This window comes from Crocodylus siamensis, chromosome 6 (genome assembly GCF_052110815.1).
Source record: "Crocodylus siamensis isolate JL-2025a chromosome 6, ASM5211081v1, whole genome shotgun sequence".
NCBI lineage: Eukaryota > Metazoa > Chordata > Crocodylia > Crocodylidae > Crocodylus > Crocodylus siamensis.
The window spans coordinates 62782081-62853967 of record NC_143400.1 but is presented as its reverse complement, the minus strand read 5'-3'; the positions used below and the strand labels follow the sequence as shown (position 1 = coordinate 62853967).

At 44.7% G+C, this 71887-nt stretch overlaps 2 protein-coding genes across 2 annotated transcripts; both read left to right on the top strand.

Moving 5' to 3' along the window:
* The first annotated feature begins 27110 nt into the window (after positions 1-27110).
* On the top strand, positions 27111-43158 carry LOC149862904 (thiamine transporter 2-like). Its single transcript, XM_090051982.1, has 7 exons — positions 27111-27185; positions 30293-30355; positions 30861-31040; positions 31699-32518; positions 35793-35985; positions 38918-39059; positions 42406-43158. The coding sequence occupies exons 3-7, from the start codon at positions 30891-30893 to the stop codon at positions 42589-42591; spliced, it is 1491 nt and encodes a 496-aa protein (XP_089908108.1). The 5' UTR covers positions 27111-27185; positions 30293-30355; positions 30861-30890; the 3' UTR covers positions 42592-43158.
* Positions 43159-54930: 11772 nt separating this feature from the next.
* LOC149862903 (thiamine transporter 2-like) lies at positions 54931-71583 on the top strand. The gene is made up of 5 exons (XM_090054123.1): positions 54931-55080; positions 61807-62638; positions 67558-67750; positions 68615-68756; positions 71404-71583. Exons 1-5 carry the CDS (start codon positions 54931-54933, stop codon positions 71581-71583), a joined length of 1497 nt encoding a protein of 498 aa, XP_089910249.1.
* Positions 71584-71887: the final 304 nt, after the last annotated feature.

The window sequence follows — 71887 nt, the reverse complement described above, 5'->3', positions numbered from 1 at the left end:
TCTGCTGAAAACTGCTGTCACCAAATTCTAATCAACACAGTGATATATTCAACTAGAATTAGCAGTTTTTTAGAATTACAGCTTGAGAACTGTGCTTGACATGGTATTTAGGCAGCACTGATCTTTTTGGACAGATTGAATGGTTTGAACAGGCCCCCATTTGCGAACTACCAAACAGCTTTCTGGTCAGGGCCCATATTAGTGCCAGGCATGAACAAACAGCAGACACCTGTAGTAAAGTTAAATTTGCAGAATTCTGTGACACTCAGCAGTTTTAAATGGAAGCCATAAGGGGCCAGGCTTTCAATAACATCCTGCTTTTTTTTTTTAAACTGGAGTTCAAATTGTCTGATCCAGTCTCTCTAGAGCCAGCTAATCAAAGGAAACACAATTTTTTTTTGGAATATTTGGAATATTTCATGCAGCACAAACACTTACCATTCTGCTAAACACCTGTCCTTTGATTATTAAAGAGAAACAAATGCACAAAATGTGGACAGTCCAGACAGACTGAGCAAAATCATACATACACATAAAAAATTGGCTGCCAGCCATATGCAAGCAAGGTGTGACATCTTATTTCAGCCACTAATACAAAAATGGCATCCTAAATGCAATGGTTTATTCTGGAGGAGATGTCACCCAAACACCATGGAATGGCAGATTCCAAAGGATAGATTCCTTTTGGGAATAAAACACTGAGCTCCAAAAAGTTACTGTTAAAACACATAAGGGCCTCCCCAGTTTCTGTAGGAATATAGTGTTTGCCCCAGTGTTCTTGGCCAAAATTTCCCACCCATGGCCAGCTCTGGGTTCCAGTTGTGTTCTGTGTATATAAGCTAATTTCCAAACATACCAAAAGATCAACTTAATCATTTTAAGGTAATGTCTCACACATTACCCTACAGAAATGCATCAGATTAAATGAAATAACCTATTTCTTCTTTTCCATTAGTTCCTCAATTCAAGTATTGCTGTGTTCAAGAAGAGCACTACTATTAGTGTTTGAAAATTAAGCACTGACTTAACACTTCTCGTGCTTTTTTCCATTTAATTGTGGATGGCATTGTAGCAAAGCAAAGTCTTTGAATGTCCTAAGCACCCCTAAGACAAGAACTTTATCTTCTTACTTTCACTACATCAATATTAATATAAGCATGAACAACCTTCAGTCACATATCAGATTTTGGTTATTTCCTGGTAACGTAACCTTCTTTTTTCTGGTGTTGACAGTTTATATTGACATAATATAAGATTGGTCCTCAGCCTCACGCTCAGAGTGAGTGCCCCTTTGAATGTTCTTGCTTGTATGTGAGTTGTCTTAAGGGATTTCTTTGCCAAATGCCTAGGGCATTGGAAAGCACACAAGATGAAGCTATAAGCTGAAGTAAATATCACACAATGCTGTTGTGGGTAGGATCTGGAATTACTGGGCCTGTCAGTTTACAATACCTGGCAAACAATAAAACACTATAAAAAGAGGAAGGTGTGTTTGAACGGTGGAATAACACGTTACAAAAATATCTCTTCTTCCCTCCCCTCCCAGGTCTTGATTAAACCCAGAATTTTCTCTTTGTGTTCTGGCCATAGTTCACTTACAAGTTTCCCTCATTTCAGGTCCTCTCACCTCTTCTCCTTTTGTCTCTGTTTTCCTGCATAAATAAGAAAATACCCTTTCATGGGGAAAGGAGTACCTTTTATATTATTATTTTCTTAATGTTTAGCTTAGGCTGTATCTCTCCCAACTATATGTTTGGTCCAATAAAAATACTGCTAATCAAAGCTTGTTTGAGAATAGTAGTCAGTATTCAAGTTCTATAGAGATGCTAACAGAGAAGGATTCTGCAGACTGGGAGAGGAGTTCTACTGGGACCCATCAGAATCCTCAGAACAAATCAGAATCCTCCCCAACGAGGAAAACATTCTCTGTTGCCCAAAACATCATCTCTATCTGATGCACCTCCTCTCTTTAGCCACAGACATGGGTTCAGTTTTTACAAGAGAAAAAATGATACGGTGGAAGAAAGCCCAACATCCCAAATTTCTAATTTTTAATTATATAACTCAGTCCCACTCATTCTTTTTGGCATAAGATTGGATTTTATACCATCCCCGAGACGGAACTAAGTTACATTTTTAACACTGCACTTTCCAAAACAATGTATAAGGTTATGGATACCATTTTTCATGTATAAAGGTTCACATTCCTACACCTATCACCCTTTTTGCAGTTAGGGTTTTGTAAAAAAAATAAATAAATATATGCCTATTTAAAATCCTACATGTGAAAACATGGGCATACAAAAAACTAGATGCTTGGGACTTCATTTGTTCTAGTCTTTCTGACTAGAATGGTTTGAAATCCCTCTAAAAACATGGACCAAAGGGGCAGTGTTCATAACTACTGAGGTTTGACAAAACCTCCAGAAAGCCATACAGATCTGTGACTTCAACTGTTGGAAGAGAGACAAATGACAGTATTAATGACATTTATAGGCATGTTTGATATCATATAGGCTGTTCTCCATTGATCTTAATGCACTATGACTTTTGAGAGTTAATCAGTGACCTGCCTGGCTCACACAGACATGTAATGACCTGACCTACAGCAAAACACCTATATTTTTACCAAAATAAGAGTAAAGAATATATTGATAAACATGTCTGAAGGAAGTTTCCCTGACTTCCTGAAGGTCTGTAAGTTTTTACAACTCTGCAGTACACTGGTGTCTGTTGAAAAATACCATCCCACCCCAAGAATACTATAAATAAAGCTGTTGTGCAAGAAAAATGATAGACCAGGAAAAGGGGAAGAAGAAGGGAGAAGTTTCACACGTAATTTCCAAATGGGCCTATTTATGACAGATATACAGGGCAATGTCCAAGAGAGCCAGGGCAAATAAAATAAGTTAATTATAAACGTGATACTATACAGTTCTCTGATGATGAAATTTTGGAGCAGGCCCTAGGCCGGAAATTCCCCTGGGTACTTTTGCAAGAGCTCTATTATATCAGGTGCAGGGTACTTTTGTTTTGATGATGTAGTCTGTTGGCTCACTATGTCTAAGTATTCATGTGGCCCTTGTCATTATAGCATTCAAGCACCTAATTCTTAAGCCCATCTTTATAAATTCTCTAACAAAATGATTTTCTACATCAGAGGACTAGAACATGTTTAGAAATACTAATCAGGTACAATGGTTTGATGTAATTTATGGGAATAATTCACCTTGGATCAAAGAAAGGGTTACACAATAGACTTGTGATGTAAACATCCCAGCATTATCTATGCTGCCTGAGAGTGACCTGCATTTTTAAAAGCAAGAAATAAAACTTCAAAAGCAAGAAGTAAAACTTTTAGGAGCTAAACATTTAGCATTCTTGGGGCATGGTCCCACATACTATTGTGCTGGGTCAAGATAACCCTACTCTGACATGTTAGGTGCTTCCTTTCAGAACAACCTTTCCACACTAAGCGGTAACTGAAAGAAAAAGGAAGGAAAGCAAACAAAGTTGACCAAGATCTTAAAGGATTTGGCCCTTGGCAGATGTTCAGTTAAAGGTGTGATGGGATCTGATCCACAATCCCATACCACACATGCGGCCAGGGGTACCAATGCACTCCTGAGTCTGGCAGTACCAATCAGCTGACTGGCACTTCCAAAGCTGGAAGCACCGATCAGCTGATCACAATCCCAGGTTACTACCTACCAGGTAGTTTAAAGCTTGGGTGTCCACAGGTCTGGGCTCCGGGACACCAATCAACCATTCTGTTGAACCTGGGGCCAGAGCTAACAATCAGCTAACTGTTGCCCCCAGTTCTATGTAGAACATTTTTATGATATCTAGAATATGTTAAACATGGCATAAATGTATCACGTAGAAGGAACCACAGTGTCATTTCTTTAAGCTTACTAGGTACAACACCAGTGGTCTGCAACAGTTTTGGGCAGAGTGCCAAAAACACCCCACCCTCTACTTGGAAGATGTTGGCATGGTAGAGGCAGATGGTGAGGGAGTCACCTGGGGCCTGATCCTTGTTGTGGCAGTGTAGCCCCAGCCCCTTCCCCACCATCCACCAGGAGGCACGCATGCCAAGCAAAATGCCTTAGCATGGTATGCTCTGGCATGCATTCTGGGGGTTGCCGACCCCTGTACTACATGTTATAATCCAGGGATAATGCCAGATCATGTGGAGCTGGGGCCTAGCCAAACCAGCTACTTGCAACAATAGTTTGTTTGTTTGGGTTTTTTTTAAAATCAAATATGGGGAAAAACTCAAGAAAAAATATATTTTCCCACACTAAATTTTGAATTTGGTCAAACCAAATGTTTTTACTATGTTGAATATCAAACTGGAAAACACTTAATTTTTTTAATACTTAACACAAATCTATATAGGAGCTACCATTTTAGGGGCATTACTAGCCATGTTGAATACATAGAAGATTGTTAAAAGATAGTATCTTTGTTATGGTAAAACAAATGGTTAAATATCATGTTCCTATTGAATTGGGATCTTGAAATTCAGTGTACTTGCTCATGGAGTTCTAGATATAAGGGGGGGAAATGTAAACCTCTGTCTTTTCAGTCATGGTTCTATATCACTCTAACAATTTACAGGAAACTATATTTATTCAGCGAGTCCCAATCATGTTGGGCCTCCAACTAGGAAAAATTAAGATAATCTGTATTCACCAGTACTGTTCCAGTAGTTTTTAACCCAGAAGTTTGTACTAGAAGAGGAAGTGCAAAAAGCCACACCTACCCCAAGAGATAGATTGTTGTCCTGTAATAATGATAAAGCCAGTAGTGGTCACCCTGTGGCTTTTCAACAGGATGTGTGGTTTTATAAATAGGATACTTTTCTGTGGGTCAGAAACTTTGAAGTGCTGTTCTTCAAACAAACCAACTTGCTTGGACCTTCCTCTAAGTGCTCCCATTCAAATTATATCTAAAGATTTGCAGATTGTTTCTGTGCAGTCTCTCTAAGGTACAAGCTTTCCTATGGGCCACAGCTTGAGCTAGTGTTCTCAGGGCTTTTGGACTCCCTGCTAAAGACTTAGGACCTATATCCCAATTACAGCTACAGGTTATCTCCTGGCTTCACAACAAGTGTCCTAGAAGCCCTGGTGTGGTGCACCAGCCCTAGAGTTCTGAGCTCTAAAAGTACCACATTTTACTTACAGCACCCCAGGAATCCAGGGAGATTTCTGTGGGAGCCCAGTCTTTGTTGGCCAAAAGTTGGTCAAACCCCAAACATTTCAGACAAAACATTTGGAGTTGAACAAATCTGCATTTTCTGACTAACACATATTTCATCACAAGGTTTTTGGTCAGCTCTAGTTATACTTAGATTGGAAATTTCCCTGGTCAGGAACCATCTATTTCAGCAGTTCTCAACATGGTGCCAGAGGGCATCATGGTGCCCCCCGAGGTTTATTCAGGTGCCCGCATGCATTTTGACGATCACTAAAAAAAATAATTTATTCCAACAAAAAATCCTGTCATATTGGAGCCTGCTGCTTTTTCTTTTAGATTCGAATGTGCACTTGGGCACAAATGTTGGAAAACCCATATCTATTTATTCCGGATTTGTACATGACCTAACACAAGCTGGTCCTGTTCTTGGTCCATGAATAGTGCCCATGCTTACCTTTGATGATACAAATAATGGAGCACATTTCAGAAGAAGGATTTACTCTAGATACTCTGTTCTAAACCTTTCTGAAGCCCACTGCCCCCATGCCCGCACCCTCTCACAGTGCTTTATAAACTATGAATTAAGGGATAGTTTAAGGGAGAGAGAAGGCACCCAAAGAATTTGGAGCATTTGAAAAAAAATCCCATTCTCTACACAAGGAAATTAATGCTGTCGACTCAAAAGTGATGCTGCTTTATGGTAATATGCTTTTCACAGCAAGGGGGAGGTGGGCATAATAAACAAAGCCATCCATCCATTTAGATCAGACTCATCAGAAGAACAGGGAATATCCTCAGAGGCATGTGTTTATCTTTATCCAAAGAGTAATACAGCATGACTCACAACTGTGTCCCAACTCAAATCTCTCTTGTAATACAGGACTATTGCAAGATGAACATGATGCAACACACACATTTCCTCACTAGAGAGTGGGAATCTAGCCAGCATTAGCCAAAATAAGTTAATGTATTCCTGCTACATTCTTCACTACTTTGATGGGTACAGGTGAAAACACACCTTGAGACGAAGAGAGAGAGGAAGTAGTACTCATCTGGCATTTCCTGCTATGCAAATCCAAATTGTTCCTCTGCTTGGAATGAGGTGTCCTACTATGGGTAACACTGCTTATGGCGACACAGCAAATTTGCCAGCTGTGGGTGGGTAAGTAGGATGAGTTGCTTAAGCAAGAGGGAAAATCCATCTGCCCAAATGATCTGTTAGCAGAACAATTTACTTAGAAACTTTCTTGGGTTTGTCGTACTGTTTCACTCCTGCATTGCACAAACGTTACAATCCAGGACAGAGTAGTATTTTTGACTACTGGCAATGAGCTATTTTTGCTTTTGACCTATTTATTGTTTCCTTTCATTGCCCCCGTTTAAAGTGATATCAAGCTGACATGCAATCTGAAAAAGTCCACAGACATACAAAAACTGCACATCAAATTAAATAATATAGCAGCCCTCTAATAAATATACATAATATACACTAGCACATACCATTAGCACAGTTTCAGAAGAGAGGTCAGCAAGAGTAGGCTGTTGCCTGGCTTTTTCCCTAGCCAATGAATATTTAATACTGGTCTAATCTTTGTGGCATTCCAAATACCCAACAAATGTAAAAATACATCTGTAGGGATCCTCTTTCTGCTATCCACAACGGGGAGCAGTTTTGTTTCCTTGGTTTTTTGTCTGAATGCTGAAAGAAGGCTGAGTTGAAGAACAAAAAGTTGTGCATTTCTCAGCAAGATTCATAGTGATTTTAATATCTGGTTGTCTGGAGTGTCATAGCCATGGACCCATTTCATGTTAAGCCATCTCCTATCTAAATAAATCATGTTCTTGAGTTTAAGATTTCTATTCATCCAGGAAATGAGCTATAATAGGAGACATAACATAGTGAACAGCAGTCCTTCAGGTAGCTAAGGCAATATCTGTGCCAGGTTCTGAAACTAAAAATCTAAATCTTGTACTGATATACCCTCAAGTGGTCTGCATTGATTAAAAAATATGCCCCCCATTTTCTTTTAAGGTTCACAATTTCATTCATAGGTAACATACAGTCCAAAGCAGGATTAGTATAGAACTAATTACTGAGGTATCCAGTAGCAGTAAACAGTACAGCAGGAATGTAGACCCACTTGACAATCTTAAAATGGATGTTTAGACCAGGGCAAAATTGTGGCAGTGGCATTTCCTTTCCCCCCCACACCGGTATCACTTCATTTATGCTCACAGTTGATTTCAATTCCCTGCTTTTCATCCAGACTTTGATATCTTCCAGCATGGAGGAAACTTGGAAATTATGCAGTTTGTGTCAGACAAAGGACAATTAGAATTTAGCACTGGCCACCTCCTGCTGGCATTTGAGTAGGTGGCTCATGATTTCCCTCAACATCACAAACATGTTGGATAGAATAACATTTCCTGTAGAACCACAGCATTCAGGAAATAGTTACTTTACATAAACCTCTGGATACAGTCTGAAGAGAAAAAGTTAGTGGGACAATGTTGGAATAGTACCAAAGTTTCATCATGTTTCTAAGCCTCTTTAGGCCTGTTCCAAATCCCACTGAAGTCAAAATGAAACTACCACTGAATTTCAAAGATTTGGATTTTAGATTTAGATTAGTTTCAAGCTTTTGGGGTTGTTTTTAATTATTTGTAGTGTAAACTAAAATTTGGAAACAAAAAAATGGTTTTGTACTAGAAAACGTTTTTCATTTTGATAGTGTTGAAACAGAACTTTTCAATCACTTCAAAACTCATCCAACAAGAGTCTTGAATAGGAAAATTTGTGAAAATTGGATCATCTTATCTTGTTCTGAAGCATTTTTAGTTTCAATAAATTAGTATTTTCTGACCCAAAAAAATCCCCAACCAATTCTAGGTGATTGCATGTTTTCTCTGCTTTTCTCATGCTTTGAGTGAAAAGTAGCCAGGTGGTTTTAACTTCCTCATGAGTCAGAAAGAATTTCAAGCATCTTCTGTTCCTATTTCCCAAGGTGTTTATTTTAACTGGTTATAATAGGTGTTAATAGGCATTCAGGATCAAAATTCAATCTTTGCACTGGCTAGCAGTACTTTGAAGCATTCCATCAGGGCCATCACTGTACATTTCAATAAGCTCCTCTATTCAACATCTCTATTGTACTTCTGAATCCCTTCTTTCTACCAAATCAGCTCTTGGGCATAGACTGAAATTATCCCCTATTACCCAGCACAAATTAGAATTGCCTGAGTTGATAGAACGTTCCTTATTCCAGTAAAAGAACAGGCCTAGAGAGGAAGCCTGTGGAGGGAGAGAGATCATGACCACCACTGTAACCCAAAGAATTCAAAACATGTTGCTATTATGTTAGCCACTGCAGAAGCCTTTTTGGAAAGGGTTTCCCCTGAGTGAATAAGATTCCATTCTTATATGACTTCTATTATCCAATGAAGTAATTCCTCAGAAGCCAAAGTTCTCCTTCCTTCTGAAAGATTAGCTAGCCACAGAGTTCACACAGCTTCCGACTGGGATGTTGCACCCCAACCCTCTACCCATCTATGCACAAAACCCTCTCGCTTCTGTCAGTGAATCGCTGCCTCAAATTGGGAGCATGGATTAGACTGTAAGTGCTGCTTTTACCCAGGCAGGATGCTCCTCACTTTGCAGAAAGGACACAGGCTAATTCCTGGGGTGTTGATAGCTGTCCAGTACTTTCTCACAAGTTCCCAACATGTCCACAAAGGACAAATAATTCTGTAATTCACTAGGAAAAAATCGAAGGGGCTCACCTTAATGAAGCATAAAGAGCTATAACATGGCCTCTAGAAATCCCAGTCGTCTTCTTCAGCAATCCCTCTCAGTTGAGGATGATTGTCTTCCATAATCGTCTCATCCGTGTGTCCAAAGATGGCTAATGAGGCCTATCCATATTGACACACTCTACTACAGCTAGGACCTGTGTTTTCACATGGGGTGGGTGGCAATGCATTCTTGATTTGATCCATGACACTGTTTCTGCCGCTCCTGCTTTTTCACTTCCCGTTTTTATCATGAGGTTTCAAAGCATTGGTGATACATAGGGGGTGCATACAGGTGCACATGCACCCCCTGAGATTGGTGGCACACCCCCTGCAAAAAGTGCTGCTGACACTGATTGGTCCCTGATTGCCACTGGCTGCTGCTGACGCTGCTGGCGGTGTATGCAGGTGGTTGCCAACCGCCTGTTGGCAATCGCCACCCACCCTCCCCTGCCACCAACAGCATTGTGGGCGCCTGCAGGAGCTCACCGTGCCCCACCCCAGCCTCCAGGGGCATGCGGCATTCATGTTTCAAAGTACGGAAATCATTACAGCAAACTCTTTCTTCAGTTGGGGTGTTCCTGGGCAATAGTCTCCTATAAGTTAACATCGTGTTGCATTTTTTTAAACTTGGCCTTGAGGGTATTCTATGCTTTATCTGCCCTCCTCTTGAGCATACACCTTGGCTGAGCTGGGAGAATAAAACTTGCTTCAGGAGTCTGGAGTTGGACATCTGGTTGACATAGCCGGCCCAATTAAGCTGATGTTGGATGGTCATCACCTCAATACTTGTGGTGTTTGCTTGTACTAACATTGGTGCATCTGTATTCTAAACGGATTTAGAGGATCTTCTGCAGGCAACACTGATGGCATTTCTCCAGCAACTTTAGATGTCTCCTGTATATTGTCCTCATCTCAGCTCTGTACAGCAAGGCGGGGATCATGACTGGTTGATAAACCATGAATTTGTTTTCAGATCTGATTCACAATCTTTGAACACCTGTTTCTTCAGGCATCAAAAGGTTGCACTTGCACATTTGAAACAACATTGGATTTCTTCATCAATGTCAGCCTTCTGCAAGAGATTGCTTCTGAGGTACAGAAAATACTCAATGTAGTCCAGTCTCATTGTTGATCTGGATTACCAGAGCTGGGGACTGTTCATTAGGAGGTTGTTGGTGGAGGACCTTAGTCTTCTGAATATTAAGTGTCAGTCGTATACTCTTGTATGCTTCAGCAAAAATGTACATGATTGCCTGGAGGTCTGCTTCCAAGTGACCACACACTATGGCATCATCAGCATACTGGAGGTCAATGATTGGGGTACGGGTTGCTTTGGTTTTTGTTCAGAGTTGGCTAAGGTTAAACAGCTCACTATTCATTCAGTAATTTCTCTCCACTCCAGCTGGAAGATTGTTGGTTGTCAAATGTAACATCGCAGCAAGAAATATTAAGAAAGATGTCAGAGTAGTAACACAGCCTTGCTTAACTCCTATTTTAACCTCAAAGGAATGTGTGATAGATCCATTACTGAGAACCACAGCTCACATACCATTATGGAGCAGGCAGAAAACGGTGGCAAATTCTGGTGGGCATCCATACTTCAGAAGGGCCCTCCACAATATGTCTCAGGTAACAGAGTCAAAAGCTTTCATGAGGTCAAAGAAAGCCATGTAGAGAGACTTACGTTGTTCCGGCATTTCTCCAGCAGCTGGCAAGCAGTGAAGATCATGGCAGTTGTGCCTGTTGATGCTCTAAGCCCACACTGAGATGCCAGGAGGAGCTCTTCAGCAAGTGGAAGGAGATGGTTCATGAGAGTCCTTGCAATGATTTTTCCTGTGGTGGACAAGAAGGGGATCCCAGTAACTGGGATACGGCTTTGTACTTGGGTACGGCTAACTTGCCATGGCCTGAATGGAGGGCATTAAATCAGATTACCAGGATAATTAAGTCTATGACATGCTCTAGCCAGCATAATCAATAGAAAAGCAGCAGTTTGGAAAGAGGGGTGAAATTATGGTTCTCCCACAAGCCCTGGCCAGGGATCAGATAGAAATGGCAACACCCATCCACACATATCCCCTTGGAGCAGTAATAGCTTCATTCTTGGTGACCTATATACATCTTCATGCTATTTAATTGGCTGTCAGAATTTTCCTTCAATGGAAACAGGACTGAGGGCTTTTGGCCCAAAAGAGATCCCCCTAACAGTCCCCAGAAGGCCAGTGGACCCCATCGTACTGTCATGTAGCCCTGTTTTTCAGTTACAATACTTCTGAGGTGGGCAATATCTGATTTACTTTTTCCCCTCTCACATATAAATGTAATAAAACTGCCATCTCATTTTGAGAAGTTTCTAAACTTTCAGGAATAATTTGTTCGTCTGTTGGGCAGTATACAAAGGCTCGGGCAAGGATCAGTTTTTGGGATGCCATACAAACATTTGCTCTGAAATCTATCTATCTATCACATGCAAAGTTTTCCTGATGTTTTCAATGCACAAAATACAATTAAAAATTCCATCAAAACTAGGAGTTTCATGTTGAATTTTTTTCAAAATGCATGCGGGGTCTAATGTCAAACCAAACCTTCACAAATTTGTTCAAAGTTCAGTTACTACTGAACACAACAAAACCAAGTTCTGATGCTAACAAACCCCAAAGAAAGTGAGGTTTCTGCAGGTTAGAGTTTCTCTGCAAAGTTATGCTTCAGTAATACAAATCTACCCAAAATACAAAACCCTCAAATACAGGTTACCTTAAAAAAAAAAAAAGAACCCAAAGATAATTCATAAAATATGCATTTCTTATTATTAAACATGTATCAGATATCTGTATTGTTACTGACACTGTCCTGAAATATGCAAGCTGTTTCTCCCCCCTAGTGGTTACACACACAGCAATGCTGAAGGAGTAAGTATCTTACTTAAAGAAATGGAACTGATAGAGAAAAAATGTCATGGATTGGTTTCAGAGCCCAAAATGGGTTATTTTGCTCTTTTTAAATTTGGGGGCAGTTGAGACTGTTGAGGCCCGAGCACAAAGAAGCCTCAAACATCCCCCTTTTGCCTGCCAGCATCCCCTGTTGAGGTCCAAGCACAAAAGCCCTGGAGGCTTTTGTTGCATCTCCTGGGCAGTGAATGATGCTGGCAGGCAAAAGGAGGATGTTTGTGGCTGCCTATGGCCTCTTTTTGCAGGGCAAAGGCCTGTCCATCAAGGTTTTGAAGTTTGTTTGTTTTTTAAGTGTGGGCTGGAGGTGGGCAAATGCATGTATGTGACTGTGGGGCTAGGGGAGGCAGAGACAGGAGAGAGAGCTTAGTCCCAGTCTAGTTGTTTGGCTAAGAGGGCAGCATGCTGACACTAAGGTCACAGAGCTGTAAGTTTGAGCCTGGTTGTGTGTCCAGACTCCCAGCTAGAACCCCTGGGTGCAGCACTTTTTTTTTCCACCATGACACATGGAAGCTGCCATGGTCCCCAGACCCAAATAGAGTAGTAGCAAGGCCCCGGGTCAGAAAGTTGGGGCCTCAGTGTTGCCCTTTTGGTGTTCAGCATCCCACGCCAAGGCCCAGATTTAGGCTCTTGTTTCAGTTGGAGTACTCTGAGTGTGTGTGAGGAAGGGGAAGTTGAGGGCCAAAATGGGGGTTTTTTGTTCTTTTTTGAATTTTGGGGCAGCTGAGACTGCTGAGGACCAAGCACAAAGAAGCCAGCACCCCGTTAGGCTTTTGTTGCATCTCCTGGGCAGTGCATGATGCTGGCAGGCAAAAGGGGGATGTTTATGGCTGCCTATGGCTTCTTCTTGCAGGGCACAGGCCCATCTGTCAAGGGTTTAAATTTTGGGGGTTTTCTTGTTTTTGGTTTTTTTTAGTGTGTGCCAGAGGTCGGCGAACATATGTATGTGTGTAGTACTAGGGAGTCAGGCATGTGGGAAGGAGCTTGGGCTTTACTTCAGCCCGCCTTTGGGGCCTCAGGGGGTGCGTGCTGACTCCATAGCCAAAGAGTTGGGTGCCCAAGCATGGGCGTGTGCTTGGACCCCACCCCACCCCTGGCTTTTTTTTTTTTCCACCACAACACATGGATGCTGCTGTGGGCCCCAGAACCAAACATGGTGGCCCAAAATGGGCATTTTTGTTCTTTTTTAACTTTGGGGCAGCTGAGACTGGGCTTCAGCACGAAGAAGCCAGCAGCCCTGGATGCTTTTGTTGTCTCTCCTGGGCAGCGCAGGCAAAAGAAGGATATTTTTGGCTGCCTATGGCCTCTTCTTGTAGGGCACAAGCTCCTTCATCAAGGGTTTTAATTTTTTTTTAATTATTATTATTATTAATATTTAAGTGTAGGCCTGATGTGGGCAAACGTGTGTGTTAGTGGGGTGCTTGTGGAGGCAGGGACTTGTGAAAAGACCTGTGCTTCCCCTGGCTGTCTGGCCTAGACGGTTCTGTGCTGACTCCAGGACCTGTCCCAATGTGCCCTTAGTAAAGAGTTCAGGGCACCTATGTGAGCAGCGAAGCTGCTCTGATGCACTGTAATTACTCCATTGTCTTGTGTATCCATGTCCACACTTGAAAATGGTGGTGGTTTGCTTTAACTAAAGCTTGCTCAACAAGTTTTAATTAAAGGCACCCCTGCCACCTTCTTTAAGTGCAGGACAGTGATACTTGAGGCACTCTAGGCACTTTATTAGAGCAGCTCTCGGAGCTGCACCAATTAAAGTGCCCCCTCCCCCACACTGCAGGAGCACGTGTATAAATGTCCATGGTTTTTAAGTGACACTTAATGCGTGTAAGCCTATTTTAATGCACATTAATTAAATAGCATGTTTTAGTGATGCTTTAATGCACATTAAAATAAGCTAATGTGCATGAAAGTGCACACGTAGACATGCTTTGTTTTGAAGTTTGCTGCTCAGCAAATTAGAAGAAAAAGAAAAGTTACATATTAATACATGGCCTTACACCAGTATCAAGCTGGACTTTGTATTCAAATACCCCCCACCCTTAAAGTGTCCTTCTTGGGGATTTTTTCCCAAAAATACAAAGAAAATAGAGCACCAGATCATCATCAGAAAAGAGGATCATTAGGAATAATTTCTCAGAAAGCCCTCCAAAGACCCAAAGCAGATGAATAAACTGTGCTATGTATTCATGGTCTCCTTCCTAGCATGACACCAGATGGCTCAAACTCTCATTAATTGTATCCTATATATAACTTCAAGTGTAAAAATAGTATAGTATTAATACTTACCACTTTAAAATGCTTTAGTAGGTAGACTACTGCTTTTGACTCTACCAACATAATTGCTACATAGTATATTTTTTCCTCCAGCCTTGCAAGAATATTCTGGTTTACTACCTATCAGATTAACTCAATATTCACCACTGAAGAGGACAGAACAAAAAATATCTGAATTGAGACTCACAGTATCGAAGTAATTCTCATGCAATTGCAATTTTTACTACAATTACACAAAATAAACAAAGGTTTAAAATACATGTTTAAAACATTTGGGTTTTTAAATAATCCTTTAATCAAGTAATTTTTTCCTAAAGACATGGCCCAGTTCTGAAAACAGCCATTAATTTCAGTGGTAAGTGCTTACAATAAAAGATTAGCACAACCATTCTAGAGTACACTAGAAAAAGATACTGGATTAACACAAAACAACTTGTCTGCCAAATCTGCAATCCGCTTTTATACTCAGGACAGGCCTTTCACACACAAAGTGAACATCCAGGCACAGACCTAGGTTGATCACAGATGCTTGATGTGGTCAGGGAAGAAGGTACATTTAAAAAGTACTGCTAAAACTACTTTATGCTTTGCCATCCCCAATCTTACAGCTTCTTCATTGCTAGCTCCCTCCTAGTCTGAAGTAGAACAGCCTCTGAACTCCCTTGTCTGTGAAGGTCTATGTTCCTTTGGGGATATTGTGACAATGGGCATGTGCAGGGGCATAAAGATACCATAGTAATATCTCTACAACAGTGGGCAAGACAAGGGATAAGTAGGAACCGCAGTGGGAACCCCGAATCACATAATTTAAAGGCTGCAGTTTCTGTGCTCAGCAGAGCAGAGAGACTAGGTATGGCCATCTGCTGCTGCATGCATATCTTTTTGGCTGCAAAAAGGCCAGCCATAATCTAAGCCTAAAGTTCTAGTATGAGATGGTTCTCACAAAAATGCATTTATTTATAAACTGTTCCCTGTCCCTAGATATATATTTACATTAACATTTTTATTCTGTGATAGCTCTTTATATTGCAGCTTTATCCTAAGGGCTCTTAGAACCCAATCTAACCTGGCAGCCAGTTGCTTCTGCTGATTGCACCTTGATAGAAAAATTTTGATATCCTTTGTAATCTGAAGTATGGTATAAATACTCCCATAGATTATGAAAAAATGTATATGAGCAGCTGTTCAAAGGACACAGCTTTGAGCTCTCAGGTTTAACGTGGAAGGTTTTGTTATGCCTTAATTAAAATGTGAACACTGCCAATTCTCTCAGTGCAACATGACTACTCCATACTTCTGAGGAGAAGCTTTAAACACTGACAGCAATAAACACAGGTTTGTTACTATATTCTTGCATACAGTATGTCCCAGAATATAATATGCACCCTTTTTGAGACGCAAAATGAAGAAAAAAGATATTTGACCAGAGTTATGGCAATACAGAACAGGGACAGAGCTTAATCTTCAATTGAGTCGCCTTCCTTTTTCTGCTTAACTAAAGCTGAAATCCTAGCTGTAAAATAGAAAAGACCAGAAGCAGCTAGCAGACAGCAAAATGATCTTAAGGTTAACTCAATCAGTGGAGTATCGAGACCATTAAGAAGGAGAGATGGTTGTTAGTAGGCCTGTGCAAGTCGGCAGCGATCCGATCCAGCTTTGGATCTGGCTGCTTCAGATGGCCACAGTCCGATCTGGAGCTCCAGACCGGGTTTCTGCCACGATCCTGCCGAAGCAGCTCCGAAGCTTTGGAGCCACCTCAGAGATCCAGCCATAAGGTATAATGGGGGAATCAATGAAATATTTATAACATTGTTGTTTTTTGTCCAATTTGGATGAAACTTTCAGGGATGGTAGCTTCTACTGAGAACATGAAACCTGCCAAGTTTCCAGAAGATCAGTGTAGGGGTTTGGGGGGAACTGTACCCCAAATTCTTGAAAGCCAAACTCACATCACACTGTGTGTTACACCACAGGGGAGTGAAAACCGTAGGGGTGGTAGCTCTTACTGAGGCCATGAAGCCTGCCAAGCTATAAGCCCTGCAGTTTTGACCCCCCTGTGTTGTAACACATAGACGTGACAGGAGTTTTGCTTTCAAGAATTTGGGGTGCTGTTCCCCCCAAACCCCTGCACCGATCTTCTTGTAATTTGGCAGACTTCATCCTCTCTGTAGAGTCTACCACTTCTGAAAATGTCATCCAAATCAGACAAAACACAACAAAGTTATAGGTATTTTATTGTTTCCCCATTATACCCTATGGCCCTATACTCCAAGGCAGCTCTGAAGCTCTTTGGGAGCTCCAAACTGCTTCAGGAAGCCGAATGAAGTCAGCACTTTGACCCAGACGTGCTGCTTCGGACCCCGAGGTGTCCAAAGCTTCTCTGGATCTGAAGCTCTGTCCAAAGCCTCGCACAGCCCTAGCTGTTACCATGTCTGGAGTGAAGAAAAAGGATTCATTAAGTCAACTGATTCTCCTAGCTGCCTGAATGGTAATACAACAGCTGTTGCATTGGGGAGCAGGAATCAAAGTGCTTCTACTAGGCCTGTGCGAGTCAGTAGAGATCCGATCCGGCTTCACATCTGGCTGCTTCAGATGGCCATGTTCTGATCCAGAGCTCCAGATGGTTTGCCACTTAGATCTGGCTGAAGCAGCGCCAAAGCTTTGGAACCGCCTCAGAGATCCGGCTATAGGTTATAATGGAGGATGAATTAAATATCTATAACTTTGTTATTTTAGGTCTGATTTGGGTGGAACTTTTAGAGACGCTAGCCCCTGGTGAGGCCACAAAGCCTGCCAAGTTTCAAGAAGATCAGTGCCTGGGTTTGGGGGGAACTGCATCCTAAATGTTTGAAAGCAAAACTCCTGTCACGTCTATGTGTTACACCACAGGGGGCTGCAAACTGCAGGGATGCTAGCCCCTGGTGAGGCCACAAAGCCTGACAGCTATGTGCGTCTCGCTGGGGGAGTCTGTCATTTGGGGCTCAGCTTAGCTTCCCGGGACGCCAGCTTTACAGTTGCAGGTACTTCCTCAGCCTGACAAAGGGATATTCATTTAGTCCTGGATGGAAGGAATAGTAAAGAAGCCAGAGCCTGGCCTGGCCTGGCCCACAATGCAGGCAAGAAAGCCAGTCAGTTAAAATGGAAATGGAGGCGTCAGGGGGTGAGGGACAGGCTGGGCTTGGGGGGGAAAAGGGATGTAGCAGCTCAGGTAAAAGTGCAGAGGTGCCTGGGTGTCAGATGTGCTGCAGGTTGCAGTGTGTCAGAACTCCACTGTCAGTGTCTATATTGAGACCATGAGTTTCTGTACCTACTACCTAGGAGGTTCATGAAGTGCAGTTCATAAGGCCAGCTCTGAAAAGTAGTTTGTATTGTAATTTGCTCCCCCTCAAGATCAGGCCTGAGAGACTGGAGTCAGTGTTTTTTGGTGAGGAATGTGCCCCCACAGGTAGTTGGGTTTTGTTGTCTTTAATAGATCCTGGTGTGCAGTTTGTGGGGGAACTGGAGATAGTTGGCAGGTTTTGTGTTTTGAGCTGTAGGAAGCTGGCTTCAGTTCTGGTGATGAGGTTAGGTGCTTGTTTGTTTGGACAAACCACTTTTCAGAGCTGGGCCTATGAACTGCACTTCATCAGCCTCCTAGGTAGTAGGTACAGTAACTCATAGACTCAATATACACAATGGAGTTCTGGCACACTGCGACCGGCCGGACATCTGACACCCCAGGCACCTCTGCACTTTTACCTGTGCTGCTACATCCCCCTGCCCCCCACCCCATCCTGTCCCTCACCCCCTGATGCCTCCATTTCCATTTTCACTGACTGGCTTTCTTTCCTGCATTGTGTGCCAGGCCAGGCTCTGCCTTCTTTACTATTCCTTCCATCCAGGACCAACTGCAGCTACTTCCTCAACCTGACAAAGGGTTATTCAACCCTAAAGCTGGCATCCCGGGAAGCTAAGCTGAGCTCACTGGGAGCCTCACAACTGCACTGCAACCAGCAAGCGTCAGGCCTGTCAAAGACATGACAGGTCTGGGTGTTCCCCAGCCAGGACTTTGTGCGTGCATGCATGTGTTAGCTGAAGCTTATGACACCTCCCCTGCCTTTCACCAGGGGATCATTGGTCCTGGCATACGGGGCTGCCACACCTTCAGCTGTCCCACCAGGCCTCCCTACCCTGGCAGGATGCAGTTTTAGTGGTCATGCCCAGGACCTGGGGCCTCCTCCTTTCCCATAGCCCCAATCCCATACCTCCAAGTTTGTTCTGGTAGGGGAATGAGCTCAGCAGGGACAAGTTCTTCCCTTGTTGGCTGGTGATGCAGTTAGGGGCCCGGCCAGCTGAGAGTGGGGTATTACTTGGCTTTTCAAAACCTCAAAAAAGGGAGTTGGTGCAGATGGAGTGAGGAGGGTGGCACTCAGTCTGTCTGCACCTGGAGCTTGGGGAACCCCAGCACGGGAGGTTCACCTTTAGGAACACCAGCTGCTCCACCACCGTAGGATCCAAGCAGGTGCCGTGGGGTGTGACAACATGCGCAGCAAGGCTGAACACCTTCTCGCTTGGCACACTAGTCAGTGGACAGAACAGGTGTTGCCGGGCAACTGTAGCCAGATCCTGCTACATCTGGCTGCGGTTTTAACTGTAGGCCAAGGGGTCACATTCCAGTGGCTCCACATCCTCAGCAAGATAGGTGGCCACTGAAGCCTCAACGCTACCTGAGGCTGGGGTCTGGTGCATTTGGACCCCAGCATTGAAGCCATGCCCATGACCCACATCAGCAGTGGCTGGTGCTGGTGCTGGTGCCAGGAGTGCTGGCACACAAAAGTGGATCCCCCTCTTCCACATCCCCTCACCTCTGCACTTCAGCCTCCCTGACTTTGTTCACCAGCAACTGCATCCAGTGATCAAAGGTTTTTGGGGCTGCCAGTGCACATGCTCACCATCATGTAGACCATACTGGACTGCAAGGGATCCAGCCATCTCCTGATGCCCTCCTTCAGTCACCTCACCAGTTTCTGCACGTCTGGTGACAGCGGCCTGCCCCAGCCAGGAACATTGATCCCCTGGAGCTTCTCCATTTGGTTCTCCATTCCATCACCAGGGGGATCTCCTGGCTGAGGAGGGCATTGCCAGTGCCAAGGGTCTCAGTGGCCTTGAGGACCAGCAAGATCCAGGAGATGATACCCCACTTAGGGTTCAGTGCCCCCCTGAACAGAGCTCTCTCATGGATGGCCTTCTGTTGCTCCACCAGCCTCTCGAGCATCAGGTATGTGGATTTCCACCGAGTCTCCACATCCTGTATGATTCTGTGCTGCAGGATGCTGAGTTCTGCCTGTTCCTCCCGCAGCATCTTGCCTCCCTTGATGCTGCAGTGGAAGTAGCCCACCACCTTCCTGCATTTTGAGATCAGCTGGCTTGTATCAGCACTGTCACTGGCATCCCTCACTATTAGGTGCAGCCTGTGTGCCACACAGAGGATGCCAATAAAGTTGGCACCAACAGCCTGACTGACTGCACTAGTGCCCCATGAGGTAGAGGTAGGTGTGATCACCACTTCGGCTGCTCCAGCTGTCGGAGGTGAAGTGCAAGGCTACCTGTGGCCCTGCCTTGTGCAGCTCCTCCCTCAAGTACTGCCTGCATGTCTTATACAGGGAGTGTACCACCGTCCTGCTAAAGGTGGTGCATGCAGGCACTTCATAAAATGGGGCCAGAAGTGCTACAAACCTCCTGAACCCTGGCCACTCAACTAGGGAGAAGGGCTGGCTATCCAGAGCAAGCATCTCCCCAATGCTCTGGGTAAATCTCACATGCCTTAGGAACACGCCCCCCTTTCTGTCCACCTTTCCCCCACTGGTCCAGGGTGGCCTGCCTCTGCTTTGGGGGTAAGAGGCTTCAGAGTGAGTGGGGGACTTCCCTTTCAGCACATGCACACTGGTGCCAGCCTGAGCAGCAGGAAGGAGGGCAAGGGGGTGCTGCCTCCGCAGATGCAGCAGCATGGCCATGGTGGAGAAGCGTCTCATGTCCTTGCCACGGCTCATGTGCCTTCGGTAGCACTGGCAGATGGCAAACCTGGGATCATCTGCCACCTCAAAATGATCCCACACTACACTACTCCCCTGCTTCTGGGTTGAGGGTGAGTCTTTTCCCCCTTCTCAGCAGGCTGAGGCTGAACAGCAGGAGGAGCTGCCTCAGCTAAGTCACTTGGCTCCACAACTTCAGCCTCCTCCGAGGTGCTGCTTTCCGGGTCTAGGGGAAATTTGAGGGGTGTGGAGCACAAACTCCGATTCCCCCTCAGTCCCCAGAATTGCTTGAGCCAGCACGCTCAGCATCCCAGTTCCAGCTCCTCCTCTGGCAGTGGGAGGCTCATGCTGAGAGAGGACATTGGGGTGGAGGAGACAGTGATCCCACTGCTGCTGCCCACTTCTGGACTGAGCGGAAGTGGTGCAGGTACAGGGACGTCAGGCACAGACACTGCACCCACCTCCTGCTTCCACTAGCAGCACTGATGTCACGGCTGCTCGGGAATAGAATGTGTCTGTGTTTGGGATGGGGTGGGGGGCTCGCAGGTAGTTACATGATACAATTAGTACATGCTGACTCTAAGGAATTATGCTGTGTTCAAGTTAGCACATGCTGTGAGCAGTGAAAAGTTCTGAGTTGCTGCTAGAGGACTAGTGAGCAGGGGCATGGATAGGAGCTGCCAAGTTTTCTCCCTGCGTACTCTATTTGCTAGCCATGTAGCCACAGTACAGGTCAGGGGAGAAGGGAAGGAAGAAGGGGGGAAGGATGGTGAAATCTATCCCTACACCACTTGGATCATCAACAAAAAGTCCTTTTCTAAATACATAGGGAATATGAAGAAGGCACCGAGTAATGTGAGGGCTCTGCAGGATACGCTAGGCAATTTGGTGGTTGCACCAGAGGAAAACACAGACCTTTTTAACAATTTCTTTGCCTCCATTTTTTTGTGTAGGGACCGGGACTCCCCCACCAAGATTTGGGACAGACTCAGGAGAGACTCTGCCAGGCCTAGAGTCAGGAAAGACTGAGTTAGAGAATTTCTGGACGTCTTTAAATCAGCAGGTCCAGATGCTCTCCACCCCAGAGTGTTGAGGGAATTGGCAGGAGTTATTGCGAGGCCTCTGGCACGGCTTTATGGGCACTCATGGTGCTCTGGCCAGGTGCCAGATGACTGGAAGAGAGCCAATGTGGTCCCCATCTTCAAAAAAGGGAGGATGGAGGACCCGGGCAACTATGGACCCGGCCCATTAATCTTACTTCGATCCTGGGGAAGTTCTTTGAGAAGATTGTCAAGGAGCACATCTGCGAGGGACCAGAAGCGGGGATGATGCTCAGGGGTAACCAGCATGGTTTCATTAGGGGCAGGTCCTGTCAGACCAACCTGATTGCCTTCTACAATTAGATCACAAAATCATTGAAACGCAGGTGTCATGGTGGATATAATCTTTCTGGACTTCAGGAAGGCCTTTGACACAGTCTCCCACCCTATTCTCATTAAAAAAGCTAGGCAACTGTGGCCTACAAAGTCACATGGATAGCAAATTGGCTGAGGGGCCGCACTCAGAGAGTGGTGGTGGATGGGTCATATTCGACCTGAAGGGATGTGGGCAGTGGAGTCCCCCAAGGCTCAGTCCTTGGGCCCGCACTGTTCAATTTCTTTATTAGGGATTTGGATGAAGGGGTGAAAAGCACCCTGTTTAAATTCGTGGATGACACCAAGATTTGGGGTGAGGTCAGCCCGCTAGAAGGGAGGGACAGGATACAGCTGGACCTGGACAAATGAGCTGGGGTGGGCAAATGAGAATAGGATGGGATTCAATACTGACAAGTGCAGGGTGCTGCACTTGGACAGTAAGGACCAGCAGCATACCTACAGGCTGGGAAACTCTTCTCAAAAGCACAGTGGCAGAAAGAGATCTTGGAGTTATTATCAATTCCAAGGTGAACGTGGGGCGCCAATGCAAGGACACGGTCAGTAGGGCTAACCGCACTTTGTCGTTCATCCACAGATGCCTCACAAGCAGGGCCAAGGAGGTGACCCTCCCTCTCTGTGCGACACTGGTCAGGTCACAGTTGGAGTACTGCATCTAGTTCTGGGCGCCGCACTTCAGGAGGGATGTGGACAACATGGAGAGGGTCCAGAGGAGGGCCACTCGCATGATCCAGCCTGTAGGTATGCAGCAGGGCAGACCCTATGAGGAGAGGCTATGGGACCTTAACCTATTCAACCTTCACAAGAGAAAGCCGAGAGGGAGCTTGGTGGCCATCTATGAACTTCCGGGGGGGGGGGGGGGGGGGGGAGGGGCAATGGGGAATGGGAGAGACCTTGTTCCCCCAAGCACCTCCCAGAGTAACAAGAAATAACAGCATAAGTTGTTAGAGAGTAGGTTCAGACTAGACATCAGGAGGTGCTACTTCACAGTCAGGGTATGTCACAGAGTGGGGCCTGCAAGTGGCCATGATCTCACTAGCGCTCCCTGCCGTGTCAATTACGGTGATCCAGCACCCTCATCTCACCCGCCACGTCTTTGTTCTTATAAGTTCAGTAAGGGAGGCTGCCTACTTTCACCTTGACACTGCGCTGGTATTATCTCCGTTCCAAGTGGGGTGCACCAGCCTTATGGGCAATGCGTGCCTCCTACCTCCCCTTTAGCAGGCCCCAAGCCTCGCAGCTCTTCCGGGATGATATCTGGTCCTTCTTTCTTACCGCGCCCTCTCTGGCGCCCCGGGCCTGTCTCCCAACCAGCACCCCTTGCCTGGCGCCTCTGGGCTTGTCTCACACCCAACTGGGCCAGCTCCCTAAACCTTTACTGGTCCCTCTAAAGTCAGTTAAAGGGTGGATACCCGATTAGGCTCAGGCGGCCGGAGCCTTACTTGGCCTTTCTGATCCTACTGGGTTCTTGCCAACATTATGAGTTCGCTTAGGCTCAGGCGACCTGAGCCTTACCTGGCCTACCTGACCCCTCAGGGTCCTGTCAATCCTTGGTGTCCACTTAGGCTCAGGCGACCGAAGCCTTACCTGGCCCTTTAGGCCCCTCGGGCTCCCCAATACTGAGGAACCCCTCTAGGATCCTTTTTAGTCTCCCCGTTACGGGGTTTCTAACGATCAGAAAAATGTACCACCTATTCCTGGGGCCTCTCTTGTGCTCCAGGAGCGGGCGTGGGTACCCTCTCAGCACATGCTCCTGCCCCTGGGGCTTCCCTTGGTGCACTCACCATCTCCTAGGGTTCTTCCTGGTGTACTCACCCACTCCCAGAGCTTCTCGCCCCCTCTAGGGCCTTTGCCGCGCCTCCCATGCCCACTGCCCCCTCTGGGGCCTAAACCGCGGCTCTTGCACCCACTGCCCCCACTGGGGCCAAATACCACTCTCACGGGCTGGGGTCCGAAACCCCACACACCACGCCTCTCTGACACAAACAGCTGTGCCCCACTGGGCACCGGGAACCCCCAAGCTACTGGGGAGTCCCCATGAGGCCTCCTCACACCCCTACAGCCTCACCCGGTCCTCCGGTGTAACGATAACTGAATCCAGAGCCAAATGGCTACAGCACAATCATAAGCCCCGAGCTTATAAACCCAGCTCCGCTCAATGCTGGCTCTCTCCCATACCTCTATCTGGATTCTCTCTCTCCCCTTGCATCATTGCAGCCGGTCAGACCGCCACCATTGACTCTACTGCTCAGCTCTCCCACAGAGCTCCTGCGGCTGCCAGAGGGGAACTGCTACTATGGCTCCGGCCTGGGCTGTTTATAAAGGGCCGGGCCCTGCCCCCTTCTGATCACCTGACTGGCTGGTTGCCACAGCAACCAGCAGCTGCGCTGCCCTGCTGATTGACAGCTCTCCTTCTATCCTCTAAGGCACAGGACACCTCAGTGCCCGTGACAGGGTGGCTAGGATCTGGAACCAGCTTCCAAGGGAAGTGGTGCTGGCTCCTTCCTTGGGGGTTTCATAGTTTCTAGGGTCAGAAGGGACCTGAGCAGATCATCGAGTCCGACCCCCTGCCATGGCAGGAAAGAGTACTGGGATCAAATGACCCCAACAAGGTGTTCATCTAGCCTCCTCTTAAAGACCCCCAGGGTAGGAGCCAGCACCACTTCTCTTGGAAGTTGGTTCCAGATCCTAGCCACCCTGACAGTGAAGTAGCGCCTCCTGATATCTAGCCTAAATCTACCCTCTCCCAGCTTGTGACCATTATTCCTGGTAACGCCTGGTAGTGCTCGGGGGAACAGGCACTTCCCCAATGCCTGCTGGTCCCCTCTGACTAGTTTGTAACAGGCCACTAGATCCCCCCTCAGCCTTCTCTTGTGGAGGCTGAACAGGTTCAGGTCCCGTAGCCTCTCCTCATAGTGCCCTGCTGCCCCCTGATCATGCAAGTGGCCCTCCTCTGGACCTTCTCCATGTTGTTCACATCCCTCCTGAAGTGCGGCACCCAGAAATGGATGCAGTACTCCAGCTGTGGCTTGACCAGTGCCGCATAGAGGGGGAAGATCACCTCCTTGGACCTGCATGAGATGCATCTGTGGATGCATGACAAGGTGTGGTTGGCCTTCTTGACTGCATCCCCACACTGCCGACCCATGTTCATCTTGGAGTCAATGATGACTCCAAGATCCTTTTCTGCCTCTGTACTGACAAGAGGGGAGTTCCCCAGCCTGTAGGTCTGGTGCCGGTTGTTCCTCCCCAGGTGCATCACTTTGCACTTGTCAGTGTCGAATCCCATCCTATTCTCATCCGCCCACCCCTGTAACCTAAGTCCAATTATAGCCTATTCCTCCCTTCTAGCATGCCCACATCCCCCCACAGCTTAGTATCATCAGCAAATTTGAACAGGGTGCTTTTTACCCCCTCGTCCAAGTTACTGATGAAGTTGTTGAACAGTGTGGGCCCGAGGACTGAGCCCTGGGAGAACCCACTGCCCACATCCCTCCAGGTCGAAAATGACCCATCCACCACCACTCTCTGGGTGCGGCCCACCAGCCAGTTGGCAACCCAATTGACTGTGTGGGTGTCGACACCACAGTCCCCCAGTTTCTTAATGAGAATGGGTGAGAGCCAGTGTCGAAGGCCTTCCGAAAGTCCAGGAAGACTATGTCCACTGCTACCCCTGCATCTAAGGATTTGATGACCTGGTCATAGAAGGCCACCAGGTTGGTCTGACAGGACCTGCCGCTAATGAACCTGTGTTTGTTGCCCCTAAGCATAATCTCCCCTGTTGGCCCCTCGTGGATATGCACCAGAATAATTCTCAAAAAGCTTGCCCAGGATCAAGGTAACACTAACTGGCCTATAGTTTCCCAGGTCCTCCTTCCTCTCCTTTTTGAAGATGGGTACCACACTGACCATCTTCCAGTCCTTTAAGAGGAGGCTTGAAATCTATCTGGCTGGAGTCATTTGAGCCCAGTTTTCTCTCCTGCCCAGGGCAGGGGGTTAGACTAGAAGATCTGCAAGGTCTCTTCCTGGCCCTACATCTATGAATCTATGGCTCACACCCCTATCACCCCCCTACTCTCCTCCAGATCACCCCTTGCCACCCCAATCAGACTAAGAGTAGCAACTGTGAACTCTGTCCCCCTCCTCCTAGCTCTTCCCCATTTCTCCCCTTCCCCCTGCCCTCTCCACTCCTGGCCCTGTCTCCCCTTCCCCCATACCCCTCCCCAATTATCCACAGCTGAGATGTCTCTAGCTGTCAGTCCAGGACTGTAGGAGTTCTGCATATTAGCTAGTCCACACTGGGAATGGTGTTTTCTGGGATGATGGATGACTGCTAATTCATCATTGTATGTCAGTGAAACAGCCAGAAGTTAAGGTAAATTGAGCCAGATATTAAGGTTCAAAGATAATCCTCACCTGAAGTGGTGTAAATTTAAGATGCTTATAGGGCATTTAGAATTTGTTAACAAGCTTTAAACATACAGACACCCTTAACATTGTCTAATTGTAATGTATAATATCTCTGTAAGTAAGGAGTGTTAAACTCATCTGGCTGTATGGGCTGCATGGAGCTGGTCCACAGGCCAAATCAGGCCCACAGGCCCCCTCCTGCCCCAACCTGCATTCTTAATCTACCACAGGCAGCAATCACAGGTACTACATGCAGGGATGGTCTTGTGCAGCAAAAGAGGCAGCACCAGGAGCTGGATTATGGGGCTCTGCAGGCCACTCCTGCCCTAAATGATACATTTTCTCCTAATTCAACTCCCACCCCCAGAACCACTTCCTACTAGGATAGTCTCAAGAAATCACCCAACTGATTAATTGCGCTGAAGTTGAAAACAGCATTTTTGTTGTTATTATTTTTAATATTTCTAATATAATTTACACCTTCAAGTTGTTCAGTCACTAACGCATGGAACCTTACGATCTTGTTACCACAGGCTTTGTTACCACTTCACTTTGTCAGCAACTGCTCCTCTACCTAGAGTGATTCAAATGAACTTTCAGTTGTAGAGAAGCCTGTAGTCAGTCCATCTTCTCCCAGCCCGTCCCTTTCTCCTTCTCCCTTCCCCTCCCTCTCCCACATGCACACACACCCCTCAACTAGATTGTGAAATTCTATGGGGAAGGAATTGTAATGACTGTGTTAGACACTGTGTTTTTGTACAGTGTCTAACACAACATGGGCCAGTCTTGACTAACTGATACCTTTGGACCCTGCTACAATGCAAATTCATTAGTATCAAAACTAAACCACTTCTTTTAAAGAATTCATTCATTCAGAAACAAAGGTTGAAACCAAGCCAGCTGGAATGGCTTTCAAGGGATGTGGCAAGAGAACATGTTGAAAGACCAGAGTAACAGGAAAAACTTTAAAAATAAATAGGTAGCATGGGTGGGAGAATAAAAGCCAAACAGCTAGGGTAGAATTATCAGCAGAACCTGAAGGATATGGAGTACTTAAGAGGGAACTATACCAACGAAGGGAAAAAGAAAACCAAGGACAAGGTGCAGCAGACAAGGTTTGGTTACCTCTGAGTTTAAGAAATTTAGAATCTAGACGCAGTCAAAAAAAGAGAAACCAGCTTTAATAAAAGCCTGAGGGAACCAACAAAGTTAGAATAGGGAGAGAGATGGCAGGTCTGGAGTAGGTTTAGGCTGTGTCTATTACAGGATTACTTTTTGAGTATGGGAATAGCAGCATACTGTTCTGACAATGCACTCCTTGTGGTGAGTAGCTATACCAACAAAACTGCACTGTATTTAGTAACTGGTCTCCCAGGAGCAAAATGCAGCTTTACTGCCATCATTACATTTGTACTAAAGACTTGTGCCAGCATAGCTATATAAAGCAAGGTTTTCCACACCCCTGACTAACATGTCTAATCAAGCAGATACATACTGTAGACAACCTAAAAGGAAAAGAAAAAAAAGGAAATGGGTGACATTGAGAGAAAGTGAGATGACTGAAATGGGAATGAACTGATGAGCACTGCAACAGGACAAGTGCAATCACTGGAGCTGTGTGCAAAGATCCTAGCCATAAAGAAAAAGTTATTTAAGACTATGCTGCATGCAAAAGGTAAAGAGGTTGATGTAGCTCAGAAAACGATGATTATAGGATTTGGCAAGTTAGCAGCAACTCAGGGAACATGCACAAATACTTTGATACTAACCATGGATCTGATTGTGCTGGGTTGCTCCATGGGCATCATGGGAGGGGGAAACATAGAAAGGAGCCTGTTGATCTCCTACTTAGGAGTCCTTGAATTTCCTAAAGGGACTGATTTCTGCTAATATACCTTCAGCCAAGATGCCCTAAAAATTGTGTGGGGAGAACAGAGCAATCTCCCACTTCTCACTGCACCATCCCACAGAGGTGACTGGTACAGCAGAGAGTACACCATAACCTCTGAAGCAGCATGCTAGTAGATGCACTCCAAGAAACAAACCAAATGAGGGGAAAATGCAGCTTTGGGTACAGGTACCATGAACTTCACCCAACACATCCTATTAAGCTTTTCTCCTTTCCTCGCTATTATTTTTTGGAGCCTCTCTGTATCAGGTGAAGTATTTACAAGTATCTCCATGACAAATTACCATTACACCTGATTTCTTAGCAGAAGCAGTGTTGCAATAAGTCACAGTAGGGTGAGGTTTTGTGACTGGTACAATTAGTCAGAAGGGGAGAAGACAGGTCAGGACCAGAAGGTATTCCTGCCAAGGCTACAATCTCAGCACAACCAGCTTGAAAAGCAAGGGTGATACAGGATGGAAACAGTAGCAGTTCACTGGATAGATCTCTTGTACTATGCTTTGAGTACTTGCACATCTTTTCTCTACCGTCTAAGTGCCAATCTTCAAATTGTTGGGATTATCTTGCCCCCTAGTGGCTAGACCATAAAATTCATATACAACCAGATTCAATCCAGGTGTCAATGGACTTCAGATTTAGAAGTGAGATGTGCAGTGACATAAATCGGATTCCCTTGAATCTGCTTACATGGTCCAATTGGAATGTCAGGGATTATAAACAGGTACCTTCTGTCCTCTGCTTTAAATTACATATATTACTTGCAATCCCTGTATGTCATTATATTCTGCCCAGAAACATTTCTGGCTCACTGGCATGTAACTTAAACAATCTGGACTCCTTCAGATTTAGTAAGTATAAGTAGAGCTGTTTGGAAAAGTTTTCAGTTGCTATAGAAATCTGATAACTAAAATATTGCTTGAAATTCTAGTGAAAAATGTTCATTTTATCAGCAAAAATTGAAAATGTTTCAGTTCTGTTTTCTATGAGAACTCAGAATTTAGGAAAGTAAATACTTTCTACTTTCTTGAGTTGAAAAAACAACTTTACAGCAAAAATGTTTTGATGGACAGCTCTAAACATATTGATAAGTGAAAATCATAGTAAGCCAATAGGAATCAAAGCTGGATTAACAGAAATTGAAGGGTCCTAAAATATATAAATGTATTGATTTAGATACTCATTAGCATTATCTATTCAAATAAGTGAGCTGGAGATATGAAACTTACACCATCTTATGCTCAGACTTTCTAAAAAGGATTTAAGCTAGTATACAGGGATACAATGCATTTCCTTCTGCATGTCTCCTGTAAGTTTGGTTCTCAGATTTACCTCTGAATTTGGTTTAGTAGATTTAAACCACAGGTTAATTTAATTTATAAATCATGATAAAAAAAGAGAGAAAAAACGGTGTTTTTTTAGCCTCATTTGTAGCATGTCCTACTTGGAAACTATAAAACTAACAAATCCTTCACTTGGATTTAACATAATGGGTCAGCATCCAAAAGTGACTTCTGATGAACTAGCTGCAGATGTGGTCCAGTATCTTCTCTGTATGTTACTATGCGATTCTTCTCTCCTCCTGATAGCCTAACTATCTGCTCTCCCCAACACTCTGTGGAGGGCTGTACATAAAAGTAGGAAGAAGTGAGATGAAACCATTTAATAAACAACTTATTTCCTGAAAGCACACTTTGCATTGGTCCTCTGGGCTCTACAATGTGAAATTTCTTGACTACGTCTCTCTCTAAACAATTTTCAGTGGTGAGCTTGGCTATTGTTCAACACTATAGGACTGACTAATGAACTAGAATTTCTATCTGAATATCTTCAAAGCAGTCCCTGAAACAAAGACCTTGTGTGGAAGACCTAGCCATGCCACCAAAGTAAAATTGCAGTCTCTCTTGGGATTGGATATTCTCCTTGGATTTCATCCGCCACGGCTTAGATGTTAAGGAAGGAATCAAACAGATACAGTTCTGGGGGACAAAGCTGATGCTAATTCCTGCAACTTAAAAGTATAGCTCCTCTTCACAGAGCTCCATCATCCCCATACCCTGTCCTTACCACATCAGATGTTCCTGCATTGATCTCATTAGGTCTTGTCTGTGGGAGTCATATTCTCTATGCTGCCTTGCTTGATGCTCAGGCAGCCGGTTTCTGGCTGTCGGCCTTTTGTCCCATTCTTCATTCTATGGTCACAAATATACAGTCATACATCCCCCCCCGCCCTTACCCTTATCCTTCAGAGAGGGGTTGTCTAGGCCAATGCCCAAAGCTCACATTCTAGATCTACCTCTCTTTCTCCTTTTCCAGATCCACTGGACTCAAAGTCACCAGCTTGGCTGTGGCAGCTTCCTCGTTGTCCCTGCTCTTCAGGTGAGTCTGTTGGTGTTTCGCCAGCCAGAGAGACTCTGAAGACTATTACACCATCACTGCAGCTCTGTGCTCCCTCAAGTTTCCCTTGGTGCAGCTTCCCTCACCAGAGGAGAGCCGTCTGCTCGGCCAACTTTCTTTTAAATTCCCATGTCAATCAGCTGTGCGCGAGGGGACAGTATCCCATTCGCTGTCCTGCCAGCCCTCACAGCTGATCACAATAATTAGCATCTGGGGATTTTGGCTTGTCTTTTCCCCCATCCAGGCTTGCCGCCACACTATGTTTCATTTCCCCCTTTGTTCTTTTGGTGTCTCGTGACAGGGTAGGCTTGCTGCTCTGTCACACCTTGCAAAGAAACCACAGACTCACTGAACTGTTCACCAAGTTGCTGACTTAATGACCAAGAAAGTCTTTATGGTCATGCTTTTTTAAAATTAACCTGTCAAACTTCAAAAGAATTCCCCTTGAGTGTTAGTGACAAGTGCCATTCTTTTATTTCATGTGCAGTTTCCTTACTGTGTTTTGGTTGAACAGTGAATGGATTGTTGGAAGAAAGGGCAAAGTAGCAGCTGGATTTATCCCACTCTGATCCTCTGTATATATGGATTTTTCTACACAATGAAGCCACTGGACTCTTTTCTAATTCCCTATCTAACAGGACCAGACAAAAACCTGACCATTGATGAGGTATGGCTATACACAGTCTTTCCCATTAAAAGGCACAGCAAATAATGAATGTGTTTCCTGATTTGTAGAGAATTTAAAGACATACCCTCTACTTCCTAATGCTGAAAAGGAAAAGATTTATGCACAATTTCCTGAGAAAAATTAAGCTCTTGGTCTTAAGCTCCTGAAATCTTCCCTAAAGGGACAAATGAACTCATGTGAAGACAGATAAAGAGTCAGGTGCCTTATACAGTTACAAAAGGTAGAATAGCTAAGGCATTTAGCTATGGTTCATGAGGCAGGAGACTGAGCACTATTCTGTACTCATACTAAAGGCTGTCCCTGCCAACCCACCCATAAATGGGTGGTCAAACAGACTTGGAAGTCAACGGCCACCAGACAAGATAATATGCTAGTCACTTTTATTTCTAGAAGCTGGTACACTTCAATTATACTACCTTGATGGACTATGGGATATATGCCACGTAGGCTTCAGGTAAAAAAGGTTTGGCTAATAAGGTTTGTAAATGAAATATTTAAGTCAGGTAGTGAGCAATGAGATTTGTGCTTCAAGCTCCTTTAAGTCATATATCTGATGCATTCCCAACAACTCAGGAAGAACAATCCTTCTTCTACAACTTCATCTGCCAATCATACAATCCTTTCCTTCCACTTCTAGGTAACAAATCATGTTTTCCCAGTTTGGACATACTCCTACCTGGTGCTGCTGGTTCCAGTTTTCCTGATCACAGACTACATGTGCTATAAGCCAATCATTATTCTTCAAGGAGTCAGCTTCATCATTACTTGGCTGATACTAATGTTTGCACAAGGAATGATAGCCATGCAAATAGTGGAGGTTTTCTATGGTCTGGTCACAGCCACAGAAATAGCCTATTATTCTTACATTTACAGCGTTGTCAGTGCTGACCACTATCAGAAAGCAACAAGCTACTGCAGAAGCATCACACTAGTTGCATCCACAGTTGGGGCAGTGCTAGGACAACTGTTGGTATCATTGGCAGGCTTATCCTATTTTTATCTAAGCGCTATAAGCTTGGCCTCTCTCTCTTTAGCATTTGTTACTTCACTTTTTTTACCAATGCCCCAAAAAAGCATGTTTTTTCATAGCATCTCAGACACTCCCCCAAGTACAAAACAGGGAGAGACAAAAGCATCCAGCACTAACGAGCAACCCGATGGCCAAGATGACAAAGACTCTGTCAAGTCAGCTGCAAACCCCAGCACCTCACCTGAGTGCCATCCTAACACTGCTAAGCAACAGAATCACGTGCTGAGAGTGCTGGTGCAATTGTTCAAGGACATGAAGGAGTGCTACGGCACAAAGAGGCTTCTTTACTGGTCTCTCTGGTGGGCGTTAGCCACTGCAGGCTTCTATCAGGTCCTGAATTATGTCCAGGTGTTATGGGACCACAGGGCACCTTCCCAGAGCTCTGCAGTATACAATGGGGCTGTGGAAGCAATAGCAACTTTCCTGAGTAAGTAAATGATATCAAAGAATTTCCAGTAGTAAAAGAACTTGCATTCCAAATATACAGGCAGTCCTTGGACTTATGACATAATTGGTTTCTGAAAATTGTCTCTTAAGTCGAAACGTTGCAACTCAACCATTTTTCCCATAGGAAACAATGTTATAAATGGGAATTGGTTCCTGAGCCAAGGCCTGATACTCTACTTTCACCAAAAATAACCAAGAATGTTGCACTCAATCAATTATAGATGAACAATATAGCTACATCAATGCACTTAATATTGTAAATAGCAATCATATTGATTCGGAAGGACTTATTTGGGGTGACTTTACTGGACTTTTTGAAGGGCTCTTGGCTGTGTCTTCTCAGGAGTCTTGGCTGCAGGTTTTTCTGGAATCTTGTCTGCTTTCTTAAAGAAAGTGCCCAAGCAAGTTTAGATGGGTGCTCTCCAGGAACATAGACAATGCAGCAAACGTGTTCACTAGTGTGGCATCGTGTCAGATCAAGTGTTGTAAAGTTGAAACTGACATCACAAAGTTCATAGTTTCATAGTTAGTAGGGTTGGAAGGGACCTGAGCAGGTCATCAAGTCCGACCCCCTTCCATGGTAGGAAAGAGTACTGGGGTCAAACAACCCCAGCAAGGTGTTCATCCAGCCTCGTCTTAAAGACCCCCAGGGTAGGAGCCAGCACCACTTCTCTTGAAAGTTGGTTCCAGATCCTAGCCGCCCTGACAGTGAAGTAGCGCTTCCTGATGTCTAGCCTAAATCTACCCTCTGCCAGCTTGTGACGGTTATCTCTTGTCAATCCTGGGACAAGAGGGCCCAAGGACTGAGCCCTGGGGGACCCCACTGCCCACATCCCTCCAGGTCAAAAATGACCTGTCCACCACCACTCTCTGGGTGCAGACCTCCAGCCAATTAGTGACCCATCTGACTGTGTAGGTGTTGACGCCACAGTCTCCTACTTTTTTAATGAGAACGGGGTGAGAGACAGTGTTGAAGGCCTTCCTAAAGTCCAGAAAGACTACATCTACTGAGACACCTGCATCCAAGGATTTGGTGACCTGGTCATAGAAGGCCACCAGGTTGGTCTGACAGGACCTGCCGCTAATGAACCTGTGTTGGTTACCCCTAAGCATAATCTCCCCTGTTGGCCCCTCGTGGACATGCACCAGGATAATTCTCTCAAAAAGCTTACCCAGGACCAAGGTAAGACTGACTGGGCTATAGTTTTCTGGGTCCTCCTTCCGCCCTTTTTTGAAAATGGGAACCACATTGGCCCTTTTCCCAGTCCTCTGGCACATCACCAGAGCACCACAAGTGCTCGTAAAGCCATGCCAGGTGTCCCACAATGACCTCTGCTAATTCCCTCAGCACTCTGGAGTGGAGATCATCAGGACCTGCTGAAGCTGAAACAGGGTGTGAATTTATAAACATTATAAGTACAAAACATAACTCAAAATGTAAGTCAAAGACTGCCTGTATCCTAACATGTTAAGTCTATGTCTAGCGTATCCAGCCATAGCACAAAAGGAGAAAGTGAGTTGTATGTTGAAATAACAATTTATGAGAAGTACAGTACCATGACTGATTCTGGTAATACAAGGGCTCCCAACTGTGGTCTGGAGATCCTCTGTGTCCTATGCAGCACTTAACAAGTGTCTGTAGGGAGCCTAGGCATCATAAAGTCCCTGTGTCCTGCTACTAAATTCCACTTAAACGAATTTAAAAATGCATGGCTGATTTGCAACTGCTTTCCATGTCTGCATTGATGTGGTTGCTACTGGGATATTATCCATTCATGAATGAAAAAGGAAGTTTCTCTGGACACTCCATAACAGGATATGGATCACATTAAAAAAAAGTTAGTAGTCCTTCTATTATACATGGCGTATATGCACATTGGGAAGCTTTCTTCTCTTGAAGAAACTCCAATTTATATACAAGATTGTGTTATTAAAATGAGAGGAAGATCAATTAGATTTCAAATGTAATTTTCAAGTTTTGAGGCATTCTTGATTAAAAATTGCATCAGTTTAAAGCCTCAGTTTTGAAGTGGCAGCCTATTAGGACAAAGAGCAGATTAAGAATTTCTTGTGACATCCATACCTTGCTTTTTCCTATGAATAGTCTGTCTGCTTCATCATGCTATAAATAATGGCTGCAATATTGAGTAACTATATGGAATGATAAGCAACTATAAACTCTAATCAGATTCCCTTCTAAATCCAAATAGTCTTGTGAAAAATGTGGGGCCAGAAAATATTTCTGCCCTTTCATTTTAGGGGAATTGGTATGAGACACTGGAGACAACGGAGTTAAAATAATAGTGGTATGATCCTGCAATTATTGCCATCCTACAATTATTTGTATTGCTGTCCTGCAATTATTTGTAGTTACTGATCATAGTTATTTGTACCATGGCACAGCAACCTGCAAAACAGATTGGTATAATGCTACCAAACTTATTTGGCAGTAATTTCCATTTATTTTGCACTGGTTCAAATGATAAAACAAGGCAAGAGGGTCTTCTAATGGGTTTGTCTATTAGACATTCTGACAGCCATTCCTTATGTCAAAACTTACAAGGACGTGCAAGTTCACACATGGATTGCTGTGGAGAACTGTCCAGGAAAACCACAGGAAACTGCCCATTCTCTAGGAATGCTATTGTATATGTGTTTGTTATTTCCCTCCCAAATTATCAATATTTATTATCACACTAGATAGTCAAGACCAAATCAATGTCAAAATCAGTGAAAATAGACTAGCAATGCTGAGAGAACCCCATAGTCTTGGCAAATTCATCAGGATTTGTTTTAGGACTCAGACTAAGCTAAAGCCACCCAAAGCAGACTGACAAATTTTGGAAGCCATAAGCAGAACACAGTGGCTAAAGAGTCCCCCAAAGAGCCCAAGCATAACTGTATCCATCATTTGTTATTAAGAAAAATATGGCAAGAATGTTAAGATTCATCCCAAAATGACTCATCTTTTGCATGAATTAAACTACTGTATTTTCAGCTGAAAAGAATGGGGCCTGGGGTAGTGTGGACACTAAGCCAAAAGGTTAACAGCCTAGATGTTGCAAGTTCAATGCCACAGCAGAAGCACTCACAGCATAGCCTGTCAGATTCCAATGAATCTGCAAATTCTGCTGAATACCTTGATAAGGACATGAAAAAGGAAGGACTGGAAATATTATCCAATATGAGATCTGTAGGTATTGCCATTTAATGGTTGGACAGTCACTATTCAAATGTTCTTATCTTTTCTCTAGGTTCAGTAACATCCTTGGGAGTAGGATATGTGAAAATAAACTGGGATCTTTCAGGAGAGCTAGCCTTGGGGATCTTCTCTGCAGTGAATGCTGGTTCTCTGTTTCTCATGCATTTTACTGCCAATATCTGGGCATGCTATGCTGGCTACCTAGTTTTCAAAGCATGTTACATGCTCCTCATAACAATAGCAACGTAAGTACAAACCATCACTACTTTATTCTATACAAAATTCTCAAACAATAAAACCTTAGATTAAAAGAAATAAAACCTATTCTTAGATCAATTACAGATTATGCTCATCCTGAATGAGATCAATACACTACTCTCTTTTCAAATTAGTGGGTTGTTAGAGTAGTATGAAATATGCAGATGACAAACACGCAGGACAATGTCAAATACAGACAAGAGGACTGAAAGAGACCACCTGCCAGTGGCTGCTACAGAAGGAATAAGATATAACATTTCAATATAAATAGAAAAGCTTTAAGGATTTCAACTAGAAGTTTTAATTGCCATCTTTATTTGGTCTGGTTCGGACTATTCATTGCTGTAATCTATATCTGAGATACAGAAGGGATGGCATGGATTTAGGTCTCCTAAATAAGCCTACTGCTATACCTAAATACTCCCCCATCCGGGGGTGGGGCGGTAAACTGGTACAAACACATATCTTCTTTAAAAAGCAGGCTGACAAATATTAAAAATGTGTGCTTGTGTGTGTGTAAAGGAAAGAATCAGTGAATTCTAATGGATTTTTATGCTATTGCTATATTTTTAAATGTTTGGTATAGAGATGACAGCTGCCTAAGCCTTGCACAATTCAGCTTCTTAGCCAGATGGCTGTAAGTAGCAACTTTGTGAAATATGTTCTTAAATTATTTTTAACATGTTTGAGGAAGAAGTACAGCACACTCTCAGCAGCTGGCACAATATGATGCAAGAGAAACTGTTGGCTGCCTGGAGGTTTGAACTCAGTTGTTTCTGTAGTAATGAGCATTGTAAGCAAATGTTTAGTGAGCCTTTGCCATTATCAACACTTCTGGTTAAAGCAATAAGAGGAACTCTGACCATACTGTAAAGAAAATAGGTGTTGGTAAGAATATTATGACTACGTCCACATTTTTTTCTGAGAAGGAAAAGCCTCTTAGTGGATTTCAGTTCTTTCCTTATATCTGAAAGCCAAAAGAAAAATTAAAAATCAGCTCAATTGTATACGAACCCTGGACCTCCATCTTTCCACTGTCAAGCAAAACAAACAAAGAAACAAACAACCAAAGCAAACTGCCGACAAAATTAAAGAAAGAAAATGCTAGCAGTCGTATCCTTACAAAGCAGCTTTGTGCCTCATTATGGAGTTGCAGAGTTTCTCACCAACGAGGCATATTCTCTATAGCTGGTTCGGAACTTTCCTACAAAACATTTTTGCGTTAGAAAATCCTGATTCAAAGCCAAAAACATTTACAGGAAAGGGATGGAATCTATCAATCTGCCATTTCAGGAAAAAAAATTGAAGAAACATTTCACAATTTTTTTAAACATCCCATGTCAATACTTTCCTTAAAGGTTTTTCAGTTTAAAACAGCCTTTTCATTTAAAAAAGCTGGTTTATATAAAAAGGAGACTAAAACATTTCAGTAGCTTCAAAATATTTTGTTTCAACTAAATGCTTCAGCTAAACTGATCTGATTTTTAGCCTGGGTAAGTAGTGGGAAAATAAAATTAACAAAGAAGTTTGGTAAATCTGCTTCACAATTCATCCTAATCCCATGTTTTGTTTTCTTTTCTGTGAATATTCAGGGTTGTTCATACATGTGTGGAAAGGTCCTTCTATTCATCCAGCACAGGTGGCTGTGCACAAACAGGCAATCATACACATACCAGCCAATCATATCAAAACCAGTCACACTGGGTAGATTAAATGCACACATGTATTAGAGGCAAATACTTAATAGCTAGGTACAGGCATTCAAAAAATTCAGGGTGGAATCAATCTAAATTCATGGTTTTCTTTAAGTGGCACAGCTTAGATCAGTACTGAACAGAATACACATTCTCCCTTTGGTGTGAGGTGCAAATCTTAGGCTGGGCTGCACCATTTTTAAACCACTCTGCATGTGCTGAACTCCTGTTCTGTTATGGGCATAGACAGGTTTCTGATCATTTATACTGTAATGTCTGTCTCTGACCAATGTGGGACCTGCTGAACAGCAAACAAATCATCTTTAACCAGGAAGAAATCCAGCCATTTTAAAATCTGGGATCCATATACGTAGTCAAATCTCATACTCAGGTCTTGTGCAAAGGGAACAGAAAACAGTAAATTTACTGAAAAGTCCCCAGTCATTATTTATTCTTCTCCATACACTGCTCGCCTCAAAGACATAATATCCCATGGATTTCTTCAGGAATGGCCCGTTTTCACTAATATCTCATCCATGAAGCAACTTAAATGATTAAATCTAAAATCCAACTCCTGAATGTTGAATGCACTATGAACTTATGGAAATAATAGTCTATGGAATTTGGCCCATGTCTGTGAACCATCTGTGACCCAATCAGATTGCTCTTGAATTTGTTCATTACAAATAATTAATCTCAAGATATTTAAGAATATGTTGCTGTATGCACCACAAATAGTTTAACCAGTTCTAGAGGCATGCGTACACAAGCCCAAAGACTTCAAAGATCTAATAAAAATCTGCATGAAATGCACTGCAAAAGGAACTAGTACATTTTCTGATGAGAAAACCAAAAAGATACAATTTACAAGAAAACATTAACATCTTTTCAAAAGAAAAATTATCCCATAGTCAAACCATAAAACAAAAACTGACTATGACTGCCTGTCAGCGCCCAGAGAATTAATTCTTCTGATCCTGGGACACAAGGTCCAGCATTTGGCTCAGTAATCAGACTTGATTTATTACTTCCAAGGTACTGGCATGGGTTGAATACTTTCTCTACCATATACTCCCTATTAAATTGTTATCCAGGAGGCTGTAAAATTACACCTCATCCCTAATTTGACAAACCTTACATGTTAACACTGCCCTTAATCAACAAGATGACAAGCTACAATTTTTATGCTTACTGAAGTTGAACTAACTAATCAGTATAATACAAGATTTCAGATTGCTATCAATCTAAGCATGGAACGTTATGCTTTGATGTTTGGATTCAACAACCTTATCGCACTGGTGATTCAAACTATTCTAACTGTTGTTGTTGTTGATGCAAGAGGTCTGGGATTGGATATAGTTACTCAGGTAAGTGGTATTTTCACCTTACATTTACATGGTAAACCACTATATTCTCCATACATTTTTACTTCCTCTTCATTCTCACAGCTGAGCTGTGCCTTTCTTTCCCATTTCCAATTATTCCTGTTTCTTTACCAGCCTTAAATGTCTGTCAAGCATCATGAAACGGGGCCTCAAACAGTTCACCCAGAATCCCAGTCACCCCCTCTCTCAGCCTGACACACATGATTGTGGTATTGCCCTCCATAAGGTGAAGCTGGACTAAGTTGTCCTGCACCTCATCGGCATATACATTTTTGGTGCATCCCAGGACTCGTGACAAGAACACCCAGTTCTAGTCAAGAGTGAGGTTACCTGACCCCCCAGATTTATTTTTGCTGCTGTAACAATGGGAGGGGGACAAATTCAAGGCAAATCTCCAATAATTAGATTCTATACTTGAAAACTTATAACAAATTTATACATTTCCCGTATATAAAATGTAATCATTAGGGGTTGTCTTATAAATCAGGGTCATCTTCAACCAGAGTAAATACAATAAATTAACTCTTCCTGCTAAGAAATCAAGTCCATCTCTGAGCATGAAGTGTGCTGACAGTTCAGCAGCACTGAGGCAGCATGGATTAATTTAAAAAACAAACCCGCCAAAACTAGGAATAAGGAATGCTATTGCATTCCAATTCCAGCTCAGAGAGACTTGTTCTGTAGCTTAAGTCAAATTACTGAAATTTTGTCTTACTCTCCCCCATTTGGTTATTACTACTACTCTTTACCAAGGGGGGTGGTAATAAAGAAATTTAGCTATCTAGTAAGGATATACACTAAGCAACTAAACCATTCCTGCCCCTAGTGAAATTTTGTTCAGTTTCAACAGAAATTGACACTCTAGCTATACCTTCATAAACTATTTTTACTCTTTGAAAATGTCATGAGTACAATGGTTTCTGGTTCACTGAAGAGAATAAGGAAAGAAGTACCAGCATCTTAGAGGAAGAAGGAGAAAGTAGGGAGAACCACCAGAAAAGTGACATGAGAAAATTGATAGGGTGTCTCAGCTATTTTGGTGCATGACAAAGTTATGAGCACAGGGGTAGGCAAGCCCTGGTCTGAACTAAAGGCATTGCTCATGAAAGGAGTAGAATTATAGCACTCTAAGTATAAGTGATTTTTGCTGATACTGCCTGTGAGCATGTACATGTCATGCAACTGCTGTGCATTTAAAAGGGAAGCAACAATGTACTGATAATGAAAGGTGGAGAAACGAAAAACAGACATTTCCAAAATGGTGGCAAGCACTTGGTGGTGTCTTGTTCATGTAACAGTTTGTAGGATCAGCTACTGAGGTAGAGGCAAAGATGGAATCTCAAATATTTAACTGATTCTCCATGTTCCTGTAAAGTATTACTTTACAGTTAATTATTTTTCATTATAGTAAAACCCAACCCACCTTTTTTCTAATCAAGAGCAGCAAAAATTTTGCTTCTTGATCTATGTGCATCTTGCAAGGCAATGAGACTACTCATTTCCTCTTTTACATCCCAAAATGAGACTATACAATTCAGTACGGTACAGTTGTTGATCTGTATACCCTGGGAGGAAAGGAAACAGGGTATAATTTTGACATAAGCAAAGGAATTCTCAGAGTAAATCAACAGATGTTTGAAGATATGTTCTTGTTTTACAGTTTCAGCAACTGAGGTTCAAATTAACATGGTTGGAAGTGATACCTTATCATCAGGGATCCTAGTTTTCCATGGGAAAAACAAAAAAATCTCTGTTTATAGATTCATAGAAGTTAGGGGCTGGAAGGGAGTTCAGAGATCATCAGGTCCAGCCCCCCCTGCTCAAGGCTGGAAAGATTGCTGAGGTCAGATTACCCCAGTGGGGTGTGCATCCAGTTGTCTTTTAAAGATTCCCAGGGAAGGTGATTGTACCACCTTTGGGGGGAGTCTATTCCAGACTCCGGACACAAACCATAAAGAAGTTTTTTCCTAATGTCTAATCTGAAGCGATCCTCTATCAGTTTATGACCATTATTCCTAGTCTTCCCCTGGGGTGCCTTCATGAACGGGTGTTTTCTTAGCCCCTGATGTGTATACACCCTTTATATACTTAAAGGCTGCCACCAAGTGCCCTCTGAGTCTTCTGTTCTCCAGGCAGAACAGACCCAAGTCCATCAGCCTCTCCTCGCATGGTCTGTTCTCCAGACTTCTAGTCATTCATGTGGACCTCCTATGGACTCTTTCCAGCTCCTCCACATCCCTCTTGAACTGCAGCACCCAGAACTGGACATAGTATTCCAGCTGCAGCCTCACCTCTGTTGAGTAGAGCAGGAGGATGACATCCTTAGTGTTGCTTGTGATGCATCAGTTGGTGTATGCCAGAGTGTTGTTCACTTTGGCAGCTATAACATCACACTGGTGGCTCATGTTCATTTTATGGTCAATTGTGATCCCCAGGTCTCTTTCAGCTGTGGTGCTGACTAATGTAGCACCACCAAGCCTATAAGTATCTTGTGGGTTATTTCTCCCCAGATGGAGCACTTTACATTTCTCGGCATTAAACTTCATCAGATTAAGATCCACCCACTTTACAAGCCTGTCCAGATCAGCCTGTCTTCCAGCATGACCACAGGAGATTAGGTTGGTCAGGCATGACCTGCCTGCATCAAAGCCATGTTTGCTGTTATTTAGAATATGACATCTGCAAGGCTTGGGGCATGGTAAAGGAGCAGTTTTGGAGCCATGCATGTAGCCCATAAGGCTGAGAGTGTTCCAGGAGGCACCCATTTTGAGTGGGATCCAAAACAGGATCCGAGAACTCATGAGGTTCAGGGGGGTCCAGCAGGACCATGTCCAGACAATAAGATCAAGGGCAGCCTCCCTATATTATAATTACAAGCAAAGACATGGCAAGCAAGAAAGAGGGTGCCCGTTGGGCTGGACTAATACAGTCAAGGGGACCTAGGGGTATCACAGCCATCCCTGAGGACCCCATCCCATGACGCTCATTTGCAACATAAAGTAGCGCTCTGATGGTTGCTCTTATTTACAAAGTGGGTCTAGATCCTAGTGAGCCATTCCAGCACCTGGAATCATTTGAGATTAAAAGTTTCCTTCAGTCCTTTTCAGGTGCTAGGGATAAATAGGAGAATGGAACAGGAATCACTATGGTAGCTGCAAAAGATCCCCTGATGCCTGACAAGCTACTCAAATGATATTTAATTCCAATTAAGGTCCTACTTGGAAAATAGGGAGGGACACAACTGTGTTATCAATATATTTTAACGATCAGAAAAGATTTGCTTCCCTAATACTGTACAGATTTCACTAATTGTACTTTTTTACTTTAGTTTCTAATTTATGGCAGCTACTTTGCAGTCATAGCTGGGATTTTCTTGATCAGAAGCATTTGCACAATTGTTTCAATCAAACGCAGAAAGAAAATACTGTGCATTTCCAGAGAACCTGGAGGTCAGAACATGATGGAATATGGATCTAAAGAACATATTATCAACGGCTATACAACACGACTATAACTTACCAGACAGGCACATCTTCTGGGTCAAGTTCTGCTTGCAAGACTAATTGAAGCCAATTGGAGATAGCAATAAGAAAAAGATCATTACTTACCAATGGGTATATGGCACCTGTTAAATTTACTCCAGGCAAAAGTGTTGTGTTAAGTTATATCGGGCCAGATTTTCACACACAATTGCGCACTCCACAAACACTGCACCCACCTATACCCTCCCCTCCTCATGCACCCCCACACACATATCCCTGCTCACTGTTATGCATGCACACACCCCCCACATGTACCCACACCTACCCATGCATACCACACCCACACACTCCCAGCTACCCTCCCCCTCCACACACCCCACAAACCCCATACCTAACACACATCCCCACAAACACACCCCTTATACCTACCCACCCACATCTACATATACCCCCATACTCTCCCTCACTCCCCACATACTCACACATCCATGCAAACTCCCATAGCCCCCACCCATGCATACGCCCCCACCCCTCCACATCCCCTGCAATATACAAGAGTAAGACTTAATTTTGAGCTATTATACAATCACCTCTATATATGCAACAGAAACACACAGATTAGGACCAAAATATTTTTAAAAAATAAAATTAAAATATGTTATTGTCGTCAGTGTTTGATTTTAGTATATAGTTTGTTTGGGTTTTTTTGGTTCCATGATGGCAAACCCCCTTCCCAAAGGAGTACTTCTGTGGGCAAGGGGAGGGACTTCTGGTGGCAAAGGTCAGAGGTTAGGAGATGGCAACCTGGAGGTGGGGCACCTGTCAAGGGATGGGGCTACACTTGCGGCCCTTGACAGCTCACCAAAACTCATGAAGTGGCACTTCAGTCAAAATTCTTGCCTGCTCCTGGTCTAGTTAATAGTTTGGAGAATGGAATTGAGGGCACAGATAGCCAATTTGCAGATGACACTAAACTGGGTGGAGGTGCATAGGCAGTAGAGCTGTGCAGACAAGCAACAGTATTAACCTTTAATACGTGGCTACTTGCAAAATGTTTTAACTTTAACACAATTTAATGTTCCACAGATTATCTAGGGTCTAAGTATAATGTGCAACTTCAAAAGACCAATGTCAAGTTGTGTGTTTAACACAAGAGCGCACTTAGGCAAGGGCTGTAGGAAGATTCCGTGGCTTCAGGGATATTCCACTTCAAGAGTAGGAGTCTGTAAATAAGTGTCCGCTTAAATAGAGAAAGAAGAGATATGCGAAGGAAACCATTGGTGTATGAATGTATTTTTCTCACCTCGACCTTGCTATTCCAGGGAGCAAACTGCAAGGGTCCAGAGGTAGGAACAGACTGAAGGAGGAGGGAGGATTTTAGGGAAGGCACCAGCAAATGTGTGTGGTTGTGTGTATGTGGGGGGGGGGAGGGCTGCCTTTCCTGGCAGGGCTTACCACCACCTCCTCTCTCCTGTCAAAGGCCCTAGGGAGTGGCTCCCAGCAGCAGCTGTGTCTGAGCTGCTGTGTTATTGGTTAACCATTTAACCAATATAACTAGAGGAATAAAAAAAACAAAATCTGGTTTTTAATGAATTTCCCCAGCCCAGATGAATTCCCCCTCTCCCCCCACCCATAAGCACACAACCACACACATTTCCTGGTGCCTCACTTAAAATCCTCCCTCTTTCAGTCTGTTCCTACCTCTGGACCCTTGCAGTTTGCTCCCTAGAGCAACAAGGTTGAGGTGAGAAAAATGCATTCATATTCCAACAGTTTCCTTCGCATCTCTCTTCAGCAGTAAAAGAGCAGGAAACAACATGCGGTCAGTCCTTCCCAAAGGGAAACTCTTCCCCCTCCTCCCTTTCTCCCAACACCACAGGGTGGGGAGGGGGGCTCTTTTCAGTGCTGCAGAGCCTCTTCCCCCTCCTCCTCCCCCACCTGTTGCCACAGGGTGGGGAGGGGGGCTCTGTGAGGCTGCCTAGACATGGAGGGAGACTCTTACCTCTGTTCCTCCCACACCACAGTGGGGTGGGGAGGGAGCTCTTTGTGAGACTGCCAGGCCCCAGAGCAGGACTCTTCCTCCTGTGGGGTGGGGAAGAGGGCTCTGTTCAGTGCTGGAAGGTTACTTCTCTTCCTCCTCCTACTCTTCCCCCTACCCCCAGTGCCACAGGGCAGAGAGGGAAGGCTCTGCATGATGGTCCAGCCTGACTAAGCTGGAGTCCCAGGTAGTGCCTGTAACTGAGCCACAGCTATTGAGGGTGGCCTCGCCCCTGCAGCCCAGGCTGGCCTTGCTGGGCTCCAACTGAGACAGCCACATGGTGGGGCCGAGCTGGACTAGGCTGTGGGTTTTGGCCACCCTTGGCAGGTGCAGCTCAGTGACAGGGACACTGAGCCCTGTCAGCACCACAGCCTGACCCAGCCCAGCATGCATGGCCAGCAGCCAGATTCAGAGGGTTACCTGGGCCCCAGCATGGGGGCTGGCTGCAGACCCACGATCCCCTGTGGTGCCTCTGAGCTGGCCCAGGTACCCCTGTCCCTGGCCAGCTGCTGGCTGCATGTGCTGGGCTGGGCTGGGCTAGGTTAGGTTGGGGTGCTGACAGGTCTGTGTCCCCATCACTGAGCTGCACCTGCTGGGGGTGGCCCCTCCCCTGCAGCATGGCCCAGCCCCACCATGCAGCTGCCTCATCTGGAGCTAAGTGAGGCCATCCCGGGCTTTGGGGGCAGGGCCACCTGATGCAGTTGTGGCTCAGTTATAGCCGCTCCCCGCATCCCAGCTGGGCCTCCTGGACAGTTCCTCAGAGCCACTTCCCACCGTGAAGCAGCAGGGGCTTGAGGGAGGAGGTAGAGGGTAGAAGAGTATCCCCCAGCACCGAACAGAGTACCCCTCCCTGCCCCAAGGTGGAGGCGGCTCAGGGGGAAGAGTCCCCCTCAGAGGCCAGGAAGCCTAGCATAAAGGCCTTCTGCCATCCCCACAGTGATGGTGGGGAGGAAGAGGAAGAGGCAGAGGAAGAGGTCCCCCTTCAGTACTGCACAGAGCCCTCCCCCACCATGGGGGGAGGAGGAAGAGGGGGAAAAGTCCCCCCCAGCACAGAACAGAGCCCAAGCATGGCCCCATTAAGGTAAAGGGGACAGGAGAAGCCCCAGGGACCACTGCCACAGCACCTTCTCCTCTGCTCCCTGGCAGACAGGTGGACCTCAGCTACAGTGGGGAGGAGGCAAGAATCAACCCCCTTCCTTCCTGCCTGCCCACTTTGCCTTAATAAGGCTATGCCAGCCAGTGTCTTGCCATGTCCCATCCCTGCTTGGGCTAGAGAGCAGAGGGGAGGGGCCAGCCCTGCTCTGGAGCAGAGAGCACAGCCCAGAAAGCATGATGAGATGCTGGATAAGTTAAACCAGGAAGGGGTCTAGGACAGACATTGTATAAACTGGTTTGAGCTCAATCAGTTAAAGTATGATATTACATTCAACCAGATTTATCTCAAACTGGTTCCAGCCATTCTGAAACTGGCTTATGTACACTGAATGTCTGTCCTGTTACAGGTTTAAACCATCTTCTGATCACTTAAACCAATTTATGCATAATGTCTGTCTCTAGCCCTGCTGTCAGACACCAGGACCCTCTGCAGCGACAGAAAGTTTTCATTCAGCAGAACATATCTATAGCCAAGAAGAGAGGAGAATTTCAACTATAATGAGCCCTGGTTTTATCCATCACAAGTTAACCACTTTATTGGGAGCCCTCCAATACTGTGGAGGAAGAGCCATGATTTCCCCCTGAATTATTCAGTTTCTCGAGGAAGATTTGGTGAGTTATAAGAACCTACCCTAGTCAGTAGTACAGGAATAGTTACTGTCCAAAGGGTTGTTCTGTTACCTACAGAGAGGAATTTGGCAGTTCCAGCCCACCTACCAAAGGAAAACTGCTGAGATCAAAATTTGTGTAATAGTTTTGACATTTTGATAAGCCCTAATTCCAATTGAAAGTTGAGACTTCGGTTCATGAAAGGTGATCTGCTTTTCACAGGAAAATACATTCTTTTTTTTTCCATAATAATGCCTTCAATTCAAAACACTTTGATTCTAGAATAGTTCCATGGCATCCCATGGGTCATGGAGCTCAAATGTCTCTGCTATGTTCTCCAGTTGGGCTACATTTCCTTTAAGACATTGTAGATATGAACATGGGACTGCTATGTCTAACCTTCTAAACCATTCATCCAAAGAAGCAGCTGTAAAATATCATGGAAAACATGGTCCAACCAGAAGATAAACAGAACAAGGCTATTGAATTCTAGCTCCCAGGAAGCACCTTGGTGGCACTTCAGAAGTGACATTTTGATTTTTCAAACACAGTTTCCTGTAGAAAATGGGCAAACTAAATATTTGTCAAACTTTTCCACAGGAAAAGAAATCTGACCTGCTCTAGTTATAGATAAAAATTGGAGGGCCTCAAAGAATCCTGTTACTACAGGAGTGGGGGAGAGAGGGGCACTTTAATTAAAGTAGCTCTGAGATCTGCTCTAATTAAAGCACCCAGACCGTCTCATGTATTAGCGCCCCCATGCTTAAAAGTGGCAGCAGGAACATTAACTAAAGCTCCTCAAACAAGCTTTAGCTAAAGTGCCCCGCCACCATTTTTAAGCATGGGGATTCTGATACACAAGACGCCTGAGTCTGCTGGAGTGTGGTAATTACTATGCTCCAGGAGACTCAATTAATGGAGCTTGCTCTAATGCACTATAATTACAACTCATTGGAGCAGCCTCATTGCTCATGTATAGGCACCCTAGAATTGTCTTTCTTCACAGAGGGAAAAAGAGCTGGGTGAGCGTGGACACAGAGTAACCTTCTGGTCTAGGCTGACATACTGGAAGCTTGGGTTGAGATGGACTGTCTCTACAAATCTGTGATCTACCTAGTCCATGGACAAATCAAAAGCGGTCACAAGTTAGCACCTTTCAGAAGCACTGATGTTCCACACACACAAAAGCCAGGTCATTTTCAGGTCAGTTTTTCATTTGTGAATTAATCAGTAACCAATATCAGTCTTAAATCTTTAACTTAATATTAATTCAGCTTGTAGACAAACACATTTTGTTTGCAGTCCATCCAGTATTTCCCCTAGTATAATATAATAGTGTCTTAATAAAGACATGAGTAAAATTTGTAGAAGTTTAGGAACTTAAATCCTATTTTTACTAATGCCAGAAACTTCGGCATTAGTATCCAAGTTACTCAAGTCCCAGTGAAACTTTTACAGAAAGATTTTGTCTTTAGGGTTGCCCTTTGAATTCCACATTCCTCACTTACCAAACAAAACAAATATGTCAGCAAAAAATTATCCCTTCCAAATGATGCATAAAGCAATATTTCACCACTAATCACACTACTCATGATTTATAATCAAAGTAATAAACAAAAGAGGCAGATGAGTTTCCTGCAGAGGTCTGAATTTTAGGAGTTAAAATAAGGATCCTTCCTTCCAGAGCCACCCCGAGCAGGGTGTGGGGCCCAGGGCAAATCAGCCCATGCGGAGCCCTGCCCCTGCTTCGCTTCCACAAGCCCCAGACCTGAAGTAACGGCAGCAGTGATGGTGGGGAAGGGAGGGTAGCGAGCAGCTGGACAAAGCCGGTGGCAGTGGTGTAAAGTCACTGTAGCCACTCTACCCAGCTCTACGGGACCCCCCAAAGATAGGGCCTGGGGCAATCGCCCCGATTCACCCCTCTTCCCCCTGCAAGGACAGCCCTGCAGTGGAGTCTCTGGGGGTCAGACTTGATGATCTGCTCAGGTCCCTTCCAACCCTACCAACTATGAAACTACAAAACTACTTAACACCTTTAAAAGAAAAATAGTATTCAAATACTAGTAACCATACACACTCTAAAAGTGCTTTGAGAGCTTGTACAATAAAGCTTATGCTTATATTGCTTAATCAAAAAAACATGCAAAACATGAATAAATGGGTATCCTTTGGTGTGTATTGCTAAAGCAAAATGGAGGCATCTGAAGGAATGCAACTGAAAATTCTAATATTATAAAAGCCTAAGTCTGTCTGTCTGTTTGTAATGCTTTATTTGTGCTCTGATTGGCTGACAAACAGCCAATCAGAGTGCAAACAAGTGTTCCAACAGGAGCTGGTGGTTCATGGAGCTCCCTGCAGGTAGCAAGGATGGAGCAGAGTGGGGGCAAGGCCACCTTGCAGGTGACAGTGGCAGTTATGAGTGAATTCATGCCCAAGCAAATAATACCGAAAATAGTCTACACCCCACTTTATGGCAAGACAGTCCTGTTCGACAGTTGCATACCTTCTTTCTTGTGGGTTCAGCTTTCAGCTGGCGTAAGCTACAGGCTGGGAGACTCCATTGACCTCCTGGGACAGGACTGCGCCTAAGGCTTGCTCAGAGGCATCAGCCTGCAGGATAAAAGGTACCTCAAAGTTCAGGGTTCCTAACACTGCATCTTAACACTTGCATCTTTTTGCCTTCTCAAATGCTTGCCTGCTCCTGGCATCCCATTGAAGAGGACCTTTCCTCTTTCCTTTCGACAAATTAGGGGTGCCATAATTTCCATGAACTGAGGTATAAACCATCTGTAATACCCTGCTAACCCTAAAGAGGCCCTCAGCTGTTTTCAGCTTTGTGGTGGCCTAAACTGATGCAGGGCTTCTACCTTGCTGGCTAATGACCAAACCCGACCTTGTCTTACCATAGAACCCAGGTACTTAATTTCTGCCTTACCCAGAACACATTTTCTTGGATTAGCTGTAAGACTAGCTTGCCTGTAATACTGCCCTAACTGCTCTTAGATGTTCTTCTCACCCCTGCACGTATATTATGTCGTCTACATAGGCGGCAGTGTATTGCTGGTGTGGAGCCAACATCCACTCAATCAACCTTTGAAAGGTAGCAGCCACCCTGTGTAGCCCAAAAGGCGTCTGCTTGAATTCATATAAACCCCACGGGGTGCCAAACACAGTTTTAGCCCTATCTTCTCTCCTCAGTGGCACCTGCCAGTAGCCCTTGGCCAGATCCAGTGTAGAAATGAATCTGGCTTACCCCACTCTCTCTAGTAGCTCACTAATCTGAGGCATGGGAAAAGCATCAAACCGTGATATGGTATTCACCTTCCTAAAGTCGACACACAGCCACAACGACCTGTCAGGCTTAGTTACCGCTACAATGGGACTCTGCCATGGGCTACAGGACTCCTGTATAATACCCTGCTCCAACATCTTGGTGAGCTCTGTACAAATGGCATTATACTTATAGTAGGGAATCCTCCTCCATTTTTCCCAAATGATCTGCCCGGGGGTGGGGGTTATTATATAGTGGGTTATTCTTGCGCAGCCAGGAATTTTGCTAAAGCTGTCACAAAATTCCCTCACCAAAACCCCCAACTAGCACTGCTGCTGAGGGCTAAGTTGGACTCCCACCAAGACTATTGCATCACCTCCCCCTGGTCCCAGCTCTGCCCCTATGTCCTGACCAAACTCCTCAGGTGGGGAAGGATCAACCAACAAGCCCTCCTGGTCCCTCCACTCTTTAAGCAAATTGACATGATAAATCTGTGTCTCCTTCCTGAACCCTGGCTTCAAAAACTTCATAGTCTATAGGGCCCACCTGCTGAATCACTTTGAAGGGCCCCTGCCAACACTTCAGGAATTTTTTCTCAGTATCAGGGAGCACCATGACCTTCTGACCAGCTTGGATGTTCTTTTCCTGAGCCCTTTTATTATATGTAGCTTTCTGCTTCTGTTGTGCTACCCTCAGATGTTTCTCTCGCCAGCTCCTCTGCCCTCTGTAGGCGCCGTCTCATATTCTGCATGTATTCCGAGGGGTTGATGCCCTCATTCAGGGCTTCCTACCACCCTTCCTTTACAAGGTCCAACAACCCTCTCAGCCGATGCCCACACACCAAGTCAAACAGGGCACACCCCAATAATGACTGCAGGGCTTCCCGCATCACAAACAACAACAGTCTCTGGGGATCAGTTTGCACACCCTGTCACAACATATTCTTTAAGGTCCCATTAAACTTCTCCACTAACCCGTTTGTTTGAGGGTGGTAGACTGTTGTATGTAGGTGTCTCATTCACAACATCCCACACAGACTCTGCAGGACCTCAGACATAAAATTAGACCCTTGGTCCATGACAAACTCCCTTGGGATGCCCACCTGGGCGATCCATTTTAGAAGCTCTTCTGCCACCCAGGGTCCTGTGACCATTCGTATGGGGACCGCCTCTGGGAACCTAGTCACATAGTCAGTGATAAATAGCAAGTATTGATGCCCCGCTGAACTTTTAGGGAGGGGCCCTACCACATCCAACACAATACAAGAGAATGGGACTTAAATCATGGGCATAAGTTGTACAGGGGCCCGAGCTGGCTTACTCGCACTTGCCCTCTAACATGCCGGACAGGCCCGGTAAAACCTCTCCACTTGCTCATACAGCCCAGACCAAAAGCACCATTTGTTAACCAGGCTTCTGTTTTGCTATGCCCCATGTGTCCCCGTAAAGGATTTCCATGGGCTAACTTCAGTAGGGGGACCCTAAACTGAGTCAGTATTAATAATTGTGCTACCTCCTTCCCCTCTTGTAGGCCCCACTTCACCCGATACAACAACCCTCTTCTGACCTCCAACCTGGGCAGATTTGCGTAGCACCTTGGGTCTACTACTACTTCTTCCCTTCTTGCCAATTTGGTTTCCTGGATGGCCTGGAACTATTTCTCCTCCTCCTGTGCCTTCCAGACTGTCTGACTACATGCTGGTCATTCTATATCAAAATCTTCTTCAGTGAGATCTTCAGCCTGGTTCTCTAACAGGCTGACACCCCCCAACCTATCACTTCTTATTATGTTTAAGACTTCATAGATCTCCTTCCAGTCTTGTCCTGGAATCATTGAGTATGGCAGGTCATGAGCCACTCCAACGGGCATTTCCAGGTTGGCATTCAACACAGTGACTTGATAAGTCTTCCGAGGTAATGTCCAGGCATGTACGTCATCCTGAGAGGGGTAGCCTTTCGAAAGTATTTGGCAGGGGCCAGCTTGCTTTGTATGAACATGTGGGAGCAACCGATATCCACAACAGCTGCCAACCTCTCGCCCCTGACTCATGCTTCCACCACTGGGTGGGGCCAAGGGCCTCCCTTAATCTCCTTCCCTACACTACAGTCCATGGACTCTATTCCAGCCAGATATGCACGGCCCAGTGTTCCACCCAACTCTGCAAATGGAGAATGTGTCGCTCAGGGAGCAGTCCATGGCAGGCTGGAGCAGTCTCGTGACGTGTCCTACTTTCCCAGGTCTAAAACAGATCACCACAATACTGTTAGGCCTCCTAGTCTCCTGGAGCTCCCTACTCCCTGATCTTGCAGGTTCATGGGGTTTCGAATGCCCAGTCACCCTCAAAGTCCAGTACGGCGGCCTTTCTCCTAGGGCACTGCTAAAGTTTTCGGCTAGCCACAGTGCCCCTGCAGACGACCCTGGTCTATGACAATGGACCCAATTTCAGGTCTCTTCGTCTAAATCGTTCAAAAACTGTTCCAATAGGATCTTATCATAAATGTCATTCTTCAAACTTTCAACAAGGCCCGCAGCTCCTTTTTTCCCCTCTGCTTCCTAGCCCTAAATGCCTGCTGGTAGATTTAGGGGTTGATATCCAGCCGATATAAGATTTCTTTCTTGACCATCTCATGGCTTCATCCCATGTCACAGATTTGTAGGCTGCTTGGGCCTTCCTTATTAACAAAATTCCCAACTGGCCAGCCCATTGGGATTTTTCCAGCCCGGCCATCAAGGCTGCCCACTCAAATCTTTCCAGGAATACCTCCAAGTCATTATGTACTGACATCTTAGGTATTCTCAATTCGATCACATTCCGCTGGTGCCATGCTTGATGCTGGATCCAGCTTTCCTCCAGAGCCAACTGCCACACCGATTGCTGTTGTTGTTGCTGGAGGAATTGTCCCACCAAGTGTAGCATCTGCCTGACAGGGTCCACGCCAGCTGCTACTGCCACCGCCATAGAAACTTCCATTCTTTTGGCTTCCCTCCGGCTGTCATTGAAGTTCCCAGCCAATGCATCAGCTTGTCAGGTGATCGCCGAGTACGGGCACATTCCTCTGCACCTGGTTGACATTCACCAGTTCTTTTCCCGCACATCTTGACCTCCACCAGTTTAGTTGGGTTGACTCTCTTATTCTCTGCTCTCACCTGCCATGACTTTGATGGTTAAAATACAAAGAGGGGTGACTTCCCTGACCCAACAATGACAAGTAGCTGGTTCACACCACCAGGTCCAGTTCCAGTGGAAAAAAAAGAGAAAAATTTGTTGTTAACACCAAGCTCCCTTCCTAGATGTCAGGACTCAAAGCAATCCCTTCTGGTTTTGCCTTTCATCACCCCGGACACTTAAATGCCAGCATTGCAGGCGAACGGGGTTTGTTTTGTTTTTTGGAATTGCTGCTGCACCACCTTAATTGACCACCCGCAACAGCCCATCAGAACCATGAAATAGACAAGGGGAAACATCTCCCTCTTCCTTCCTGACATTGAGCTCCCCTCTTCCTGACGGGGCTCAGAAAAGTCCCTCTCCCGGACTCAGCTTCCCCGGGCACTGGGGTACTGGAGTTGGGAGCAAACAGAGGGCTTCCTGCTTCCACTCCTAACTGCCACCACGCTGGCCTAATTGACCACCCATGGCGGCCGATTACCAAAAAATAACCCAAGTGGAGAGAGCACATCTCTTCCTTCTCTCTCCTGTCCTCTCGCGCTCTCTCTTTTTTTCTTCATTTTTGGTGAGAGCTCCTCTGAGCTCACAAGACCAGATCGGTCTCTTGCCCCATTCCTGGGGACTTCAGTCTCAGGCAGAGTACAACTAAAGCCTTACCTGCCCATTGTACTGCCCATTTGTTCCTCTCCCCTCTGGCTTCTTGCTCCATCCTGGATATAGACCCGACCACCTATTTCCACCAATCCACCTTGCCTGGTGAGATGGTAAAGTCAAGCTGGGGCATATCGGGAGTTCCCACTGTAGCATGGTCACAGCCAAGCTTACGCCCATGGGCAGGGGGCCACCCTGAGTAAGTAGCCTCCAGTTCTTCACACAGCAGCATGGAGGGGGAGCAAGGTTGGGACATTGCAGGGGGGACCCAGGCCATGGCTCTGGCCTCCGAGCACCCCTCCCCACTTCCGTTGTTGTCACCTATAGGACTTGATGCAGGATGATGTGGCGGCAGTGGGGGGAGGAGTGGGCCTGACATGGGTTGAGGGAATAGCAGGTGAACTGTGGCAGTGGGAGGAGGGGAGGAGTGGGCTGGGGCCCCATGCAGGGGGGGAGGAGGACTGAGCCCAAGCCGGGGGAAAAGCCAGCCCGCCACGGCAGGGGGAGCAGCAGGCCCAGGCCAACCTGGCGGCAGTGGGGAACAGGAGGAGCGGGCTCAAAGCCAATGGGTGGAGGAGGAGGGATAGGGGAGGAGTGAGACCTAGCCAGAGGAGGGGAAAGAGGCTTACTCCTCCCCTTCTCCAGCTGCTGCTACATCAGGCTGGGCCCACTGCTCCCCCTCACCACCATGGTGGGTCAGCTTCTCCCCACCTCAGGCCTGGGCCCACTCCTCTCCCCCCCTCCCCTCCCCCCCCCATTGGCTGTGAGCCCACTCCTCTCATTTCTCTGCCACTGCCAGGTCAGCCCAGGCCTGCTGCTCCCCCTGCCATGGCAGGCTGGCTTCTCCCCACCCTCGGGCCCAGTTTTCCCCCGCATCGGGCCTGAGCCCACTCCTCCCCACACCCCACTGCTGTTGCAAGGAGTGGAGGAGCAGGCCTGGACCCTAAGCAGCAGAAGGTAAAGGGGGAGTGAGCCCCGACAGGGACGCGGGCTCTCTGCACGCTCCCTTCCCCACACCCCATCATTCCTGATGGGCAATTAGCTAGTGAATAGATAAGAACAGATGTTTGCACTTATCACTGCTGTTGGTTGAGAAGTAAAGGTAAAAAATTCCTTGACCATCCTCTGAGATGGATTTTCATTCAGCTTACTTAACTACCCATTTAAAACCCAAATGAGACTGTAATGAAGCTTAATTAAGTATGTCACTTAAACAACACTTGAGAGCACTAAGGAACTGAAATTTGCTTCCTTGTAAATGAACAACTCAGGTCAAGGTACAAGCTGTGGATGTGATTGTTGGCAAGGGTCAAAAAACAAAGCCAAACCAAAAAAAAAACCCAACAACATTTCTTGAAGTGGGGATAAATAGAAACGTAACAGTAAGCTTACAAGGAATGAACTTTCACTAACAGCAAGGATCATCTTTTTGATCTTTTGTTCCATGCACATTTTCTCCATTGGGTTTTATTGGACAGACCATGGATTGTTGGAAAGAAATGAAAAGCAGCAGCTGGATTTATTCTACCTTGATTCTCTGCACATATGGATTTTTCTCTGCAATGAAACCAGCAGAATCTTTTCTTACGCCTTACCTCACAGGACCAGATAAAAATTTGACCATTGAAGAGGTATGTCTAGTTCTACTCATTGCCTAAGAAAAGTAAAGTATCAAATGCACTTCAAACTGTGCAAAAAAAAAAGTTGCATCAGAAAAGCTCAATCATTTTTCAGCATTTGTAATTTTTTAGAATTGTAAAAATAGGGAGAGGAATTAAGTTGTACAATATGCAAAAAGTCTTAGTGGCAGAATATATATCCATCTAAGTCAACGGAAGTCTTTACTACTGATTTAAATGACGATAGAAACAGGGAACTTTCAGTTTTGTTGGAAAACATTCTGTTCATTGGTACAGCCTGATCTTTGCTTATTGAGATTCCTATTAGAGCCAGAGCATCCCCTTTGCCTGATATGATGAAAAAGAACATTTCTGCCCTATGAAAGTTTTCTAAGCAAAATATAAAAAAAGGGGGGGGAAGAGAAAAAATGCTTCCTTCTTAGTACAAGATACATTAATTTTAGGTTACAGTTTGCCAGCATTATCAGCAAATGGATTGCATTTTTAGGACTTTGAAACCATTTTGTTTGCGATAAAGAGAAAACAATGTCAGCAATTTCAGTGAAATCAGATCTCTGGTTCTTGTCTTACTCTTAAACTATTCTTTAAAAAAAGAAACTTATGAAGAATGAGAGGAAAGATTATTATGTATATAAAGATTGCTTCTAGTTGGGACAAATCTCAACATATCTTCACTCTAAAAATGATTAGAAAAAACAGCCAGATTCCTCCTTTGTCTGACTGATAGAAATTTTTAGTTACTGTAATATGATTCTTCTAGTTACCAATTGGACCATTCAAGCCAAATTCACAGAAATTCCCCACCATATATTGGCAGACTAGGTTCTTTGGGCAACTGTGATATCTTTTACTAGGCCAACTAAATAGTTGGAAAATTGTTCTTTGCAAGCTTTCAGGTACAAACACCCTTCTTCAGGCAGAAGGAGAGTCTACAGTTGTATTCTATTCTCCGGGGTAGAATAGAAGCCAGTATGCAAGAATGCAGGTCAGTGAAAATACAAAAGTGGGGCAGTGAGGAATTGGAGGGGGTCAGAGACAGTAGGTGACGATGGGGGGGGGTGGGCAGAGGAAAGGGGAAATGGAAGTCTGGTGATGAAATGTAGCTGGTAAATTGTAGAGAGGTTACCTGGAGTTATCAGATGTCGGGTAGGTTATAATGTTCCAATGTCTATAATGAATCCAAAGTCTAGATTTAGTCTATGATTTTTTGTATCCAGTAGATTGATGATGTGAAGTTTGTTGGCTCATTTGCAAAAGGTGTTTTGTAAATTCCCTTTGAGGATTAGAACAGAGAGATTGGAGAGAGGGTGGTTATCTTGAGGGAAGTGTGCCCACACATGTAATTGGGTATTCTTGTCTTTGACAGATTTCTGATGTGCATTCATTCTGGCTCACAGTTGTTTGGTTTGTCCTACATATTTTCCATCAGGGCATTTAGCACACTGGATGAGATATAACATTTCTGGAGGTACAGGTGTAGGATCCAGGCATGGTGATGGTTCCATTGTGGAGTGTAGTTATTGTGGGAGTGGTGGAGATGTGTTGGCAGGTTTTACATTTCTTGTCCCAAAGAAGTGTATCCAGATGGTCTGGATCCATTTGGCGTGCTTTGGACTATAGGAAGTTTGCTTCTGGTGGTGAGGTTAGCGAGGTTCAGTGCTTGTTTAAAGGCTAGGATGGGTGGTTCTGGGAAGATCTCTTTAAGAATTGGGTCTTCTAGTATAGATTGCAATTGTTTGAGGATTTTCCACATAGGTTCCAGGGAGGGATGGTACGTCATAACTAATGGTGTGCAATTCATGGGGATTTTCTTTTTTTGTACTGCAGCAATTCTTCACATAGTATCCAGGTGTCTCTTTCAAAAGTGCTCTCTCTCTCTGTAGAAGTGTCCTTGTGGAGGACTGAAAGCTCTTTTGAGAGATTTGTGAGGTGATAATCACAGGTGTTCCCTTCAGTACAAATTCAGTGGTACTGGAGGGCTTGGCTGGGTATTACAGCTTCCTTGGTGTGTTTAGGGTGATTGCTGGTTCTGTGTATATGTATGTTGGTCCCTGGATTTCTTGTAGATGGTGGTTTGTATTTTACCGTTCTGGACAGTTACCATAGTGTTCTAAAAAGCAAATGTTGGTGCTGGAGTATTCAAGAGATAGTCTGGTAGAGGGGATTATTGAGCTTCTGATGGAAATCAGTCAGAGATTGCAGGCTTTCAGTCCAAATGATGATGTCATCTCTATATCTTAAATATAGCATTGGTTTGATGGTGCAGCTCTTGAGGAATTCTTCTTTTAGGTGGCTTATAAAAAGGTAGGCATATTGTAGGGCCATTTTGGCACCCATATCTATGCTATTAAAACTGAAGTTGTTGTGTGTGAGGATGAAGTATATAAATTCAGTAATATCTTTAGGTCTGTACTCTGAGTTGTAATCTTGCTCTTGTAGATATATAAGGCAGACTTGGATGACGTCCTAGTGTGGGATATTGTTATATAAGCTGGTAACATCCATGGTGGCTAGAAGGGTGTTGCTGGGAAGGTGGTCTATGGTTTTAAGGTTCCGTAGAATGCCTGTTGCATCTTGGACAAAACTCACTCTGGATCAGAGGTTTTAGGGTGGATTCGATGAAACCTGATATTTCCTCAGTTAGGGTTCCATGCTTGGATATGATAGGTATGCCTGGGTTCCCCTTATTTGTGGATCTTAGGGAGCATATAAAAAGTTCCTGGGTTGGGTAGTGGAACTTTTTACATGCTCCCTAAAGTTGTGTAGTTTTTCTTCTAGATGGAAACGATTTGATGGCAGTTTTGTGTTTTAAGGTGAAAAGGTGTGTAGAATATGGCTGTGCGAGGCTTTGGACAGAGCTTCAGATCTGGAGAAGCTTCAGATGCCTCAGGGTCCAAAGCAGCACATCGGGTCAAAGCGCCGCTTTGTTCGGCTTCCCGAAGCAGTTCAGAGCTTCCGGAGAGCTTCGGAGCTGCCTCGGAGATCTGGCCACAGGGTATAATGGGGAACAATAAAATATCTTTAACTTTGTTGGCTTTTTTGTCCGATTTGGATGAAATTTTCAGGGGTGGTAGACTCTGCAGAGAGAATGAAGCCTGCCAAGTTTCAAGAAGATCGGTGCAGGGGTTTGGGGGGAACTGCCTCTCAAGCTGCAAACAAGTAGAACTGGTGCCATGGGTGCTGTGGGACTGACTGTGTCTGGCTTGGGGTGGGGAAGGGAGACACCGCTGCAGGCCTGGCTGCCAAGCTACTGTGTTACCAGTTACCAATGAATCGATCATGATTTACCCAGGGACTCAGGCATCAGCTCAATACACAGGACCCAGCTACTACATAATGACTTAACGAGCATCAATTAGCACCTACAAAACCGGCTAAGGAGAGGAAAGAATCAATACAATCAACTGCCCCAAGACAGACACAGTCTTGGCAGGAGTTTTGCTTGTCACCAGCTAGGGGAGCAGGGCCCCAGGAACCCCCTGCACTGATCTCCTCCACAGCTGACAGCATCACAGCAGGGGCCACCATCCCTGCAGCTGTCACCCCGCTGTGCCTGAGCACACACAGTGTCACTCATGGCACGAGTTTTGCTTGTCCACAGCTTGAGGTGCAGTTCCCACCAAACCCCTGCACTAATCTCCTTGAAACTTGACAGGCTTCATGTCCCCTGTAAGAGCTAGCAGCCCTGCAGTTTTGACCCCCTGTGGTGTAACACACAGCCATGACATGAGTTTGGCTTTCAAGAATTTGGGGTACAGTTCCCCCCAAACCCCTGGATCAATCTTCTTGAGTCTTGGTAGATTTTATGTTCTCAGAAGAAGCTACCATCCCTGAAAGTTTCATCTAAATCAGACAAAAAAACAACAGTTATAGATATTTCATTGATTCCCCCCGTTATACCCTATGGCCGGGTCTCCGAGGTGGCTCCAAAGCTTCGGAGCCATTTCAGCCGGATCGAGGCAGAAACCTGGTCTGGAGCTCCAGATCGGATCACAGCCATCCGAAGCGGCCAGATCCAAAGCTGGATCAGATCGCTGCCAACTCGCATAGGCCTAGTGTAGGATCTTCCTCTAGTTTTTTGTAGTATTTGGTGTCAGAGAGTTGTTTGTTGGCTTCTTTTTTGTAGTCATCACAGTTAAGTATAACTACTATAGCTCCTCCTTTATCTGCTGGCTTTATTACTATTTGGTCATTAGATCTTAGAGAGTCTATGGCCCTTCTCTCTAAGAGGGAGAGGTTGTTATAGAGACATGTATTGTTGAGTATTTCATTGTTCATTCTTTCTGTGAAGCAGTCAATATAGTGGTCAAGGTTTGAATTTCCTCCACTATGAGGTGTCCAATCTGGCAGGTTTTTTGGTGGTTGATCTTTTCCTTAATGATGTCAAAGGACTATACTATAAACTGCAGTCTTACCATAGCTCTGTCCCTTCACTGACTACATTCTATTTCTGAAAGAAAAAAAAAAGTTAAAACATTGTTGATGGAAAGTGCAACAATCACTATGCTAAATGATTAGAAATTAGGAGAAAAAATGTTTAAATATAAAACTGATAGTCCTGAATATAAAATTGAACCTGATGTGAACAGAAAGTCTGGATTTACAACAGTGTATATGAAAACAGAATCAGGCACCCATAGCTCTGTACTTACACATCAAGTTACCTCTTCTCTTCCCAGATGAAAGGAACTGTTCTCTTAAACATAAACATAAATACTTTGATTATGAAGCCTTGATTCTGATCTCAGCAATTTAAAATTAAAACCAAACATACTGAAGGCAGAAGAACTCCATAAGCTTTTATGGACGCCTGTTCTAGACCTCATTTTCTTCTTGTTCAGGTTCCAAACCCTTGAACAGAAAATCTGTAAGCGTTTTAAGAGACTACTGATAGAGGGCAGTCAGCAACTTTATATATTAGTCGAACATTTAAAATGAATTTTCAAAAAACGTTCACTATTCTGTTGCACCATTTTTAATGGTGTCCAAAGAGTACAAGAACATTTAGCTTTGGTGAAGCAGTGAATACTTAACAGCTTTCTGAAAGCTGGACTAGCTGAGGTACAAAGAAGCCAACAGCAAATCAGCAGTCCAGCACAAAACTGAAACCGACATTAGTTAGTGGCACACTGAGGGTTAATACCCTCTCTAACATGCTCTGCTCAGACCCACTGCTAGAGGACTGGCAAGCAGGGGTGTGACTAGGGGCTGCAAGTCTGCTTCATTCCCGTCCCATTTGCCAGCTCTCTGGCTGCAGTATAGGCGAGGAGGATGGAAGGAAGGCCCCCTAACCAGCAATGCTTTGATCACTGCCCTGACTCTGCTCCCAGCCAGCAGCATGGGCTTCAAGGAAGCTTAGGAGCAGGCAGGGTGGGGGAACCCTTCCTCCTCCCTACCACCTCCACTGCTATGCTCTCTGGCTGATTAGGGTTACAGGGAAATAGTTCAGAGCTGCAGGAACAAACAGGGCTACCATTTGGAGGACATGGGATGATCAGGAGGTAGAGGAGGTAATCAGAGTATCAGAGCAGGGATCCAGGCAACAGAGAGGGTCCAGGAGTTGGGGAGCAATTCATGGAGCAGAGGAGTCAGCAGCCTCCCACTCTCTCCTTTCCTCCCTCCCTGCTCACTTGCTGCCCAGCTGAGCCCAGCTGATAGTCAAGGGCTGTAGAGTCCTGGATCATAGCTAGCCCACCTGGGAGCTGTACTGCCTGGGATGCTGGAGGACTACAAATTGATGTTTTTTCTCCCAGGTGAATAGCCAGAAGTTAATGCAACTCAAGCTAGGTAGCACAGCTCAAAGATAATCCTTGCCCAAAAGGATTTAAGACGTCTAGATGGTACTTAGTATTTGTTAATAAGCCTTAATATGCAAGTATTCAGTTTTAAGAGACCTTAACATGGTCTAACTGTAATGTATAATCTTACTCTGAGACTAGTTCTGAATAAGTGGAAAAATAGTTAAATAGATTGTTCAATCCTGACAGTTCAGCATGTGTGAAAGTGAAGTATGGCAGCATTTCCATTCAGTTTAGGTTTTTGAAAATGGGCTGCATTGTCTCCCTATTTTTTCACAGGGCTAACTTTTGGATGTTAAAAAGTTGCACACACATCTTACGTTTAGCATGGTATGTGTTAGGGCATACCTTAATTCTAAACTACATAACAAAAATACTTATTATTTGGTTAGAGAAACTTTGGCCTGAGTTTCCAGAAAATAAGAGATCCTGAGAGTAAATTTTACAGGCACTAGTTTCAAACTAATGTTCTTGTAACCAATCTGAAGAATACAGTTGATGCTTACATATTAAAGTGCTGTCAAAAATCAGTGTACTGAAGTTATGGTCTTACCAGGACTTGCAGTTACTCTTGTGCATGCATCTTGAAGGTGAACTGTACAGGATTCTTCCAACATCAGATTTACCGCACAAATTGCCATTGTCCTAGTCCAGTAATTTTATTAAGACTGTCTTCTAGAAATGTAATTTCCTTTCCTTTTTTTTCATTCAGTGTAAGGAAATTCTAAATATTTACAGGTTATTAAGTTGTAGGTGTTACGCATTTTTTTCCATAGCAGGTAATGCATTTCAAGTTTCGTGTTGCAAACTATTTCTAATTTTATATCTGGAGCACTCCCACTAACTCAGGGAGCATAATCTACATTTATCTAGTTTCATTACCAAAAAAAGTCACAGGATCCCTTCCTTCCCCTTCTAGGTGACAAATCATGTTTTTCCAGTTTGGACATACTCCTACCTAGTGCTGCTGGTTCCAGTTTTCCTGATCACAGACTACATGCGCTATAAGCCCATCATTATTCTCCAAGGAGCTGGCTCTCTCATTACTTGGCTGATGCTACTTTTTGCACAAGGAGTGGTAGCCATGCAGCTGATGGAAGTTTTCTACGGCATGTTCACAGCCACAGAAATAGCTTATTATGCCTACATTTATAGCACTGTCAGCGCTGACCACTATCAAAAAGCAACAAGCTACTGCAGAAGCATCACACTAGTTGCATCCACAGTTGGGGCAGTGCTGGGACAACTGTTGGTGTCCTTGGCAGGCTTATCCTATTTTTATCTAAGCACTATAAGCTTGGTTTCTGTCTCCCTGGCATTTTTTACCTCACCTCTGTTACCAATGCCTCCAAAAAGCATGTTCTTTCATAGAAAAGGGCTCTCAGATACTGTCTCAGAAAGAGCAGAGAAAGAGATAACACCAAATGCATCCAGCACTAACAAGCACCCTGGTCACCAAGATGACAAAGACTCTGTCAAGTCAGCTGCAAACCCCAGCACCTCACCTGAGTGCCATCCTAACACTGCTAAGCAACAGAATCACGTGCTGAGAGTGCTGGTGCAATTGTTCAAGGACATGAAGGAGTGCTACGGCACAAAGAGGCTTCTTTACTGGTCTCTCTGGTGGGCGTTAGCCACTGCAGGCTTCTATCAGGTCCTGAATTATGTCCAGGTGTTATGGGACCACAGGGCACCTTCCCAGAGCTCTGCAGTATACAATGGGGCTGTGGAAGCAATAGCAACTTTCCTGAGTAAGTAAACGATACAGTTGTATAGATTCACCTTTCTAAAACAGATTATAAAATATATCACCTGCATCCACGGATTAATTTTCTATTGCTACCTATAAGACTATTTCAAAAGAATTCTCCAAGGTTGTTAAGGCAATAGTACCAGTAGCATCGAAGATGGCATGATTATTGTACCCATCCACAGCATGGAGAGCACATTTGTTTTTGTGGATAGTTAATTAAACTCGTATGGCCCCACAGGCCAGATGTGTGATCCAGGGCTAGTCCATGGGCTGGATTGGGCCAGCAGTGCAACAGACCCTAGATTCCCACCCCTTCATGCCAGGTTCAGCACCAAAAGGGCCTTCTTCAGCTGCTCTAGCATCCACCCTCCATGTTGATGGAGTCCCAGAGTAGCCAGGGCAGGCACTGCATTTAGCACAGATCCTGGACGGGCTGGAGTGAGTGCTGTGCTACATGTGAAGTGTCTCAGGTAAATGCCCCAGCAGCTGGTCCAGGACTGTGCTTCAGACTGTGTGAAACACATCCTGGAGACCCTGGGATAGGCACTGTATGCTGGAACAGCCACTACATAGACCGCATGCTGCGCTCATTCCAAGTCCTGACTATAGAGCTGGTTCAGATCAATTCAAACCTGGGACTGCACCAGGGACCAAATAACAAGGCTCCAAGGACCATTTGTTTGACACCCCTAGTTTAACATGATTTTTTCAAACAACTTTCTTGAAGTTTTGCTAATAGTTGATTAGTAGTCATTCATTGTAGATTTGTACCATGCCAAAAAGTCCCACCACACTAAATCAGCAGAATTAAGGAGAGTTTTCATGTATATTATGGCTAAGTGGCTTAGCTACTATAGTCACATGACAAATGAACATTCAGACACCACCTTGCATCTTTCAGGCCTTGTTCTTACGTCTTTTCTTTTGTCTTAGATACACATGTACACACTTTCCCAGACAGCATGGAGCTGAACATACATTCCATAATTGATTCAAGTCCCTGGACCAAAACTGGCAAGGATTTTTTTTAAAGCTAAGCATTTACAATCTTGTTCAGCAGCAAAAATACAGGCAGACAATTCTAATTTAAATCAACGCACCAGAAAAAGCTTAGAGAACAAAACATTCAGAACACTGTGATTTCCTTTCCAGGGCTAAGTACAGGCAGTCAAAAAGCCCCAGGCTGAATCGATTCAATCTTTGCAGGTTTCTCTAAACCGTGTAGTTGAACCAATAAGCAAGCAAACAAACTTTCCCTTGTGAAACTGAAAAGTCAGCCAGATCCCTGCAGTGACCCATATTTGTAGCTAGGGGCACTTGAGCACACCTCCCAGCCTTCAAGCCACTGCCAAAGTCACCCGAATGCAGCCAAGCAGGGCTTATCCTTGACTGGCTGTCCAACAGATGCCCCACAAACCCTTGCAGTCCCCCTACCCCTCCATGGGGGAACAGTCCCTCTAGCCTGGGCTGTCTGGGTCCCCCAGTTTCAGAGGCAGGTCCCTGTCCCTGGCAGGATCCCACCAGCCCTAGCCCTGGTGCAAAAAAGAGATTCCTCCCCACTTGCTACTAGAATTAATATTAGAATTTAGGATGGGGAGAAGAAAATGCACCTCACCATTAGACCCCCCAGCCAGTTGCTGCCCTGTGTAGGTGGGGGGAGCCCAAAGCAGGGGCTTTACTCCCTGCTCCTGCCTGGAGTGATTCACCTCGCCATGGTCCCCACTCTCAACTTGGCTGGAGGAAGGAGGGGAAGCCTCCACCAAGCAGACCCTGGCTGGGGTCTGGTTCCAGGCTGGGGTCAGGAGCTTCCTCTGGCCACATCCCCACTCCCAGCTGGGGTGGGAGAGCTTCTGCAGGCTTCCTCCTCCTCTCCTCCCACCAGGTAGACCCAGGCTGGGGTCAAGTACTGGGGTTTTACCCCCAACCCCTTCTCTGCCAGCTGGAACAGTAATAGTGTTCCAGTTGGGGAGCAGCAGTGTGGGGCAGACCCTGCTCCACCTGAGCAGATAAAGCCTAGGGCTGCAAAGCATCCTGGGATGCTGGGGGACTGTGAGTTAGCTTGAACCAGGAAAGGAAAGGTACAGAAGTCCCATAAACCAATTTGACCTAAGTCAGTTAAGTCGGATACTACATCTAACCAGATTTATCTTAAACCAGTTTCAGACATTTTGAAAGCAGTTTAAGTGCACTGAACTTCTGTTCTGTTGCAGGTTTAAATACGTTTCGGATCCTTTAACAAGTTTATGTTTAACTTCTGTTCCTAGCACAGGTGGTGTCCTCTCTAGTCCTCAAACATAAAAGTTACAGAAAGATGTGCTCTTCACTACTGCTCACATTTCTACAACTTTGACCATAGGTTTCTAAGTCCCTTTTAAGCCTTTGTTCCCATATTCTCGGCTACTATACAAAACCACTTCACATAAAAATCAATAGCAAAAGTAGAATTCCTAGGGACTTTCATGGATCCTTGGCTTTCTGCTATACCACTTACACAACATTAATCACAAAATGCTCTCACACATAAAACACCAAGGATTCATTGGTGACAATCGATAAGAACACTGTTCACTGGAAGTATTAAATAATTGGGTTACATCCAATTTTCCTTGAAACAACATTTTCTTTTGACATAAAGAAAAGACAAGAACATGTTTCTTTTTCTTTCTGAGCTTAATTCCAGAAGCATCTCTAGGGGTTTCAAAGTTTGAGTGACCACAGGTGGGACAGTTTTCCTGCCATTTGGCTGGAATTAGGACTAGAGTATCACAGAAAGCACTGAACAACTGCATCTGAGCTATAGCTGCACTGAACAACTGCATCTGAGCTATAGCTCTCCTCAATTCGTATTTAAGTGGACTCTTTAGGATCATAGGATAGTAAGTCTGGAAGGAACCTCACTAAGCCTAGTCCAGGCCCCTGCTCAAGGTAGGATCATCCCCAGCTAAACCATTCCAGCAAAATGTCCATTTAAACTGCTCTTGAAAATAGCCAGGGATGTAAATACCACCACATCTCTAAGTAGTCTGTTCCAATGACTGACCACCCTCATAGTCAAAAAGTTCCTCCTAATCTCCAACCTAAAGTTTCCTCTGCTGTAGCTCAAATCCACTGCTTAGTCCTATCCCCTACAGCTACAGAGAAAAAGCTGATTTCCAACCTCTCTAATGACCCTTCATGTATTTAAAGGCTGTTAACAAATCCCGCCTCCGTCTTATCTTTTCCAAACTAAATAACTTCAGCTCTTTTAGCCTGTTGTGATAAGTCATACCTCCCCACACACACCCTCCCTGAGAGCTCTAATCATTTTTGTTACTCTGAACTGGACTCTTTCTAAACTGTCCCCATTTTTCTTGCAGGTAAGACCTCACGCTGAATAAAGTGAAAGAATCACTTCCATCGATTTGCCAGTGACACTCCTATTGACACACCTTTGCATACTGTTGGGCTTTTTTTGTTTTGTTTTGTTTTTTTAAGACAAGCACACTGTTGGCTCATAGTCAGCTTAATGGTCTACTGCAGGAGTGGCCAACCTGTGCCACACATGCTACAAGTGCTATGGACAACCCCTCTGCATGGCAGATCAGGAAGTAAAAAGCAGAACAGCAGATTGGGCAGGAGAAAGGAATCAGAGTGGTACTTAGGGAGGGTACAGACCTAATTTGCAGCACAACTGCCAGAAAGTTTGGTCCTTTGTTTTACTAAAACCCCCAGGTCTTTCTCTGAAAAATTTGTGGCAACTGGGGGAGGTCCTGGATGATTGGAAAAGGGCAAATACAGTGCCCATCTTTACAAAATGGTAGGAGAAGGATTTGGGGAACTACAGATTGGTCAGCCTCAACTCAGTCCCTGGAAAAATTATGGAGCAGGTCCTCACAGAACCCATTTCTAAGCACTTGGAGGAGAAGGAGGTGATTAGGAACAGTCAGCACAGATTCACTAAGGACAAGTCATGCCTGACCGACCTGATTACCTTCTATGATGAGATGACTGGCTCTGTAGATGCAAGAAGAGCAGCGCATGTGACATACCTTAACATAAGCAAGGCTTTTGATACAGTCTCCCACAACATTCTCGCAAGCAAGCTAAGGAAGTATGGGTTGGTTGAATGGGCTGCAAGGTGAATAGAAAACTGGCTGGATTGTCAGGCTCAGAGGGTCATAATCAATGGTTCTCTGTCTAATCGGCAGCCAGTATCAAGTGAAGTCCCCTAGAGGTTGGTCCTAGTGCTTATTTTATTCAATACTTTCATCAATGACCTGGAAGATGGCACTGAGTGTGCCCTCAGCAAGTATGCAGATGACACCCAGTGGTGGGGAGTAGTAGATGTGATGGTGGTAAGGCTGGGATTCAGAGAGGCCTCAACAAATTGGAGGAGTGAACCAAAAGAAATCTTGTGAGGTACAATAAGAACAGGTGCAAAATCCTGCACTTGTGGTCGTACATGCGATTGTTCTGTCCTAAGATGGAGACTGACTGGCTAAGCATCAGCTCTGCAGAGAAGGACCTGGAGATTACAGTGGATAATAAGCTGACTATGAGTCAGCAGTGTGTCCCTGTTGCAAAGAAGGCTAACAGCATACTGGGCTGCATTAGTAGGAACACTGCCAGCAGATCCAGGGAAGTAATTATTCCGCTCCATTCTGCACTGGTGAGGCCACATGTGGAGTCCAGTGGAGGGCAATGAAAATGGTTAGGGTGCTGGGGCACACGACTTATGAAGAGAGGTTGAGGAAACCAGGTTTATTTAGTCTGGAGAAGAGAAGACAGAGGAGGGATTTAATTGCAGCCTTCAACTACCTGAAAGGTCATTCCAAAAAGGATGGAGCTAGGCTGTTCTCACTGGTGGCAGATGGCAGAACAAAGAGCAATAGCCTCGTAGCTGCAGCAGGGATGATCTATACTTTCACTCTGCTTTAGGCTCAGCAACATCCATGGCAGTTGGATACATAAGAATAAACTGGGATCTTTCAGGAGAACTGGCCTTGGGGATCTTCTCTGCAGTGAATGCAGGTGCCCTGTTTCTCATGCATTGTACTGCCAACATTTGGGCATGCTATGCTGGCTACTTGGTTTTCAAGGCGTGTTATATGTTCCTCATAACAATAGCAACGTAAGTAAAACCATTACAGCACTGGGTTTAATTAAATCACTTACTTGCTTGAAATTTAAGTTACTGTATTTTAAAGTCTAATTGAAAATCACTTAAATTCCACTTGAAGTTTCTTAAACAAAAGAACTACTACTCTTTTTTTTTTTTCAGCAAGTCAAACTGGTGCGGTGGAGTAAATTGTTCTCTCCACTTACTCTCCAGTTCCTACCAGAATCCTGAGTTATTTTTCTCCAACAAGCGCCATGTACATGATGGCTCCATGCTTGACACAAGTGTGCACACACAAGCTTGTCTGAACATTCTGGAGCGTTGCAGAATTTACTTCTAGAGATTAATGTCATGAAATCGCATCCAAGTCTAGTAGGGGTTTGAAGTTTAAACGAGTCCATTCTTTATTAAAGGGTTCTTCTGGGAGAAGGGAAAGGTGGGGGCAGGGATTTCAAGATGGTTTTGCCCTTAGGTGAAAAAATGTAATAAAATACACAGCTTTGATAACAGTTTAAAATTGGTGAATGAAGAGCCTAACTAGCAGTTTAATGGACTGTCATGACTATTAAACACTTTTTAGAAAGGTAAAAAAATCTCTCTCTAACCAGTCCTGTTTGAGCGAAGAAAATATTTATGTTATCTTAATTTCCTTTCTTCTGTAAGGAGTCAGAAAAATTCAACAAAAAGTCAGTTAAAATGAAGAATTTAAGGAGACCAGCAAGGCAAATTTTATGAATTCTTATGTAATTCCATTGTGCATATGAATCACTTAGATCTCCATTTCTTGGGAGGAGTGGGGGGGGGTGTATAGAAGAGGGGGGAGGCCTGGCAGGAAGCGCCCCCTGCAGTTAAATTAATTTACCAATTGAATTTAAGATTTCAGATTGCTGTTAACCTCAGCATGGAACGTTATGCTTTGATGTTTGGATTCAACACCTTTCTTGCACTGGCAATTCAGACAATTTTAACTCTTGTTGTAGTTGATTCAAGAGGCCTGGGATTGGATATAGTCACTCAGGTAAGTTATCTGTAAAGCAAATTATTTGTTAGCAAAGCAAGTTAATTGTTTCTAAAATTAAAATCATCCCAAAGTCCTATTTTGAGTTTAGTTTTCAGGAAGACATTTAAAATTATGGAATAGAACAAGAAGCAAAGCAAAAGAGCCCTGTTTAAGTTACATTTCAGAAGCATTGGAGTACTGTCGATGATCAACCTGCAAAACCATAAGAGGGTAGTAGGCATTTCTTTCTTCCTTTTTTTTTTTTTTTGAGAAAAGGAACAAAAAAAAAAAATAATAATTCACAGAGGGGTCCTCTCTTTTCCCTGCTGCTCAAAGAAAACTATCATTTCAACTAACTATTCACAAAGCACTTTAGAAAATACACTGACTAAATAAGAGAAGGAAGCCAGCAATAGAACACAAAAGTTTTTGGAGGCTTGTGAGGTACTTTCAGTAATAGTAGTGGTAAGAGCAATAAGCTAGGACAGCCCCTGAAAAAACCTTCTATCTTAAAATGATATATAATCAGAAGGTGAGATTTGTTTCCTTGGACTGGATTTAGGAAAAAAAAAGCTTTACAATTTTTATATAAGTTAAGGAGGTTCATCAAGGCAAGATTAAGATGTGTAGAAAGGGCACCTCTCCTCAGACTATTGTTTTTCCAGGCACCCTACTGTAGATAAGCTACACATTGACAAATGTAGTAGAAAAGATCTATACATAATAGAAATGAATACAAGCATTTTCCAGGTGGGTATTGAATATTTCCAAGGACAGTTCAGAGATAGAGCTTAATATGGAAAATGAAAACACATCTTATTTCCAGCCTTGAGTTTGTTCTCATGTGAACAAGAATATTCTCTCAATTTTCAGAGCATTTCACGAAGCCACCCTGAACACAAACCTCACTTTTACTAACCAAGAGAGCTCCAAGAATCTCAGCTGTGAACAAGGAGGGTGAAAGATAGGCACAGTTTGTCACCTTGTCCAAGAAGAGAAAACCTATTCAGTCTTCCCCATCTCCTGAAGATAAGCTGCTAAAACAGCAAGCAGATCTCTTTTCCCTAAGGAAGGAGGGTTCAGAGAAGGGCCACTCGCATGATCAGGGGGCAGCAGGGCAGGCCCTATGAGGAGAGGTTGCAGGACCTGAACCTGTTCAGCCTCCACAAGAGAATCATAGACTCAATGAGTGGGAAGGGACCTAGACAGATCATTAAGTCCGACCCCCTGCCATGGGCAGGAAAGAGCACTGGGGGGTGACAGGGGTCATAAGACCCCAGCCAGGTACCTATCCAGTCTCCTCTTGAAGATTTCCAGGGAAGGTGAGAGCACCACCTCTCTGGGAAGCCTATTCCAGGCTCTGGCCACCCTTACCGTGAAGTAGTTCTTCCTAATATCCAACCTAAACCTATCCTCCCTCAGCTTGTGGCCATTGTTCCTGGTGACTCCAAAGGGGGGCCCTGGTGAACAGACTTTCCCTGAGTCCCTGCTGCTGGCCCCTGATAAGGTTGTAGGCAGCCACAAGATCCCCCCTCAGTCTCCTCTTGCAGAGACTGAAGAGATTCAGGTCCCTCAGCCTCTCCTCATAAGACTGGCCATGGAGGCCCTCAACCATATGAGTGGTCCTCCTCTGGACCCTCTCCAGGATCTCCACGTCCTTCTTGAAATGCGGCGCCCAGAACAGGACACAGTACTCCAGCTGTGGCTTGACCAGCGCCACATAGATGAGGAGCAAGACTTCTCTGGACCTGTTAGTGATGCCCCTGTTGATGCATGACAGGGTGCGGTTGACTCTACCTATTGCTTCGTTGCATTGCCAACTCATATTCATCCCGAGTCAATCATGACTCCAAGATCCCTCTCTGCCTCTGTGCTGCCGAGAGGGTCAGCCCCTAACCTATAACCATAATGCTGGTTCCCTCTCCCCAGGTGCAGCACCCTGCACTTGTCCCTGAACCGCATCCTGTTCAGGTCCGCCCACTTCTCTAACCTATCCAGGTCTGCCTGGATGTGGTCCCTGCCTGCTGGTGTATTCACTTTACCCCACAGCTTGGTGTCATTAGCAAACCTGAACAGGATGCACTCCACACCCTCGTCCAGATCGCTAATGAACACAGAAGACTGAGAGGGGATCTTGTGGCTGTCTATAAACTGGCCAAGGGGGACCAGCAGGCAATGGGAGATTTCTTGTTCTTCTGAGCACTACCAGAAGTACCAAGGAATGATGGCCATAAGCTGACAGAGTAGGTTCAGGCTAGACATCAGGAGGCACTACTTCACAATCAGAGCAGCTAGGATCTGGAACCAACTTCCAAGGAAAGTGGTCCTCACTCCTACCCTGGGGGTCTTCAAAAGGAGCCTAGATAAATCACCTGTCTGGGGTCATTTGACCCCAGCATTCTTTCCTGCCATGGCAAGGTGTTGGACTTGATGATCTGCTCAGGTCCCTTCCAACCCTACCAACTATGAAACAACCTGACAGCTCAGGGTGATTTCACTCCCCTCCTTCTCATGTAAAAAGGAGATAAACAGGCAGGAGAATTATTGAACTGTCCCCACCCTACAATGACACAGCAGCAAACCCTTCTTCAGTTGCCATCCTTCCAAGGCCTAGGAAACTGAAGTGAAGAATAAGTGTTATTAATTCTTTCCATTTTCTCCCCAGTTCCTAGTGTATGGCTGCTATTTTGCAGTAATTTCTGGAATTTTCTTAATGAGAAGTATTTATATACTTGCCTGTACCAGATGCAGAAGAGAGAAACAGAGCTTTCCTAAAGAACATCTCACCCTTAAGGAACAAGAATCAGAAGAACCCATTACAACTGGCAGCGCAACGCGGCTATAATTGCAAGCACCTTGACTACGCCAGGCATATGAGCTCTATAATGCTTGCTATTTATACTCTTGATCAGGGGATGGCAACATATAGCCTACGGGCCAGGTAGCTTTCAGCTGTGCCTATGCTGCTGCTCCTTTTCTCTGGTCTCCCAGATTCTGTCCAATGCAGGCTGGGTCATTTCAAGGGACACATGAGCAGCTGGGGGCTTTGCCTGTACCCACACCAGAGCCAGATATCTGGGAGCTGCACCCACACTGCTACTGCTTCTGTCAGCTGCGCATATCTTGGCTGAAGTGTGAATGCAGCTTCC

Coding starts and splice junctions, on each gene's coding strand:
- LOC149862904 (XM_090051982.1), top strand. CDS start 30,891: ATGGATTGTTGGAAGAAAGGGCAAAGTAGCAGCTGGATTTATCCCACT. Junction 35,986..38,917: donor CTCCTCATAACAATAGCAAC/GTAAGTACAAAC, acceptor GTATAATACAAG/ATTTCAGATTGCTATCAATC. Junction 39,060..42,405: donor GATTGGATATAGTTACTCAG/GTAAGTGGTATT, acceptor TTTTTACTTTAG/TTTCTAATTTATGGCAGCTA.
- LOC149862903 (XM_090054123.1), top strand. CDS start 54,931: ATGGATTGTTGGAAAGAAATGAAAAGCAGCAGCTGGATTTATTCTACC. Junction 62,639..67,557: donor AGCAATAGCAACTTTCCTGA/GTAAGTAAACGA, acceptor ACTCTGCTTTAG/GCTCAGCAACATCCATGGCA. Junction 68,757..71,403: donor GATTGGATATAGTCACTCAG/GTAAGTTATCTG, acceptor TTTTCTCCCCAG/TTCCTAGTGTATGGCTGCTA.